Genomic DNA, 72,089 nt, shown 5'->3' with positions numbered 1-72,089 from the left:
GTCCGGAAAAACCAGAAAAGCAACAGATAGAAGGATCATGTTTTAGAAGTTGAGGGCAGCAGGCCTCGCAGTACAGACAGGATAAAGACGACAAGAGCCATGAAATACAACCCCAAAAGCTATATCATGTCCTACCTGTCAGTGGTGGAAAAAGTTGGAATGTATTTCGCAGGCCTCAAAGCCTTAAAGCGTAGAACTTCCCCAGAGTCCACAGCTTACGCTCTGTTTAAAAAATCAATTCCATGGGGCGCCTGGGTGGCTCAGTTGGTTAAGCATCCAACTTGGGCTCGAGTCACGATCTCACAGCTTGCGTATGCAAGCCCCACGTCGGGCTCTGTGCTGACAGCTTGAAGCCTGGAGCTTGTTTCAGATTCTGTGTCTCCCACTCTCTCTGCTCCTCCCCTGCTCATGCTCTGTCTCTCAAAATTAAATAAACATCAAAAAAAAATTTTTTTTAAATCAATTCCATCAGTATCAAGTGGCTTGAGGTCTGGGCTCCCCACGGTGGTGATATCAGAACTGAGGACCCACCAAATTGAGCGCAATAAAGACTATCGATGAATGGCTACGTCAGACCTTCTGGTGGGGTTGGGGGCAGGGGGGCTTCCTAGTTCAATAGTCTCACCCTCCCCTGGTCGCCTCCCTGATCCCACCTGTGGAAATGGGCCCTGTCTCTACCACAAGCCTCACTTTCTTCTGCCCTTAACTACCGTTCATACATCCACAAGTAGATGTTTTATCCACGCTGAGCCAATGAGAATCTGTCCTGGGAATCTGAAATCTGGAACATACACAAATATGGATTGGCGGTCTTTCAAGCAGAGTCACATGAATAGTAGACACTTAAAAAAATAGGTCTGAAACTCTAGGCTGATGCTGCTATGGGAAGCTCTAATCCCAGCCTTCCTGGAGCTAGAGGCTTCCCTGGTTTCTGGGATTCCATAAGCCACCTTAGCATTCTTCCAGTAAATTCTCATAATTAATTAATTAATGGTTTCTGTTACTTCTGCTCGTTCCACAGCCTCTAGGTCACACCCAAGGTGTGAGTAGCACGGATGGCCCACCATGGCGAGGCAAAGGGGGTACCTGGAGGGAGCGCTGGCAAATAAACCAGTAAGGAAGTGGGGAGCGTGGCACAGAATTTCTAGTAATGCATCGGTGACCATCACTAATGAAATGAATAGGGCAATATTATCTTAGTAGCAGGCACAAAACTTCTCTTAATCAGGGAACTATCTTTGTTTTTAAAAAGCCTGGGGGGCTCAGTGGGTTAAGTGTAGGACTCTTGATTTCGGCACAGGTGATGATCTCATGGTTGTGACATCAAGCCCCACGGGGGGCTCCACGCTGAGCCTAGAGTCTGCTTAAGACTTTCCCTCTGCCCCTCCCCTGCTGGCACACACACTCTCGGTCTCGAAAAATTAAAAAATAAAAATGAACAAATAAAACAGGACAAAACAAAACTGTCAAAAGGACGCAGGGAAGCATTTTTGAAAGCCCCTCGAACGGCAGTGTTTGGGAGACGAGTTTGCTGAGAAGTACAATAGCATAACGGAAGCAGAAAGTTTCTGAAATTCCCAGACCGTGCTTAAAGTTACCCGTGATGATAAAAGATAGAAGGCGGAGAGAGAAGGAGGCAGGGAGGTGTTTGAATTCTGTGTGAAGTCCGGTGAGACCCCCTTCTTGAGATCCGCTCTCCTCAGCCTTTAGGAGGCTGGATTCACCAAATCCACACATGCCGGATGCGAACCATTGTTTGTTGCTGGAATGAAACACCAGCTCGAGTTTCTCATTGGGATTGACATGTTACAAAACATCCCACAAAGCTGGAGCCTGTGAGGCAGTTGACCTGGGAGAACAGAAGTTCCCAAGAATTGGCAGAACTGGGAGAACACTGGGGGAGTGTTGTAGGCTCCTTCGGCCGGTGGAATGGGCCTGGAGGTGACGGGAAGACAGTTTCGAAGTAATTTCCCCCAGACCTCCAGGTGCGAAGATGATCCCCAGATGCCAGCTGGGATTCAGGTAACAAAGACACCCCTGAGCGAGCGAGTTGTAATCTCATTCCCGGGAGCACGTGGGGCCATTCCTTTGGCTTTCCTTGTTCATCACGTACCCTTCTCCGAGAAGAATGTGACACAGCTATAAATGCCTTCCCGAAAACAGTGTGCGTAACTCAAGGTAGAGGACCGAAGACAGTTCTGTGCAAGCTCAGACTGGTTTGAGCAGACAGCATCTTGACACAGTATTGGTCCTTCTGCTTTCTGCCCCCAAGGCTTCTCCCAGGCCAGCTGGCTCTCTCTGCCTGCGCTTGAGTTCATGGTTAGCCCTGCAGGGGCACCCCCCAACTAGGGGGACGCTTGTGGATAAATGCCTGGCTGGATGAACATCTATCTTTTGGACGGACACTTCTAGGAGACACTTCTTATGACTCTCTGGAGGTCCCAGTGGAACTGAGCACAGTTGCACACAGTGGTGACTCAAGCCCCTTTCCTGGCTTTTCCTCCTCGCCAGTCTCACTCTCCCCACTCTCTCCCTTCTGCTTCTTCGGGTCACCTCTCAAATAAGTGTTCCCAAGTTCTCATCGCAGGCTCTCCTTTCAGGGAAACTCCAGCTAAGACGGAAATACTGGGTCGTTTTGATAAGATAAAAGGCAAGCGGATTTGTTTTGACATGAGAGGAAGGCAGAAGGTGTCAAATGTTCCGATGTCCCATGAGAATGCCAGTCAAATGTCCCAGAAACTCTGAAAATAGGAGGCCCCAACTTCAGAACCCCACACTCATCAATAAAGAAGACACACTCAATTCTGAGACTACTCCAATGCCCTGAGGCACCTAAGTGGTTACCCTATAATTGCTACCCACCAGTGGGTAGACTTGTTCCTTTGCTTTAGATGGCCAGGAGAGCCCATCACTCCACTCATGGCCAGTGTCTTGCCACAGGAGAAATGCAGTGGAGAAGTAAAGGTGTAAGTCATTTTGAAAGCTTTTAAAGCAACACACAGCTCTTAGAATGCGAACTCCAGGAGAAGCCAGCTACTGTGTAAGAACTCCAGCTATTCTAAGACTGTTGTCATGTGAAGCCTAACCTAGCCATATGGAAAGAGGCTGAGCGGACCCCATTCTTCCAGTTGTCCTGGCCGAGTCTCAGAGCATGTGAGTGAATAAGCCGCCTTGGATAGAAGCCCAGCCAAGTGTTCAGATGACTTCAGCTCCAGCCGCCATGTGACACAACTTCATGAGAGGGCCCAGGTAAGAACTGCCCAGCTGCTTCCAGCCCATCTGCACAGTTACGAGAGGGATTGACAAACCGTTGCTTTGAGCCGTATAAAAAAAGTGATTTAAAAAATTCCTGTTTTTGTTTTTGTTTTGGTCTCTGATTGCCATGAGAACATGCCTTGGCTAGCCTGCTGGGGATTGAAGGGTCGTTGGTAGAGAAGCAAGTTGAGTCAGCCAAGGTCATCCTGATCAGCCAACAGCCAGTTGCCTGTGCTCGTGTGGGAGACAGAAAATGTACCAAATGGAATTTTGAACATGTCCAAAGGATCTCCAGGCAGAATATTGAAAGTGTCAGCTGGCTCTTACTTGCCATATATGCTAATATACCACAAGAAGAAATGAACGCACAGAGAACGGGCTGGTTTACAGGCCAACTTTAGAGGGAATATAGCCATGCTTGATTTGAAAAATGAAAGCTTTCTCATCTCTAGTCTCTGGAGTGAGGAAAAGGTGATCAAATTAACACACGCTATCACGGCAATATCAAACCAAGGATGTGGTTGTGAGATGCTGAGAGAATCAAGGTAGTTCCCGATAAGTCCACTCAGCTAGACAGGAGGGTTTCCAGGAATTTTAAGGGTGATATCTCATAGCAAATTACATGCCCAAAATAGCAGTGATTAAGTCTACAGTGAGAGACTCATTTTGAAAAGGATTACGAATATGACCTTGTCTATTTTGATTACTCTGTAAATAAAATAGAACCTGGAACACAATATATATTTGTTCAATGAATGATTGAATTAATGAATGAACTTGAAGGAAAAAAAGTCTAGTATAAAACATATGTGCTAGGATTCATTCATTCATTCATTCATTATGCAAATATATATTGTCTAATATGTACCAGAAACCATTCAATTTGTTGGGGATACAGCAGGACACATACACACATAAACAGTGAAAAGTGAGATTCCATAGAATGGCAAGTGATATGAAGAAAACAAAGAAAGTTAAAGGGATAGAAATTGACCAGGGTAGGAGAGTGGTGGTTGATATTACATAGGCTGGTCAGGAAAGGTCTATCAGAGGAGGTGATATTTGAGCAGATCCCTGAATAATGAGAAGAGGTAGCTAGACTCTTGGGGAGTGGGTGTCACGGAGAATTTCCAGGTAGAGGTAATGGCAGGTCTACATGCCTTGAGGTGGGATCAAAGATGAGTCTTCAGTTTAAATGTGCTGCAGAGGTAAAGTCAATTCTGGATTATCATATTTTCTGGAAGCTGACGAGGACCATCCTATTGTCTGAATACGTAGCAATACACTTCAATACAGTCAGCTCTCCTTTGGTGAGTGATGGTGGCTTCTGACAGGAGAAGGAGGAGTCTGGAATAAGGGAAGGATTCACGGGGTAGAGGAATTGAGAAGGAAGTTGCATGCATTTAGGTTTACAAGTCCAATATAAAAAGCTGAGGGTTTTTAGATTCTCCACTTGGTTGTGGGATTACTCGGTCTTCAGCCTCCTTCCACTAAAGCAGGCATTTAAAAGTGGCTGGTTCACGTCTTTAAGGATCTGTGCTAAGAAAAACACCCAGCAAGACTGGCTATGCTTCCCACCTTAAAGATGGGGGAACTGGATGTTTCAACTGGCATCCCGAAAATAAGTAGAGATGTTAGGAATTGAATTCAGCCATTGGAGAATCTACTCCATATGAAATCCAACCTCCAAGATGGCTCCACGGAGTCTTATTTCCTGGTATTCATGCCCCCGTGTGCTACTCTCTTACCGAATGAAGGCTGGCCAATGTGACCAGAAGATTAAGGGGAAAGTGACAGCGTGTGACTTTTGAAGCTAGGTCACAAAAGGTATTGCAGTTTCTGTTTTGGGAGCACTCACTCCAGGGGAAGCCAGCCCCCATGTTGTGAGGGTTCCTGGGCGGTCCTGCAAGGAGTCGCACGGAACCTGCTTGGCAGTCTTTCTCTGCTTCTCCCCTGCTTGTGTGCAAGTGTAATGACTCTCACGAAAGAAAGAAAGGGAGAAAGAAAGAAAGAAAGAAAGATTAAATAGATATAGATATAATTTGGTACATAACTATACTAAAATTTTTGTTTATCTGAAATTTAAATTTAATGCACTGTCTTGTATTTATCTGACAACCCTACCTCATGGAAATGAACTCAGACCCCGCCCCCATCAGCATGGTCCCCAGTTGGAAGCCACGTGAGTGAATCATGTTAGATTCTTTTTTAATGTTTTATTTATTTTTGAGAGAGAGAGAGAGAGAGCATGCGCGCATGAGTAGGGGAGGGGCAGAGAGAGGGAGAGAGAGAGAGAGACACAGAATCTGAAGCAGGCTCCAGGCTGTGAGCGGTCAGCAGAGAACCCCACATGGGGCTTGAACTTATGAACCATGAGATCATGACCTGAGCCGAAGTCGGACACTTAACCAGCTGAGCCATCCAGGCGCCCCGTGAGCGAATCATCTTAGAAGTGGATCCTCCGGCCCCAGTCAAGCCTTCAGATGATGCGATCGAGGCTGGAAACTTCTGAAGAAATTCCCAAGTCGGAACCACTCCGCTAAGCAACTCCCAAACTCCTGGTCCACAGAAACTGTGAGACCTAATACATGATTGTATTGTTTTAGGCCCCTAAGTGTTGGAGTGATTTGTTTTCTAACGTTAGATAAACAATACATTCCATAAAACTCTATTAAGCCTGTGTTAGTCCCTTCAGGCCACTGTCACAGAATATCATAGACTGAGTGGCTTATAAACAACAGAAATTCACTTTCTCACGGACCTGGTGACTGGGAAGTCTAAGGTGAAGGCACCTGAGGACGCAGTATCTGGTGAGAGCCCGCTTCGTGCTCACGGATGGCTGTCTTTCTTCCGTGTCCTCCCATGGTGGAAGGGTGCCACAGTTTTCTGGGGCCTCTTTTTATGAGGGCTCTAATCCCATTCATGAGGACTCTGCCCTCACAATCTAATTACCTCCTCCAAATGCCACCACGCTGGAAGTTAGGAATCAACATATGGGTTTGGGGAAGACACAAACCTTCCTCACTGCCAGGGACCGTGTCCACAAAGACGACTAAGGCAGAGTTTCCGGCCTCGAGGAGCTCAGAGTCAGGTGGGGAAACAAAGGCGGACAGGATTTGTTGACCCGGTACCGTGATCAAGGGACAACAAACGGCCTGCAGGACAGCATGACTCATTCTGGCAGGGTTTTCGGGGTGGGGGGGCTCCCAAACGAGAGGAGTCTTGAGGTAAATCTTTCGGGAAATCCTAGTTCCTCAGGCAGGTGGGGGAAGGGTGAGGAAACCAGATGGTCATTCTGGGCAGAGAAAATGGGGAACCACAGGAAGCTAGTTTCACTGAAACGCAGCGTGTGTGAACGGGGACCCCGGCCACGTGGCTGAGGCAGCACCGGACCAGCAGTCACATAGGCTGTTCCTGGAGGGACAGCGGATTAGTAGGTGCTGTGTTAGGAGGCTGTTGCCGTGGACGGATAGACAGTGATGTTCTGGGCCTGGGCAGTAACCCTGGGATGGAGAGGAGACAGGACAGGACTGACAGGGCCTCCTTGCCCAGTGTCCGGCAGGAGCAGCTGCTCCCCGAGTTGTTTGTTGAGTGAGTGACAGATGGGTGTACGGGGGGCTGACTCGAGCAGGGCTGTCTGCGTATTGATCTGAGAGGCCGGGGCCAGATTTTCCCCGAAATGGGAGCTCGGGGTGGATTTTTGCGACGGGCACGCGGAGTCCCACGTGTGAGCCAAGAAGTTCAAATAACTGTCATCCCTGGGGTTTGAGGTTGATCTTCTAGCCCACAGGGGTAACCTGTGACTCTGGCGGTGGCCCTAAGTGTTTTCCGTGGGGCCCGACTGGGAGGGCACCTAGGACATCTGCAGAGTTTCAGCCTCCCCAGGAGTGACTTATCCTTTTGCCGTCCACGTGCTGGGCAGGAAGCCTCTGGACTCAGTTAAAGGGCTCAGGTACCTGGGGGGGAGGAGAGGACAAGGGGGACACTGGGGTTGAATTCACAGCTCCCATCACGGTGGCGGGGGCCTTCATTCCTGCTGGAAGGTGATTGGTTCTGAGGAGTAACTGTAACTTTTTATTTTTTATTCTTTTTAATTTTATTTTTTAGGGCACATCATTTATTGATTTAAGTTCAAGTTAGTGAATACGCAGTGTGGTTCTGGTTTCAGGAGTAGCATTTAGTGATTCATCTCTGACCTGCAACGCCGAGCGCTCATCCCGACAAGTGCCCCCCCCTTCATGCCCATCCCCCATTCAGCCCCTCCCCCCACCCACCTCCCCTCCAGCAGCCCTCAGTTTGTTCTCTTTCAGAGTCCCTTACGGCTTGGCTCCCTCTCTGTTGTCTTATTTTTCATTCCCTTCCCCTGTGTTCATTGGTCGTGTTTCTTAAACTCCACATATGAGTGAAATCATATGGCATTTGTCTTTCTCTGACTAGAGAAGTAAATTTCCTTTTTTTTTTTTTTTTCAATGTTTACTTATTTTTGGGACAGAGAGAGACAGAGCATGAACGGGGGAGGGGCAGAGTGAGAGGGAGACACAGAATCGGAAACAGGCTCCAGGCTCCGAGCCATCAGCCCGGAGCCTGACGCGGGGCTCGAACTCACGGACCGCGAGATCGTGACCTGGCTGAAGTCGGACGCTTAACCGACTGCGCCACCCAGGCGCCCCGTAAATTTCCTTTTAAAAGGGCTGTGTGTGTGTGTGTGTGTGTGTGCACGCACATATGCACACACAATTTTGGGTGGAGCACAGCTTGACACAGAAGGTAATGGGATCTTTGCTTTAGAAGCTTGGCAGTTGATTCTGTACAGAGTGAAATGAAGACACCACAGAGAATGAGACAGAGATTCCATGGAGCTGTCCTTCAAACAACAGGAAACTAACACTTATTAAACACTTCCTAGAGGGGCACCAGGCTGGCTCCCGTCAGAAGGGCATGCGACTCTCGATCTCAGGGTTGTGAGTTCGAGTTCCACGTTGAGGGTAGAAATTACTAAAAACAGAATTACTAAAAACAAAAAAAAAAAGGGCTCCTGGGGGGCTCAGTCGGTTAAGCGCCTACTCTTCATTTAGGCTCAGGTCATGATCTCATGGTTGGTGGGTTTGAGCCCTGCATTCAGGCTCTGGGCTGATGGTGCAGAGCCTGCTTGGGATTCTCTCTCTCCCCTTCTGTCTCTGCCCCTCCCCTAGGCTCTCTCTCTCTCTCTCTCTCTGCCTCAAAATAAATAAACTTAAAAAAAATAAAAAATTGGGTCATCTGGGTGGCTCAGTCGGTGGAGCGTCCGACTTCAGCTCAGGTCACGATCTCACAGTCCGTGAGTTCGAGCCCCACGTCCGCTGTGTGCTGACGGCTCGGAGCCTGGAGCCTGCTTCCGATTCTGTGCCTCCCTCTCTCTCTGCCCCTCCCCTGCTCATGCTCTGTCTCTCTCTGTCTCAAAAATAAATTAAAAAAAAAAAACATTAAAAAACTTTAAAAAGAAATAAAAAAAATAAAATAAGGGAATTAAAAAGAAACATCTCTTGGGAGCTATACATATATGATCTCATTTAATCCCTACAGTTGTTCCCAGGTTAGGGGTGCGTATCTCCGTTTCTCAAGGTTACACAAGATGGAAATGACAGAACTGAAATCTGAATAAGTTTCCAACCCCGTAGCCTTGATGGTGTCATGATTCCTCAAAGATGGGCTTCCGAAGGCTTTAGAATCCCCTTCCTTCCTCTTCCATCTGCAGCCAGAGACCTTTCCAGTCCTGGAGGGCCAGCTCTTCATTCCCCTGAGCCGATGCGGTTGGTCAGTCTGGGACGCAATGGAAGCCAGGTGACTGGTGGGAGGTCAAGCCAGAGCATTTTCATGCATAAGCCCCTTTCTTTTCCCCTCGTCAAGGCCTCAGGGCACCAGCTTCCAGGAGGGTGACACCTTCGCCAGGATTCACTTGGGGAGCCTCTTTCATGTGTTGGGCAACGTTGCCTCAGAGCTCAGTAGTTACAATAATCAGCGTTTATTGAGCCATTGCTATTCGCTAGACTATGACCAACAAGATACCTGCATCACCCACCAACAGCTCTGAGGTTGTTACCTTTGATCCCTCTTATTCTACAAACCAGGCAACAAGGCTCAAAGAGGTGGAAGAAAGGTATCTCAGAGCCCGACCTTGAATCTGCTGTGGCCTGAACCCAGCACCCAAGCTCTTAAGCACCAAGCTCTGCTGCCCCGGAGGGAAAGGGAAATGGGCCATTCTTTCCTGGGCAGGATGGTCCCTCCTCCGATTCCTTTCTTGGTTGTCCTAGAGGAGAGCAGACCCAGTGCCCACAAGCAGTGGTGGCAAGTGTTTGCTGAGAGAGAAACCGATCCTGGAAGTGCTGGGCCGTGTAGCCTCCCCATGGGCTAGCCCCACGTCAGCGCGGGCTCCTCCCTCTCTGAGCACTGGGGTCGGGGTTGACCTTTGCTGGCTGGGAGCTTCTGCAGGGTAGGCGTGTGTGTGCGTGCGTGTGTGGGGGGGGGGGGGCAAGGGGCACCATGCCTTCCTGCCACCTGCACTTCATGCCAGCTGTCCTGCCTCTTTGGGGTACCAGAAGGCTCCCTGAGCCTTTGCGCTCTGGCAGTCACGTGGCCCCATTGCCATTTCTTTTCTTCGGGAGCATTCACTGAGCTTTGCCAGGAGGTGAGGAATCTCAGGGGCCCAGAATGGTGACCAGCTTTCCTAAGGTCACAGAGCATGACGAACAGTAACCCCTGGGGTTTTGACACCTCCCTTTCCTGTTTCCAGGTGAACCAATAGCCCTGAGTGTCTTTCTTCCGTGGGGGACCACGCACCTCAAGCCCGACCATGACTCGTTGCCCAGAACCAGGATGACCCCACAGATGGCCTCCCTGTTACCCTGCCCTGCCTTCAAGCTGCTCCAGATTCTTAAGGCCTAGCAAGTGTTTCTGTTGGGGGTGTTTTCCAGCCCTTGAGCCTGCCGCCCTGACCCTCCTGGAGCTCAGACCCCTCCCCAGCCCCTGAACTTGACTAGGAGTGTGTATTACCACCTTAGCCAGGGAAATGGCTGTCACTCCAGAGACTGGGAGTCAGCTGGAGTTCTCCTCCTGGGATACTGGCCTGGCTGCAGCTGAGGGCAGGAACGAAGGCCCAGGTCCGTTCTCATTCCACACAAGCCTGAGCCTCAATGTGAGGCATTAAAAGCCTGGGTCTTTGATGGATCGAAACGGTTCCTCTGTAATCACAGCCCCTTGGCTCTATTTTTACAATCCTTGCTTTGGCTCTCTTCGAGGCAAGGCTCTCCTGGGAGCTTGCTGAGTCAGACTGTCCCCAAGGGAATCCAGAGGGATGCTCGCCAGACGGAGCCACCCGTAAAGGCCCTTCCTTGTGGGCCTGTGGTCACCCAGGCCTCTTCCATGCTTCCTGGAGACATGGAGGGGCAATTCCGGGACCTTCCGGGGCCACAGTCAAAGAACCGTGACCAGTTGGTGACCCTGGATTCAGCTAACGCCACGTGTTGGGGCCTGCGGGGTCTCCTCAGGACCCCAAGAAGCTGGTGCAAAGCCGAGTCGTGACAGGCGAAGATACGTCGGCCTGGACAGAGCCCAGGTCTCCACTAGCCAGAGCGTTCCTTCTGGAAGCCCACGGTTGTTCCCCACAATCTCCTTCCTCTCTCCCTCAGCCACAATTTCCCTTCTGTTATTATTTTATTGTTTTGTAAAGAGATTGATGTGAAGCCAGACTCCATCGGCTACATTTAATTTGTGTTTTCTTCATGTGGAAAGTTGCCCTGGCTGTGTATCCTGGAGAATTCTGGGCTTTGGTCCTTCTCAGGACCTGCTCCTGTCAACAGCCACTTTCTGCACTTCTGAAGGAGCAGAGCCTTCGCCCCTGAGCACCAATGTGCCAGGGTGAGTAGGCCTCAGGGTGTTGGCTGAATTTTCTGAAGCTCAAAGTCCCATATGACTAAACAAGGGAGAAGGGACTTGGGTCTCAGAACAGGGCAGTCCCACCCCCAGGCCACTGGGCATCCATCCCATCCAATCCCAGAGGGCATAATCGCTCCTGCCTGGTGTAAGGGGAAGTTTTAACTGACGCGAAACATCAGGTTGGTGTGAACAGCTCACAAATCACAACAGGAAGTACATTACACAGTTGGGAACAAGTGCTGTGGAAATTTTGTTCGCAGAAAAAGGAGGGAGAATGTTACATCCTGCCAGTCATTTGTACCAAATGGTTAGTTTGATGTGGAATAATGAGCTAATTTATTTTTCTTTCAAGTTTCAAGTTTTGCATTTGTTTGGGCTCCATTTATTTGAATGTAACTCTTTTTAGCGTAATGGCATGGTACGTACATATAAATGTGTCTGCAAGCCTGCAGTCTAGAAGGAGACCCTCCCTTCGGTGGTTTTGCTTTTATTCTGCAACCAGCAGGCCGCGATGTGTCCAACTGCGTCTTGTGATTGCTTGGTTTCCCTCCAGGACCTCATCACAGCCCTCCCCACGGAGGGAATATGATCCCTGAGCTTGGCTGGGGGACCTTCTCAGACACTGTCGATGCCATTTTCAACCAAATGTATTGACTTTGCTCTATTTTTTGCACAATGCTGCTGCATTTGGCGTTTCCCACAATGGGGTTTCCTAAATGGGGGGGGGGGGGTTGTTTACTAATTTATTTGTTTGTGTTTATTTAATTTCTCTTTCGGTTTGGGCTCTACCAAAAACCAAACCCTAGACCAGGACTTGGGTGCTTACGGTTTTTTGCAAGGTGATTCCAGGAAGTAACATAAGGAAATGGGGAGAGTGAGATAAGAAGAAGACAAGCCAATAAATGGTGAGTTCTTACAGCAAGTAAAAGCTGGTTATTTCTGTGGGCACCTGAGCAGTCGTTCTGGGGGTCCCTATGGAACTGTGTAGAATACATCTCAAAAGAGGTGCATTTTTATACCAATCCCCAACCTCCTTTGATAGGGGGTCTATCCTGGGGATGTCAATCTCCCCAACCCTCTGAGCTGTGCTTGTGTGGCCTGAGTAAGCTCTGGTGGCTTTGGAGAAGCTCCAAGGCAGGAAAACCCAGAAGCTCAGTAAGCCGGGTCATTGTTAAATGCAAGGATTAGCTCATCGTAGATGAACGAAAAGATGTGACGAAATTAGGCCATGAAGGGAATGAGAAACAACACGTTTCCCTCAGGTCTTTCTAGCAGCCAGTGGGAGGAGGGAACCTGATCAGTTATACAATTTATATTGTCCACGACACAAGTAAATCTTAGGCAAAGTTAACCTTCCTCGATGGTCCTTGGAGCAAAGGCAGGGCGCACAAAGGTGACACTGGTATCCCAATGGCGAACGCAGTGGCTGATCTGTATGGTCTAATGGGTGAAGAGTCCGCCCTCAAAAAAAGACAAAAAGCGTAATGCTCTTGAACAGATTGCTTGGACAGGATTCTTTCAGTGAAGTGAGTGAAGCCCAGCGAACAGCGGCCTTGGTCGGCTCGTGTGCTTTGGAAGTCAGGAGTGGACTGACTTCAGCCAAAGCTGGATGCAAGGATTCACGTTTTCACCATAATTCAGTCTCTGTCTACCAATTCCTTGGTGCTGCTTTCCTCTGTATGGCTTCATTTTCCAGATGTTCTCTCTGTGGATGGAAAGGTGATCCTTGGCAGCTCGAGGCTTACGTGGCCCTTGAGAAGTTTGCTCTCCCAGCATCGATATATGAAGTGTCACTAAAGCATTCTGATTGACCCTGCTGGAGGCCCATGTGGGCCCTTTCAACATTTATTCACCGTATGAGGGCTATGATAGGGCTGGCCCTGACCGTGTGTCCACCTCTGCAGCCAGAAGACAGGCTCGTCTCTGTGATCCACAGACCCTTCCATCACAGTCATACGGGATGGAAAAAAGAAAGCCGAGCAGCCCATGCAGCAAATCCCCTGTACCCACTATAACTTCTCAGAGTCGACTTGACGTTAATATTCTAGGGGAGGGACTGACACGGTACGGTTCCCACCGTGCATCGTGACTGGGGATGATTTTTTTAAGTGGTCCCAGGGATGTAAAAACAAACCTCCTGCTTGCTTAAGAAAATGGATGAAACTACCGTCTAGTAAGAAGAGGGGTCTGGCAGAGCTCTTGGTGCCCCGTGCATAGCCCTTTGGTGTTACTGTTCCCATACATGTTGATAGCCCCTGCAATTGCGATTGTTCTCACCGCAGGATTGTGTTTGACTTGTTCGTGGGCACTGGAGGTGGTGAATGTCCCCAGGAGCATCCATCGACAAATTGGGAATTGGAAGATAAAAGCCCCATCTCAGTGACACCAAAGCGTGGTCTACACTGTTTCCTGGAGGACCCTGGTGTGATTACAGATGTAATCAATACTTCCTACGCTGGCTTCCTTCCATTCTCTCTCGCCTGCTCACCCCATCCTGGTGCTTCCTGGGATCACCTCCTATAGACCGTTTGTATTCAGACCCTTGTTTCAGGATCTGCTTCCCCAGGAACCCAACATCAGCACACATATTCATTCTTCTTATTTCCGAGATCATTAATTTCTCTCCCCCACCCACTCCCCAGTTCTCCAAGATTAATAAAGTCTGCATTCCGAATTGACAGCTTTGTGCTGCCTGTTTAGAGATGAACTAGGTTACCCAAAGGTAGGAAGAGGTCAAGATGATCCTTCTTAGATTGGAAATCGCCAGCAGGAGCAGATGCCTGAAAGACAGAAAGATGGACCGCCTTTAGCAAACATACCTCCCATTATAGCTCAAGGTCTTTTTCTGCTCGATGTCCAATTATAGCGGCAAGACTTATTGCTCAGCTTTAAACTGCTATCGGTTATTTTAGAGACAGCACAGCCAAAGAAAGAGTGGAGCCAGCCCTCAGCAAGGGTTTGCAACCTGGATTCCTAGCCGACAGACCAAATCGGCACTCTGTTCCTGAAGGCACAGGGAACGGCGGATTTGTAATAATTTCCAATGGAGTCCAGACAGGTTATATTACAAGAATGAAGATAACTCCCCTGCCTGAAACGTATGGATTTATTTCCAGGCATACCTCTGTCTGGTTGAAGAAGGACCTTCATTTAAATGTAAATGTGGGTTTTCAATGTGCTCCCGGAGAAAGAAAAATACTGAAGCCACCGACATCCAGGACCTGGGGGAAGGTGTTTAGGGTGGGTCCTATGAACTGAAGGGGAGAAGGCGCACGAAGGGCAAGCAGTGAAAAAGATAAAACGGAAACGGAAAGAGAGCAGGTAAACTGAGGATTGGACAACGAGATGTCTTACGGTGGGACGGGTAGGTTGCAGGAGCCTATGGGGAGCTCATGGGCCGACTAGAATAGTGCTGTCCCGTGGCAGGTCTGTGATGGCAATGTCCTCTGCCTTGTCCCATTCGCCAGTGGCCATGGAACACTTAAAATGTGTTACCGGAGAACTGAATTTTTGATGTCACTTAATTATAATTAATTTAAATTTGAGCAGCCATATGCCTAGAGGCCATATGAACAGCAGAGGACTAGAAGCTTGTAGTTTAATAAGGAGGGTTTGAAAACAGATTATCGTTCACTCTGAGATATATTAGGCCTGGTGAATCTCCGTGTAGCTGGAGAAGGGCAGATCGGAAGGCTTTTTTTTTTTTTTTTTTAATGTGTATTTACTTATTTTGAGAGAGAAAGAGAGAGAGCATGAGCTGGGGAGGGGCAGAGAGAGACGGGGGAGAGAGAATCCCAAGCAGGTTTCGCTGCTTGTCAGTGCAGAGCCTGACTCGGAGCTCGGTCCTGTGAATCGGGAGATCACCACCTGGGCCCAAATCAAAAGTTGGACACCTTAACCGACGGAGCCACTCAAGTGCCCCTGGAAGGCTTTCTCAAACAGCACACGCACACTATTATTCTGATAAGCACCACCTCCCACCTCGGGAGGAAGGGCCCTGCCCAGGTCTGCGGTGAGCTTCCCTTTTGGGGTGTGTGTCACTCAAGGTGTTAGAGCAGCAAAATAAAGTTGAGAACTCTTGGCTTACTGGGCCAGAAAAATGGAAATTTTCCTACCTTTATTTGTCCCCCAGGGCCTAGGAAGGAGTATTTCCAGTGGATCTTGATCTACAGGATTCTTAATGATGAATTCCACTTTTGTGTAAGACAGATGGGAAGCTGCATATGTACTCATCCTGCTTATGCTGAAGGCCTACTGTGTGCTCAGCTCTCTGTTAGGCACACGGCTTATCACGGAAGGGGTGGGGAGGTAGGGAGGCGAGCCATCCAGTCCTGGCCAGACATTCATGAAGGTTCTCAAACGGACACTTATGATTTAACGTCATTTACCAATCCAGGAACTCTTTCTGGAATGGCAGCATCTGTTTCGTTTTAGTTCCATGAGTTAATCTAATTTGGTAAATAGAAACACGGAAATTTTATCAAAATATCTGTGAACCTCAACTGGGCTTTTCTTCTCATCTTGGCCACACTTGGGCGATCTGGGCTGGGCTCACTCGGGTTCCTGTGGTCAGCTGGTGGGTTGCTTGGAACTGACTTTGCTCCTTTGGCTGTGCTCTCTTGTATGTCTGATACCTATGCTGGGATAACTGAGCCCACTCCGCCCCCATGCTGTCCCTCATTCTCCTGTTGGCGAGCCTGGACTTGTTCCCATGGCAGAAGCCAGGGGCCCCAGGCAGCAAGCGGAAGCCCATAAGATCTCTTGAGATCCAGGTTTGAAACTCCCACATATTACTTCTGCCACATTGGATTAGTCAAAGAAAGTCACATGGCCAGCTCAGCTTTTAAGAGTAGGGAACTTTTCCAGTTCTTGACTGGAGGAGCAGCTAAGTCACATTGCACACGGACGTGGATACGAAGAGGGAAGTAATTGTGGATTTTTTTTTTGCAAGTTGATCCATAAGGCTCAGTGGAGCTCCTTGAGATGGGAGTCTAAGGTGATCCAGGGGGGATGGTAATATTTGAAGTTTTAATAAGACATTTGTATTCAGAAGAGAGACAGATACCCTTGTGTAGAAATGTACAACTTAGCTGGGAAGGAAAGCAAGCACATGTGACAAGCACATCGCCATTGACCCCACCTTCATCAGGAGAGCACACATGGAAGGTTTTCTTGATAGAGGGGAGGGTTTAAGCTAATCCAGCCTCGCATTTCTTCCTGTCTCTTTTCTGAGCATGAGTACAAATTTAGATTTTTGCAAGACAGCTGGCTATGGTTTAGATTTTCCTAGACAACTTTGCAATAGAAAAAATTGATAATATATTTGGCAACGTAAGTCTCCTAAGGTCCTAGAGTCTTAGCTTTTGTTAATTTCCTGTTGTTAAAATGACTTTTTGGTTGCTCCCATTTGCGTCATTTTACCTACGTGTTTGGGTGTTTGTTTGTTTTTTTTAATTTTCAACTCATCGGTGCTCTTTTTTGTATATTGCTTGGACGTAGATAGATAAACTAAAGCAATATTAAGAAAGTTGAGTAGGTATGATAAAGTAAGGTAATGGTGCATACAAAGTTGAAAAGAACTTATGCTAATTCAATAAGCGATAGAAAACTATGGGTGCTCAGTAGAAGTGACCAACGGTCGGTGTCCTAGACACTCAGCACACTGTATCCCTCTGTGACCTCCAACTGCTGTCCCAAGCTGTGGAGTGGCGATCCCTTGCTTGGTTGGCTCATAGGCACTGTCTCTTCAATTTCTTACAGAGAAAGCATCTCTAAAGCGTAGAGTTCCTTTGGGTGAGGCACCTTAAAGAGGCAGAAGGGAACAGCCCTGGCTTATCTCCGGGTTTTGAATGACATCAATTCTACCCAGATTACTGGGGAAACAGCAGAACCATTTCCTCAGCAGGGTTTGAGGGAATTTGTTTGGACAGATCCAGGAAATACAATTTGATAACTCAGGGTTTATCTCATCCTCCCCTGTCAAATTGGAACCTTTCCTAGAGCAAGAAATGCAGTCAAGAATTGCAGGGTGAGTTAAAATGTATAACTGCACAGGAAGGAATCATTGACTTCATTTCTCATTGGCTGTCAGGGAGCAGGTGCTCTGGGGCTAGACAAAGAAGAGAACAGAAGGCAGAGGAACCCCTTCTCAGTCCCTCCCCCACTGCATTCGGGATCTGAGCTTACACGGAGTGAGGGAGACTCTCTTTCTCTGATATAGTCTACAAAAGTATTTTGTTTTTATGTCAGCTAGACCCTTGCTTTTAGGTAGGACCCATGAACCTACAGTAGCAGCATCACCTGGAAACTTGTTAGAAATGCAGATCTTGGACCCCACCCTACACCTGCTGAATCAGAATTCACCTTTAACAAGATGCTCTGGTGACGAGCATTCCACATTAAAGTTTGAGAATCCCTGGTCTAGAGAAATTTCTTTGATAATCAGATGCAGAGACTATTCTAGATAGGGCTTGGCATTGACTCGGGTTTGAGTCACGGCACTGCCCATCATTAGCTCTATAACCTTGAACATCTTTTTTTTGTTGTTCTGGAAACTGATATAGGCAGTAGGATGCCTTAGTGAGCGAAAAATCGCCCTTCTGTTCAAGGAACTTATAATCAGGCAGTAAATGGATCATTGGAAGTCATCATGATGAGTTTCATGATAAGAGGAAAAGTCAAATGTTATGAGAACATAGATAAAAGGTATATAACCCAGTCTTAAAGGCAGAGATGGCTTCCCAAGTGATATTTAGACTGGTGAGCTTCAGTTAAGGGGCACGGTAGGGCGTGGCAAGGGGAAGTGATGCACATTTACCAAAGTGATGGGAACAGAAGCCACATTGACGGAGCTAAGGAACAAATGGGAGGTGAGGAAGCAGAAAGCGTTCATAGTCAAGCCTTTTTAAATGTTTCTCCTGAGGATTAGCTGGAGAGAACATGGGTTGTGGGAGGATTTTTCCACATGAAAGAAATTTGATTATGTACAAATACTGATGGAAATGGACCAGTGGAATGGAGAAGGGGTAAACGAAGGAGGAGACCCCAGAGACTGGAAGGGAAGAGACCCAGACCCAGGGGTTGGGACCAGTCGCAGGCAGGAGAGGGGTTCCTTCCTTTTGACTAGAAGGAGAGAGAAGACAGAAGCAGATGCAGGTATGTTTGTAGTGTCAGTAACAGGAAGTCAAAGGAATCCCTCTCAGATGCATTCCATCTTCTGTAGGGAGAAGCAAGTAAGAATACTTGCCAAGAGGGAAGAAGTCTGAGGAGAGTAGAAAGAGATTGAAACAGAGGCTGTAAAAAAAAAAAGAGGAAAGGGCTGTTTCAGGGCACACAGAGGTCTCTCTGGGCCCTTCTGATGATGGAGAACTTGCTGTGGCACCAGTTTGCACGGTAGGGGTGGTTTTCTTTAAAAGTGCTCTTCAGCATTAAGTATAGGCTGAGACACGGAGGCTGATATAAAGCTGGGTTTTTTTTCCCCAGGTGTGTGATGAAAAGATAATGACACAGGAGCTGACAATTCTGACAAGAATATGACAGACCATGGTATGAGAGAAATCAGTCATTCTCTTCCCTCCCACATCCCCTCTGGTGGGCACATTGGTTATCATGGGTCCACTTGGGCCCCCAATTCATATAGGCTGAAGCCCTAACCCTCAGTATGACTCAGAATGTGACTGTATTTGGAGACAGGGCCTTTAAAGAGGGAACTAAGTTCAAATGGGGTCGTTAGGGTGGGCCCTAATTTAACATGGCAGATGTCCTGTGAGAAGATTAGGACACAGACAACACAGACAGAGGGTTGACCGTGTTAGGACAAAGCAAGAAGGTGGCCATCTGCAAACCAAGGGAAGAGGCCTCAGAAGAAACTACGACTGCCAACACTTAGATCTCAGATCTCCAGCCTCCAGAACCGCAAAATTTCTTTCTGTTGTTTAAGCCACCTGGCCCTAGCAGACTGAAACATGACAAGTATGTATTGTTTTATGCACTGGCTCATGCGGTCTTACCTCCCCCATTGGGCTGTCGGTGGGAGGCAAGGGTGGGCACCTGACCCCACTGACCCCTGACTACAGGCCAATCATCAAGCTGTGGTGTGCGAGTTGAGTCATCAGAACCTCTGCTTTGGGAATTTGAACCAAAACACGTGGATGTGTGGATGTCGTTTGTGTTTGAATGCCGGGGATCCCAATAGACCTGGGGCTAGAGTGGCCCTTTGGGGGCCATGAACAAGTTAATGAGATGGTAAAAGAAGTTGATCTGCAGACTGAGAAGCAAATAGGTAGGTAGAAAGAAGATATGGAGAGAGCTGGAGTGGCCCTGACTCCTGACATTTCAATCCCCACAGGCCTAGATTAGTTTCCAATCTTTGAACTCAATAAGACCTCTCTATAACTTTATAATAACGTTCCCTGGAGTGAGCACCCTCCTCCTTAGTTGGATGGGGAGGGACCCGAGGGAAAAGATGATTTACAGCAAGAAAGTGGAGAAATCAGGGACCTGAAGTTCCTAACTAGGTTGAGGAACAAGAGGGGTGGGGTGACTGGGTAACACGTTCCTTCTGTCAAACCTGCCAGTTCTGAACATCTGTGCGTGTCAATGGGCCATCGGCCCATTATCAATCCAGTGTGCTATTCCTCACAAAGGTCTTGGTTACAGGACAAATCTCTTATTTCAAAAGAGTCAAAGTGGAGAGATATTTTGGAATAAAGAGTACTCTGGTCTTGAAATCAGGCCACGTAGACCACTGCCCCTCCTTCCTTTGTATACACAGCATTCACCTTGTCTGCACTTCCTGGGGCCAATAATCCAGCTTCTAGGGAGTCTCTCTGGGTCCTTGAGGTAACCACGGAGAGACCTCCGTCCTGCGTATGTGCTGCTTACGTGGAAAGGGGTGCAGCGTCAGGAGGGGCATCCCTGCAGTGTGGTCCATGTCAAATGCAAGGGTACGGTGGTTGGTTGAACCCTGTAGTCCAGGCCTCGGGGTGGTATGCCATGCCCAGCCCCTTGACCTTGGTGCCCGTGCTGTGTCCTCTCATGACATTAACCCCTTGCGCTTTATGCTTTCTGGCTCATTGAATACAACCTTGCTGTGTCACCAGATCGCAAGCTGCTTGAGGACAGGACACCTCTCACCGTCCTCGTGGCCCCTTTGGTGTGATCATAGGGCTTCGTTTGGAGCGTGTGCTCCACAAATGTTTGTTGGCATAAAGTGGAATGCCCCGTCCCCCACAGCCGGCCAGGGAATACGGTTGTCTGACTCCTTACTGGGGACACAACAGTTGTCACGATGTCATTCTCTGCTCTCTGACTTGTTCCCTCGCCTCTGTTCAATGCATTCCTCTGGGATTTGGAAGAGCTAGAGGCACCCACGATTTGTGTGTCTGCTCTGAAACACGAAGGTACTTTGTAGTTATGAGGCAGTAACTTTGCCATTGTTTTTATCGGAAATGGTGACAACAAGGCAGTGATTGACTCTCAACTGCCGCCCCGGGATTTCATGATCGATGGCGTGGCCGCTTTTCCTGTCACCATCAAACGTCGCTTGGCCTTTCGCTGTGGGAATTATGGGAGTCGGAAGGTGAAGAGGGGCACATCTGAGGCTACCTGCATTTATCAGTCTGGTTTTCCAGCAGGAAAAGGGTCAGGCTTCATGATCAGTGAGAGACTATTTCCCCCACGGCCCCTGCCATGTTCAGGTGGCTTCTCAATGTCGATATGGGATCCAGGCAGGTGCAGCGAGCCACAAATAGGACGTTGGCTGATTGGTAACGTTGAACTTCCACTTGGGAAAAAGATTAGCTATAGAAAATGCAATTACCTTTGGATCCCCCAGTTATGCAAATTTGGACAAAATCCCCCCGGGACTGGGCTGGTTTGTCTTCCTGTGAAAGAAAGGTTTGTCAGCAAAACAAACAGATGAAACCAAATTGCAGGTAGAGTGTTCAGACATCTTAGGGAATCATTTCCCAAGCCCTTTAGAAAAGACTATATGTAAATCAATAATCAGCTGGAGTATTTACTTATTAAAGCCGTTGGTTTTCAGCTTTCTTTTTATTTATTTACTTTTTTAGACAGGGAAGTTTTTTTTGAGTCTTAGACAAAGCAGAAGAAAGGGGAGTTCTCTGAGGCGAAAGTGGGCTGTGGGACCGTGCACGCTCAGATGTCCTTTTCTATCTTATCCCTCTTTCAGGGCCGGCGCTGGCCCCCCAAGCACCTCTGCAGAGACCCGGGATGCCAGGGAGGCCCATTTACAAGGCAGCAATTCAAAAGGTGAGACCTACATTTGGAGCTGTTTGATAAGCAGTTAGAGTTACCGCGCATGCTTTCCAGAAACGAGACTGCTTCTGAACAAAGCATTCTCTAACCGTGGCTTTTCTTTCACCAGAGACTTGTTCTCATTCAAACAGCCTTTGCAATTAGCCCGGACAATCGTTTGGAGTTCTTCAAACAAAACAAGGGCGGAGGAAGGGAGGGAGAGAGAATAATTAGCGGGGATGCAGGTGATCCCGGGTCCTTGGAAGAGCGGCAAAGTGAAGGATGGGGTTGCCTGGGTCCGTGTCGGTGACAGGAAAGAAGGCAGCGAGGGAACGGGGCACGGCGTTAAGAGATTTCAAATGGTTGTTCCCAGGAGCCAACGCAAATACTTTCCCAAAGGCAGTGTCCCGCATGCGTGCGGCATATACCTCCTGGAGGCTGTTCCACATTATACGGCCCCAGGGCCAGTGATTGAAGTCCAGTATCGGCCCCCTAAGCCAGAGTGCCAGGCAGCATAGACCAGGGCCCTTGGTCTGGTTGCTGGCTGACAAATCAGAAAGGCCACTGTGAGGGGCAACCTGACCAGCTCTCCCAAGCATCTGTCAGTGGCCGAAGTCCCCAGATCCTCCGAAGACTGCTCACCCTCCCCTCCTCGCCGCACCATGTGGCTGCCATATTTTCCACGGATATATCCTGGAAGGTGGCTGGGGGGACTCCCAAGCAGACCGTGCATTGTCAGCGCAGAGCCTGATGCAGGGCTCAAACTCACAAAGAGTGAGATCATGATCTGAGCCAAGGTTGGGCACCTAAGTGGCTGAGCCACCCAGGTGCCCCCATATTCTGGAAATTTTGCTTGTCCACCAAAGCAGAGAGAATAGCATACTGAAATCCTATGGAAGCATTAACTAGGTATCAACATTCAGCAACATTTTGCTCATCTTGTTTCATCTATATATCTACATCTGTTTTTTTTTTTTTTTTTTTTTTGCTAAAGTGTTTCAGAGTAAATTCAGCTACACACACACACACATACACACACACACACACAAATAAGAACTTTTGTTTTTTAACATATCCATAGTGTATTATCACCAGCCCGGATTATCTAATAACCTTTGTTCACATTTTCCAGAATATCTCAAGAAAACTTTTACAACTGGTTGGATAACATCAGGGTCCAAACTGGGTCCACACATTGTTGTTTTCAATACATTTCCTAAGTTTCCATTAATCTGTAACAGCTTCTCCTGTCCCGTGTTTTCAAAGTCATTTCCATGTTGAAGGAATCAAGTCCTCTGTCCTATAGAATTTCCCATCTCCTGGACTTGGCTTCCTTCCTTCTCATAATGTTGTTGAGCGTATTCCTCTATCTCCCGAACTTCCTGTGCACGGTGGTTACCTCCAGATCCTTGATTAAAGCCCGGGTTCATTCTTTCTCGCAAGAATACTTCTTAGGGAATATTGTATGCTTCCAGTTGTATCATAGAAAGAGACGCATCATGCTTGTGGCAACTCCCTAGCGCACATCCTCATTAAATACATGGTGTCGTTTTTCTTAAACTTAGTATACTTTTCTTGAATCTCAGTTGGACAGCATTTGTAACTTCTTACCGTTGACTTTAGGTATTAGCCCAGAGTCACGAGGAACCCCGGAACACACCCAGCAGATGAACCCCTTGGAGATCAGCAGGTATATCCACAGTGTATTATCCCCTAGAAATAATAATAGGAAACTACTTCTGAAGCTTCACTTGTGGTCCACACTTATCATTATGCCCGGCTGGTGATTTTTAACCTCTCGAACCACGGTGAAGTTCTGCTTGGCATGGAACAGTGCCTGGCATCGAACCAGGTGCTTGTGTTACACACTCATTCTCGGAGCCCCAGGGGGTCAGGCACGTTCTTAATAACAGAGCAACCACATTCACAGATGTGAGCTATGGGTTTTCAATCAGCAATGTGTAAGTTTGCACGCATCAGTTAACAAAAATTCCCGGCGTCATCTAAACAAGCTTGCATAAGTTAGCAACAGCTACGCTCTGCGGTGATATTTTATTATCGTCCTGGAGCTCACAACTAGGGTTTTAGGAACTGGAGCTAAAAATGTCCTTCATGCTGCAAAGGCTTCTGGTGGTGTCTCCAGAAATTCAGGCAGATACTCGAGGGCTGTGGTATCTCAAAACGTAATGCTTCTGCAACCACAGAGAACAAGGCAAACGTGAGATTAACCCAGGCTCTGCCTGTATTCTTTCTTTCCTCCCTTGGAACCAAGGAGGCAATTTTCATTTGTTAAGGAAAGTTACCCCACCGCTCAAATTAAATGATGCGGTTTTCACGATCAGGGGCTTCGAATCCGCGTATCGCCTCAAGGAGCCTACTGTGCAGATCTGTCTTATGGAGACATGATCCATTTACAGGGGAGAGGGGTCCCTCTTCTGAGTGAACTTTTGAGTTTTCATGACGATTTCCTTGAGAATCTGGAGCCCTTCAAGGGAATGATTCTGTCGGGCACTGGAAGGAAGTGTGTGCCAATCACACCCACGTTAGATTATCCTTGCAGAAGAGACCAGTGGTGTTTATTGGACTCGTAGAGCCGAACCCAATCTGGACCCTGAACTTTGCTTTGGTTGAGCCCATTCTCAGGTCTGCATTGGGAGGTCGACTCCACAGCAAACTTCTGTTGGAGAGCCGCACTATCATAACCAGTTGATTAATCCCCAAGCGGGTTTTCAGAGCCCTCCTCCAGGTCCGGAGGCAAGTTATCTCTGTGTCTCTGTTTTTCCACTACCACAGGGGAAACAGCAGCCCAGTTCAGAGGAAAAAGATGATTGGAAAAGCAAAGTGAGAGTGTTTACCGACACGTTACAATTCCGTGAGCCTCGGGGCTCCCGTCCACCACGGAGAAAAGTTTTATTTACCTTTCCATGATAGGAAAACATGCACCCCAGTGACTTCGCCAGCTCCCCCCCTCTTCCAGGCTGCATCCAACTGCACTGGCGGGAAGTTGCTGGGGAAGGCGGCAATGCACCCTGAACAAATGTCTTTGTGCGAGAGGCAGGCCGTCCTGGCCAGGGGCTAACGGGCCTGCTCAGTGGAACTTTTCTCCCTTTTTAACCAGACTGAGGCCTTACTCCTTTCTGGCAGGCAGACGGGCCTACTCTTCCAAGTACGCAGGAAAGTTCTGTTTTGACAAGCACACACATTCTTTCTCAGAAAGCCACAGAGGCAAACGCCTTTGTTGCAGACAGACCAACTCCCTTCCAGTCCAGGAGGTGAAACCCTTTCATGAGCCACATAATGGGAGCCGCAGTGGCGCTGGCCGGTTCAGCCCCCGAAAAGTACATAACTTCTATTATGTGGCTTCCACATACGGAATGTACTTCCCCTCTCAAATCCAAACGCTGGCAGGGCTGTTTGTCCGGCACTGGGACTGGCACGGAGCAGAGGTTGGCAGGAGCCATGAGGCATTTTTCTGTGGGCTTTGGTTTCCTGGCCAGTTGAACCCAGTCCAATTATTGTCCCCAAGGTTCTGCCAGATAAAACAAGGAGAGAGCTTTTCTAGAAGCCTGGTGACTCAGAGATGGGGGGAGGGGAAGGCACAAGCTGAATGGGGGGTGGGGCGTCCAAGTTCTAGCAAAGGCCATGGCCTGCAGACCCCTCCCCAAGCCAGGGCTCTGACTCTGCCCTATGGAATGTGCAGTGGCCTCCAGAGACCTTGCCCTTCGGGCAAATGCCTGGCACTCAGGCCTCTCTCACCCTGGCACGGGGCCCCCTTCTTAGCACCCTTTGAGACAGAAAGTCAAATTTCCTGGAACACGGGGTGAGCATTTTGGGGGGACCAATCCCCTTGGTGATAGTTAGTATTCTGAGCGAGCTGCGCATACCCAGAAGTGGTCTAGAAAGTTGCTACCTTGAGGTAGTACCAAGAATGCTGGGAGACCCCGTCCACTTGCAAAGTACCTCCCTGAACTGCCTGCCCTGTGTTTGAACTGCCTACAGCTGGAGCCACTAATTGGGACTCACTAAAGCATCTCGTCCAGGAAGTTCTATTTAAAAAGCACATATTGAACAATAAACTAAAATGCACATAGTAAACTAATCGCGCCCTAATTAAAACTGGATAAGTACACGGAGGCAAATCATAACATATATACAGGCTTAACTCCCCCTGCAAGTCTAGTGGCTCCTTCCCATCCCTCCTTCCTAAGAAATGGCTGCATCTTCTTCAGAGAGGAGGCTAAGGGTAAGTGTCAGCTGGACCCTTCTTCTCATACTCTCCTGGTTGCATGTTCTCCTCGCTTCCTTCAATAGTCCACGAAGACCTTCCTCCCCCGTTGGTCCAAACAAACCCACGTCGGATCGGCCATTTTCTAGCGTCTGAGCTGACGTGCTAAGTGCGGAAGCTTTTCAACGTCCAGTATTCGAAGTATGGAGACTTTCTGTCTTGCTTACAATTCAGCGATTCTATTTCTGCTGCCCTGTTATTTTGGTATCTATGTGTGATTGCATGGAACTGTGACACGTTAAAAAGTCAGGAGGAGCTCGTTTCTCCTGAAATATAAAGACTCTGTGATACTGCTTCTTGCAAAAGTGTCTTTGAAGGCCTCCTACCAAGTGCCGGTGCTCAGCCCTGCAGAGGTGGGGCAGGGCGAGAGGGTGGGACCTCCTTGATGATGGGCAGGCTAGGGGACGTCCTCCAGGCTGTTGGTTGCCAAAAGGATTCTGACGACTCGAAGCCCTTTCCCCTGTGGTCACTTTAGGTCTCCCGCTATCGAATGCCCCTCTGGCTCTGGCAACTGTCCTCTGACCACAAAGTAGGGCTTTGCCAATGCCTGATGTTTAATTATTTCCATTTAATTAAGTCTAGGTCACTTGCACTGTCTTGTTTTCTCCCAGTTCTTTCAAACCCAGCGTTTTGGATCAATGCAGGGAGGAAAATCCAGGCTTCAAAGCTACTCCTACCTCCAGATGAGCGTGTAAAAACAAACAAACAAACAAACAAATGTGGGGCGCCTGGGCGACTCAGTTGGGTGAGCGTCCAACTTCGGCTCAGGTCACAATCTCACAGTTTGTGGGTTTGAGCCCCGCATCGGGCTCTGTGCTGACAGTTCAGAGCTGGCTTCAGATCCTGTCTCCCTCTCTCTGCCCCTCCCCTGCTCAGACTCTGTCTCTCTTGTCTGTCTGTCTCTCTCTCTCAAAAATAAATCAACATTAAAAAAATTTAAAGTATGTCATTTAAAAAACAAATAAAACAAAAGCACTATATATTGGAAAGCTTTAGGTTTCCCATTAATTTCCACTTTTATTTTTTTAAATGAAGAAAGGATAGAGAAGGGAGAACCATGAAGGGCCACAGAGGAAAGGGACAAGAAGCAAAGCAGTAGCAGGGCAAGCCAGAGCCGCTGGAGTTCATGGGCTGGGAGGAGCGGAGTTGGGTGTCCTCGGCGTCGACCAGAGCATAGCCAAGCCTTCTGAGCCTCGGTGGACCATACTGGCAGCTCCAGGCCAGTGTGACCCCGAAGCCGGGCCAAAGACACCCTCGGGGAGTAACCAAGTTCAGGGTGGAGCTTCTTAGCACGGTCACAAGGAGGAGGAGCAGAGGCCAAAATGGCAGCTAAGGACAAGGGCTAGCAGCCTAGAAGCTGGTGTAGAAATAAGACAAGAAGAATCCCAGCAACGGACATTCTGGGCGGTTTCTGGGAAGCTTCTCTCTATCAGCTGTCAGCTAGAGTCTGGATGGCAAGATGTTGGGCCAGACAGTTGGGTTAGAGGAGGGGAAAAACCAACCGTAATGTCTTAGAGCTGTATACACAGAGGGTTTCAGGTAACGCTTTATGAGTGAATTAGCCTTTGAAGACTAATATTTTTAGCTCTTTGCAGCTTTAGAGGGCATGTGTCACTGTCTCCTGCAGCCCCAACATGACTACTTGACCCACACCCATCCCTGAGCCACATAAAGACAGTGGCTGTAAATGTGACAGGAAATTGCCCACTGGCCCACATACTACATCTGGGGCGCCCAAGGTGGGGGCCGAAGGATGTTTCCCTTAACTGGGCTCTGTCTTGCTCTTCCTCTGCCTTGTTTCCAGATCTCACTTATGTATTCAGTAAATGATTACTAAACCATTACCGTATGCCTTGCACCGTGCTAGGCATGGGGCATACGGTGGTGAACAAGACAGAATTGATCTCCATCCTCATAGACCTTAGAGTCTGGTGGAGATTTCAGACAGGAAGGAGGCAAAGAAGCATAATATATATACAAGATACATACATGCGTTCATGAAAAACTATGACAGCACTGCTCTGTTTTTCCTTTACAATCACTCGGTTACATTCATCTGAGGCTGTGTATGGTTGAATCCATGGAGTCGAATTCAAAGATCTGGAGACACCCTCACTATCAGGAACTGATCACAAGGTGACACATGCCCAGACTGGTTCCACTCCGATCTTGCCTTCATCTCCCTGTACAGCATTATTCAGGTGGCCTTTCTGTAAACAAACAAACAAATAAATAAAAGGTCATTTCAGGAATGTGTGCCCAGATCCTATAGTTTCCCACCTCTCCAAGCTTAACTCATTCCTTGGTTCAAATGGCTTTTTCCTATGGTTCCTAATTCCTTACTTTTGTATCACTTATCTGTGGTCACAATAATGCTGCATAACAGACGGTCTCAAAGTCCAAAATCGTAAACATCTACTTAGTTTATGGGTCTGTGTGCTGGCGGTTTAGGCTGAGCTGGCCAAGCAGTTCTGGTCTCAGAACTCACGTATCTGGTAATTGTCTGACTATTGGCCATCTTGGCTGGGACGGCTGATGACTCAACTCTGCTCCCACGTTTGTGTCCCATCCTCCAGCAGACTAGCTGGGGCACGTTGTCTTGGTGGCGACAGAAGACAAGAACAGAAATGCACATGGAAACATGTAAGTGCTCTTTCAAGCATCTGCTTGTGTCTCGCCCACTAGTATCCCATTGGATAAAGCAAGTCACATGGCTGGATGCACAGACAGTAGGAGGTCTTCAGAGGTCATGGCTACAAGAAGGGGTGGGGAACTAGGATCGTGGATGTGATCACTTTACCATACCTACCATCTCCTTTTTTTGCTTTTTGGATGAATGAAGAGAGCTCATCTGATTAGGACGTTTGCTTGATTTAATACTGGGACATCACTGGCAATTTTTGTGTTCATATTTTTGAAATTTGCCAACAGTAAAATTTACCTTTTTGGGTGTATATAATTCTTTGATTTTTTTTTAACACCGGCAAGGACTCGTCTAACGACAAATAAGACACAGAGCAGTTCCTCCCAGAATTCCTCAGGTCACTGATATTTTGAGACCTCACGTCTGGATGCGGCTTCCCAAAAAAAAACTGGTATGTTTGAGTGAAAAAAAGTTAAAGCTTTAGCAACACCTCTGGGCTATTGTGTAGCCCAAACTCGAGGTGTCAGTAAGATAAACGAGTCAAAAGAGTTAGACATCAGATGGAATGCCTTGTGAAGACTTTGGTATTAAGCAATTCTAAAAGTTTCAAGCCGGAGGGATCTGAACTTGAAGAGATCACTACATTAAACAATAACCTAAATCCCGGAGGGGTTTGAGTGCATTTTCAAAATGAGGGAGGGATGGAGAGAGAAAGAAGAAGAGAGGGAGAGAGAGAGAGAGAGACAGAGAGACAGAGAGACAGAGAGAGACAGAGAGGGAAAGAGAGAGAGAGAGAGAACAAGAACCTATGCCTCTCGCTCAGTCCGGTGTTGCTCAAAGCTTCTCCCATTTGTCCTTCATCTCTGCTACAATGTTCGTCTCTGCCCTTTGACTTTATTTTCCTACTATCTGGCCCAGTGAGAATAGACTGGCCTATCAGTTCTCTGTTGTCTTAATTCCTCTTGTGGAAGCTGAAGGCCTTGTTATCTTCCAAGAAAGCCCATTTGGTGCTAACTGATTTGAGGTGCCTCCCCTAGGTTTGCAGAGGGAGCAAGGTTTTAGTTCCTGGAAAATGTAAGACACAATTTGATCTTTGCTACCCTCTTGGACTCCTGCCAAGTTCCCTTTCCTTGTCTCAGAGCTCTCCCAGCTGCCAGGGAATTTGATCTGGGTTTGACTTATCAGTCCTAGGGGCAACAAGCAGGTGATGAATGAGAGGGACTGGGGAGGCAGCTGTCTCTTCTTCGAGGCCACTGGCATTTTTGAAAGGGACTATGTGTGTGGCAGTTGCTGGAAATGGAGGTAAACCTCACTCCCATGCTCCTTGGTCCAAGGTCTGTAGTATTCTTCTGTCTCCTCTCCCTCCAACTAACTTAGAGGTGGCCCTTTCTTCTTGACGGTTCTTGGCCTTCATGGGGCTTTGCAGTGGCCTGGTCCAGAACAGAATTTCCCGGGTATGATTTTGATCGATCTTTAAAACATCGCTCACACTTACAAATCATGCCCAGCGCCTCGAACTGAGTGTGCAAATGTGCAACAGGTGGATGTGAGATTAAAGAATCAAGGAGAAGCTGTTGAGTCATGGCATCTGGTCCACTTAGACCTGCTACGCTCTCTTCAAGAACCTGCGATGTCCTTTGAGAGGGTCTGCTTGTGAGTTGTACGTCTTCTGCTCGGCTGCAGGGAGGAAAGCCCTCCGTTTCTGCCGGAGGAAAAACGTGAGCAGGGAAGATGGAACCTAGACTCATGGACGTCCGGACCCAGCTGGACAAAACCCTGTATGATGAAGCCACCGGGCTGACTGTGTAGGACGCTGTTTGCCTCCATGTCCTGAATAGAAGCGTACCCAGCCTGCCTAGCTGACACTTCAGCATTCCTGTGCCTCGGGGGTCTGATGCCACAAAACAAGTCAACCGTCATTTAGGGGAGTCATTTCAAGGTTTCCCATGTCTGCTCTCCGGCTCGCTTTCCCTCTGCTCCTGTCACCAGGATGTCAGCACCCAAATTAGCGCGAGGCCCCAACCCAAGCAAGCATCAACTGGATTGTCAGCCCAGTGAATGACCCACCCTGGGGACCTGCTGTTCTAGCCTTGCCTCAGCTGTCACCTTCCTGTGGCCTTTCGCTTTCCCTCGGCATGAAGAACTGCCAAAAACAGCAGTCGGCTTCTCCCTGAGGAAGAAGAAGCTACGTGCAAGGTCAGGTAAACACGGGGCCTAAGAAAGTCTCCCCTCCCCCCACCCCACGTATACCGTGTCTTATCCTCACTCCGAGCTAAGGACCTCTATCTAAATCCAGCCACAGCACCGGTCCCGAATGGCAGGAAAGCGTTCAACCCAGAAGCCACATCCTCTGCAGTGCCACAGCCAACACCAGTGAGGGACGCGAAGTTGAATCGAAATGGAATTTGAATGACAAAGTGACACGATGTCCATCTCCCTAATGATGGGACGAGTCGGCCTTCCGTCACTGGCAAGGCAAAACTGCCAGGCCCAGATCTGTATTTAAAAGCTATTTTGCATGGCTTTAAGTCACCAGCTCAGCTCAATATCTAAAACAAAGAGAATGCATTATGGAACAGGACGAAGGGAGCTTGTTAATTTTCCCGCTGATGCACTGTGAAATGAAAGCTTTATTCTAAGAATGGTATATCCTCAGGGCTCTCTCTGGAGAGGCGCTGACAAATCCAAGTGTCCTTACTGTTTCCTTTACCCCCTGCTTCACGGCTTTTTTATACACATTTACCAAATATGTATATTTCATGGTATGTCAGTATCTGTAGGACTCAGTGAGTTCAAGTCTGTGATTCTTTTTAGGGCTTCTTTGACAATAGAGTGCTCAGGTGATGTTATTGATGAACATACACACACACACACACACACACACACACACACACACATTTGGTTGTGTACAGCCCGTCTGTGCATATTATAGAAGTGTCCATGCAGCCTGCGAGCTATTGTCCATGCTAGTGAGCTGTATAGCCCATCTCCAATTGGAACCCAATGAAATAATCATGATAATTTTGCCTTCGTGTATCACCTTTCATCAGGGAGGATGAAAGGGCTTCACAAACTCTGGGTTCCTCTTTGATCCAGGCTACTATCTGGTGTACCAATCTCCACTGTGCATTCTGCCCTCACCCCGCAGATGGGCCTCCCATTGACAGTAATTGAACTTCCATATGCGGAGCTCCAGCCTGGCCCGAGAGCCTCCTGTCAGCTGCCAGGAGGGGGAGGGCTGCTTCCAGAAGGGCTGTGCTTGCTGGTCCACATTCGCGACAGGGCAGGAACTATAAACACGGGAAAAGGGGAAAGGATTTCTTAAGCCGCAATTTTAGTTTTGAGAGAGAGGTGTTTCATGGCAGGTGGAAGAACCTTCTAGGCAGTGATAAAACAAACATTCAGAAAGTAGGTGTTGCCTAAGGCTCTGTTCTTAGTTTCTCATCCACACCCAGGACTTTAGCTATTAGCTCTATGGGAAGGACTCCAACATATATATCCCAGGCTCAGACTCTCCCTTGGGTCTGGCCAGGCATCTCCAGCTGTCTCCCGGGCATTTCCATCCACATATTTCACTAGAACATCAAACTCGACTTCTACCGAATATACATGATTCTTCCCCCTTCACTCTCAAAGAGCTCCCTTCCCTGACTTTCCCGTGTGCGGTCGCTGGAGTTACAGCCACGAGTGACTTAGTCAAGATCTGTGTTCTCGTGGAGCTGGCATTTGCAAAGGGGGGGAGAATGTAAAAAGCAGGTGACAAAAGAAGAGAAACACCAGGCGATGGGGGGGGGTCAGGGTGTAGTGGGTTAGAGGTGTAGACCTCGTTGGACGGAGTGACCAACACTGGCTTCTCGAGGCAGATGATGCGGGAGAAAGCGCCCCGGGTGGGGGCCAGAGGAAGCAGGAGAGCCCGAGGCAGCAGTGAGATCTGCCTGCCTGTGGAACCGAGGAGATGCCACGGTGCCAGAACACGAAAGAGGGCGAACAGGAGGCGAGGAGCCCAGAGAGGTGCGCAGGGACCGGGTGAGGCGAGGTTCGCACATAGGGCGCAGAGTCCGGATTTTCATCCAGTGTCACTCAAAGCCAGGCGACGGTTTTTAGCAGGGGCTGTGGGAGCTGATGCCCGTTACTGGCAACTCTCCGCTGTGGCGATGAGTCACTTTGCTCTCTCTATGAACCCCTCTCGCTTTCCACGCAGGCAGCGTCTAGCACAGAGCGAGGGCAAGGTTTTGGTCCTCCTCCAACTCCCTGCATCTCCCCTCCAGGGTCCTGGACAGAGTCTTCTGTGTTCAAGAGCACTGGCAGCCAAAGGGAAAACAAAGCATCCCTTTTGTGATCACTGGGAAAGCACCAGATACCCCTAAGGCCGTGAACATAGCTTAGGCTTGCCGACCAAAGCCTAGCTTCCTCATATCCTGAGAATTTAAATCTGGGAGCCCACCTGCTCAGGCGTGCCTGCTGGGGGAGGGGCTGAGAGTTGGGTGGTCAAATGGGGACTGGTGGGTGCCCCGATCCTTCAGCTGCTGTGAGTGTCGGCTGTGAAGGGGTCACAGCTGCTTCTCCAGAAGAATCGCGCTGGGGAGGCTCATACCTCCTTCCCCCCACCCCCCACCCCATCCAGGGGCAGCAGGAAGCCCATGACTGACTGGAATGGGGGCACGAAAGGCCAGCCCGGCCCAGGGGGTCAGTCCAAGCCCCAGCAGTCTCCAGCTGAGACCCCATCCTTGCTCTGTCTCTTGCTCCCTCTGGCTCCCCTCCCTCCCTCCCTCCCTTCCCCTGGGAGCATTCTGTCAGTAAGCCACACGCAGTTGGCCACCTTCTCAGGCTCTGCCTGCGGGGCAGGGAATGTAAGACAAAGCGAGATGTAGCCAGACCTTACAAGGAGGCCTGACTCAAGCCCGCCGTGAAAGCTTTCACCCACCTTTCTCTTCTCAGTCCATTCAGGTATTCGACAAATATGTCGAAGCACGCTTCATTCACTGAGGCACACAAGGAACTGGATGGGTACGGCCCATGCCCTCGGAGCTTGTTAACCAGGGGGAGAGGCGCATGTTAGACTGCTACACGCGTCCGTTTGGGCGCGTGGTGGCTGGGCGGCCTTCCACACCGTAGGGGGATTGTTTGCCTCCAAAGCCGTATTTCCCAGACGGTGCAGGAGTGCAAGTGAGTCTAGGAAGAAGCATGGCCACCAGAACCTTCTGCTTGGGAGCTGCCGGGATGCAGTTAGAGATAGGGGCCCAGATGGCATTACCAGGCTCACCATCTCCCTTGAGCTGGCTGCCGCCGGTGAACCCATGTAGTCAAAGGGGCAAGAACCCTGCGGGAGACCCCTTGGTGTGGCTCACACCTCCTTCTCCTAATTACTTTCCCTTTTTTTTTTTTGGAGGGAGGGAGTGGGGGAGGGGCAGAGGGAGAAAAAGAGAGAGAGAGAGAGAGAAAGAGAGAGAGAGAGAATCTGAAGCAGGCTCCCTGCCCAGTGCAGAGCCCTACGCAGGGCTCATTCTCACGACTGTGAGATCACGACCCGAGCTGAAATCAAGAGTCCAACATTGAACCAACCGAGCCACCCGGGTCCCCTTTATATATATATTTTTAACTTGGTTATTTCAGCCTCTCGGGAGAGGCTCAGCTTGTGGGGGAATATGGCTGCCTCCTAGAAGAGCCTGGCCATGACTTCAACACCAGTCCCACAAAATCCAACACGGCTCAAGACCCCCCATGCTATCGTGGGCTGAGAGCCACCCTGCAGCTCTTGTGACCGAAGGTGAACATCCCAGTCATCCCTGGGCTTGCACAGAGGCTGGGTCCTGTCAGAGAATTCTTTTCACCCGGAGTCCCCAGCCACATTGCTGGGAGGAGACTTTCCTGGGTCTGTGGGCTCTCCTAGAGATCCAGCTAACACTAATCATCCTCTGTGCCTCAGTTTCCCACCTGGAGAAGGAAGAGGAGGATGGCAGACTGAGGCTTGTTCAAGTCAGTCTGAGGGTGCAGCCTAAGGAAGGTCTCCCTGAATGGTGGCCGGACTCCAGAACCCTCTATTAGTGCCCACTAATGGAGGGCATAAATTCGGGTCAGGGCCAGGATTATGTGTGTTCCCCTCATGCAGTTACACGGGGCTTCCCACTGGGAAGATCCTCAGGCTTGGTTTAATGCCCTACTCTTGCTGCCTCAAGTTTCTTAATAATTCGTAAACAACGAGCTCTGCCTTTTCATCTTGTCTTTGGCCCCACACGTTATGCCGCCAGTCCTGATTGGGGCCCCACAGCAAGAGTTGTTTGGGGTTGCCTGCCAAGAGGCAGGGGGAAAGGTGAAACTTCCCCGGGACATCTTTCACCAACCTCACAGGCTCTGCAGCAGAGTTCTCCAGTTAGGCAGTGTCTCGGGGAGAGCGTATTCCCAGTATAAAGTCATCGGACCGTACAGAGGCCAACGTGGCGGACAATTCCTGATGCCCCAGGGTGGTCAGCAGGGAGAATAGAGGGGAAGAGGGGCAGAAAAGAGTCCTGCTTGGCTGAGAGCAGACCCCGATCTGTCCTCTCTGACTCCGGCAGATGTTTGGAGCTGCTTTTCTCGGGGAGCTTGTGTGGGCTCCTTGGATGTTCCCCGCTGGCTCTTCACTGGGCCTTCCCTCCATCCAGACAGAGGTCTCTCTGTCCCAAGAGGTGGTCGGGCTCTTTCCACGGCCCCTAGAGGTCCAGCCTTCCCGTCAGCTCCTGGGGCCTCTGTAGAGATGAATGCAGGCAAACCCCACCCTGCTCCCCTCTGCGTCCGGCTCGGTCCCCTCAACCTTGCGGCCACGGACCGCTCTGTCTGTAGCAGCCATGAAGGAAGACACTGATCTGTCCTTCCACACTTCTCATACAGCTTTACCCATGTCACAGCTTTCTGAGGCGTCCCATGGCCACGCCTCCCTAAATCTGAGGCCAAAGTAGCACTCTACCATTGCCCCTAGATGGGATGAGGAACCCCTTGGCAGAGCAAGTCTTTTCTCAATAAACAGATACATAAATAACACACACCCCTGCAAAATTCTCTCTCCCTCTCCTCTCTCGCTACTGTTTTTGCATATTTTGTGCACAGAGTATAGTTGAGTGGCTGAGAGAAGATTCGGGAGCCCTAAAACTGGTTCTTGACAATTTTCTTTGTAAATTTTACATGAGAGATCTGGCTTTGGAATTTCACACCATTGCGTCTCATCGTCTCTGCGGAAACTTCAATATTAACACCTTGTTACAGGTACAAAGCCCCGGATTAAGTGCCGCAAATTGAATAACGTATTATGTAGCCGGTCCTGTCAAGTTTATGAAGCATCTCACGTAACTGGCCTCATCTGGTCCTCCCAACAGCCCTGTGGTAGACATTATTATGTTCTTACTTTACGGGTAACTCTTTGGAGATTCAGTTGGCTGTGCGCTTGCCCTTGCAACTCAGCTCATAAATGGGAGGGCCACAGCGGAGGCCCCCTCCCCGGTCTCCTCACTCCCAACTGCTTGCTCTGCCCTAGTGTCTCTGCCCGGGAAACAGACATGGCTGCTGGCAAATGAGACACAGAGCAGCCTCCAGGGAGCTGTCTACAAGGAATGAATGAAAATCCATTGCAAGCTGTAAAACGAAGGATCAACAGAACGGGTTACTACTTCTGTGATTATTACCTTTAGCTCCTGGGTCATCTGGGTTGACTGTGTAAGATGCCCAAGTTCACCTATCATGGTCATCCCACTCCTGGATTTTGGATAACCCTGAACACCGTCTATCCTGGTCTTTGCCTTGTGTTCCCTCATTGCTTTGAGTATCGTTGCGGGTCAGTTATACCCTCCCTGGCCCCGAGTGAAGTTTACTCTTCCTGCCTCCCTGTACTTCAGGCCTCTGCTCATTCTCTCTCCAAACCACCTTGCCCTTCACAAAGGTGAGAAGGTGAGTCCACACGGAGAACCGCCCTGGCCTTGAGTGAGAGCAGCTTTGTAGTTGTGAGGACATTGTGAATGATCTAGAAAAGTTACTTACCAAAGGGCAGGGAAACACTCAAGTGAAGGGAACATCGGCTAAGAACAATAGTTAGTATGTAATGTATTTTGTACATGCTAAGCACTGTTGTGCATGATTTTTTCTACTAACACTAAGTTCATGGGTTTGCGAACCCAGGAATAATTATCCCCATTCAACAAATCCCAGCTGTTAAGGTTAAGTACCTAGCCTGAGGTCACAGGTAAGCGGTAGACCTCAGATTTCAGCCCAGATCTTTCTGAATTTGAAGATCATGCTGTTAATCATTATGTTGTGTGTGATCTGACCCCTTGAGGACGGTGGAGAAGAGTACTGCAGATATATTCATGTGGGTAAAACCGTAAGAGCTATTTTAAAGAGAGAATAAAGCACGTTTGTTCCCAAGTTCCACCCATAAATGTGCCATGAAAACTTGCATGATTCCTCTCGATTCTTTTCTTCCAGAGTTTCCCAAGCACTCTGCCGTGGATCATAATGTACATAACGGCTCTTCACGTGGACGTGTTGCCAGCTAAACCTCGTTATAAGAATTCGGGATGCGTTACAGAAACATGGCTCTCCAAAACTACGCGTTCCTTTAAAATCTCATTCTGAGGAGTAGTCATGAGGCCTGCTCTCCCCACGGCCAAGTCCACCACATTAAAGCAAATGAAAACCTAACTCAGATGATTCATATAAAATTAGTCTTTCCATAACCTTTTATATTATCAAAGTGCTTTGCCCCTCTGGTGTTGGGCTGTGTAAACCTAGTGATTCAGCCAGCCAAAACATCAAGGAGAAAGATCCCACCAGGCTTTGATTGAATTAAATAGTCCATTTTGTTGTTGTTGGCCATTGCTGAAGTTTTCGTATGAAATTAAAACAAGAGAGCCTACCCCTCCCAGCTAACATCTCTGTAAGAAAATAATCTGAAGCCTTTGTTCTCCTTCCCTCTGTAGAGTGAAGGACCAAGCCCTCCCATTTGGTTGCAAGGTGGCACATTTGAGAGCTTTGTCCCAAGATACAAGGTGACCCAGAGAGTAGGTCTTCAGCTTGGCTTCTCCCAGCAGCAGACCCTGAGGCAAGAATTTGAGTGTAAGCGACCCTGGGTGGCTCAGTCAGTGAAACATCTGACTTCAGCTCAGGTCACCATCGCATGGTGCGTGTTCTCAAGATATACATCAGGCTCTCTGCTGTCAGCGAAGAGCTTGCTTCGGATCCCTTCTCTCTCTCTCTCTCACTGCCCCTCTCCCCCTTCTCAAAGATACACATGAACAAAAAAAATTTTTTTGAGTGTAAATGGTTTATTCAAGAGAGGATCCCAGGAAACATGGGTGGGAGAGTGAAGAATTGAAAGGGAAGGAAAGACAGCCAATAAAAGGTCCATTGTCAAAAAAGTCACACTTTGGGAGGCTAAGGGTTAATCCTGCTTGTGTCCTCTGGGAGTCAATGAAGAACGTGGGCCTCTGAGTTTCTGGCCTGAGAAGTGAGGAACTAAGGGTATTTACACACCATCTCCCATTACATACTATTTTAGAGCTGCTAGATAAGGAAATCCCTAACAATTCCAGCTTCAAAGTGCCCCAGGTGCTAGCCCTGAATAGATGGGCCAACAGGCGTGGAAATGGTAAAGGCCAAAGCAGGCTGCAGCAAGGAAAAGGGGGAGAAAAGAGCAGAGGCCGAGCTGACTCCTTCGTTAGGCACAACATCTGGGGCCCAGGAAAACATTTTAATTCTAATTTCTTTTAAGATCAGAAGGAAGAATGGGCATAATCATAATGAATGTGTAAAAATAAATCCAGCCTGGATGGTATTTGTCTTTATACCGGCACAGTCATAAAATAGAATTAAAAAAAAAAAAAACACCTTTTTTTTTTAATGAACAAAGGGACTCATAAAAACCCATAGAAGTTACACTGAATCCCTGAGGAGGAGTTCAGTTATTTATTTATTTATTTATTTATTTATTTTTGATTATTGGCCTATTCTCCCATTTCAGATGGCTCACACTAGTCCAAAGTACCCCACCCCTTCTGTTTTCGTTTCTTTCCATTTTCCTTTTTTTTCTCTCCTGCTTCCACGCTCCGGTGTCTCTCCTGCTATATTTCTCTATCTGTATCAGTAGGGGATACGTGTTATTTTTGTCTGCTCAGCATCCAGTCCCAAATCTTCTGATAAAATATTTGTTTTTGAGAAACCAGTCTGCCCTACCTGCCCCTGGCCAAGAGGTGGGCACCTGACGTAAATCAGATGATCACTCCCTGGAATTTGAGTTCTGAAGAGAGTAATATAAAAACTACAAAACTTCCTGCCTCAGAGATCCCTGGAGTACCCTAGCTTCTACCATTTTTGAAACCTGGTTCTTCAGCTATTCTTTCAATTCTGCAATGTATAGGGTATATGTGCAATGCATACGAGATGCATACACACACAGACACACACACACACACACACACACACATCAGTACAGGACAAGCATACCATGTTTATAGATTAGCAGACTCTATGTAAAAGTCATCTATTCTTGTTGAATTGATGCCCCAAACAAACTATGAATAGGGTTTTCTTCCTGTAAAATTAAGAGAAACTGAGACACTCTTTTTTTTTTTTAATTTTTTTTTTCAACGTTTATTTATTTTTGGGACAGAGAGAGACAGAGCATGAACGGGGGAGGGGCAGAGAGAGAGGGAGACACAGAATCGGAAACAGGCTCCAGGCTCCGAGCCATCAGCCCAGAGCCCGACGCGGGGCTCGAACTCACGGACCGCGAGATCGTGACCTGGCTGAAGTCGGACGCTTAACCGACTGCGCCACCCAGGCGCCCCCTGAGACACTCTTGAAGAAGAAACATAAGGCATGATGATTTGCTCTACCAGACAAGAATTACTGTTTTAAAGTTCCCGTAACTGAGATACGGTTAACTAAGCTAAAAGTCTAGACGAATGCACCAATGATACAGAAGAGAGCCAAGAAACAAATACATAGGTGTAGAGATACTTGATTTATGACCAAGGTGGCATTGCAGAGAATTAGAATAAAGACTTTTCAGTAAATGGTGCTGGGACAATGAGATAGTGATATAGATGTGTAGATATGGATAGAGATAGAGATAGAGATATTGAGATATAGAGATATAGTTATGCTGAGTCCCTACTTCATACTATACACAAAAATCAATTCCAAGTGGATTTTAAATGTGAAAGGCAAAACAGCAAATTCTTTAGAAGATAAGATTAGAAAATATCTTCATTATCTTAGAGGAAGGCAATAATACGGAAACACATAGTAATTAATGAAATAGAAACCTGTTAATAAGGTAGATCTTAGGTTAAGTGTTCTTATGGAAAAAAGGAAGGAGGACACCTTTAGAGGTAATGGTCCCATTTATGGCACTGTTTATGGTGACAATTTGATGCATATATACTTATCTTCCTAGTCAAATTTTATTTTTTTCTTTTTAATTTTTCTTTAATGTTTATTTTTGAAGGAGAGAGACAGAGTGTGAGTGGGGGAGGGGCGGAGAGACAGGGAGACACAGAATCTGAAGCAGGCTCCAGGCTCTGAGCTGTCAGCACAGAGCCAACTAGGGGCTCAAACTCACAAACCATGAGGTCATGACCTAAGCCAGGCACCCCCATACTTAAATTTTAAAACTCCAAATCAAGTTGTGAGAAAGTCTTTGCCTCCCTGGCTCTCCGACCAACCCCTCTCTTGCAAACTTTGCACATTTCTTAGGTTAAACGAGACCATAAGAAACACTGACTGGACGTTAAGAAAGATTACTAAACCAGACCTGAAATTAAGAATTTCTGTTTAAAAAAGTCACCTTTAAGAGCCTGAAATTACCTTTAAGCATGAAAAGACCATGAAAATGCAAGCCACTGAGTGGGAGAAAATATTCGGAAGTCATATAACTGACAGAGAACTTGTATCTTGAATATAAAGACTACAAATCAATAAGAAAAAAGTATACAGGGGTGCCTGGGTGGCTCAGTCAGTTCGGCGTCCGACTTCGGCTCAGGTCATGATCTCACAGTCTGTGGGTTCGAGCCCCGCGTTGGGCTCTGTGCTGACAGCTCGGAGCCTGGACCCTGCTTTGGATTCTGTGTCTCCCTCTCTCTGCCCCTCCCCTGCTCGCGCTCTGTCTCTCTCTGTCCCAAAAATAAGTTTAAAAACATTAACAAGAAAAAAAGAAAGAAAGAAAGAAAAAAGTATACAATGCAATGAAAAAGTAGGCAAGGGACTTAAACAGATCACTTAGGGAACAACGTGTCTAAATGGCCATAAATATACGAAAAGCTGATTAATTTCATTGTAATGAGGGCTGTGTACATTTGCAACCACAACGAGATACCAATGAATGCATCTCTGATGAGGGAGACCAAGGGTCTTTGAGGTCAAGAGCACGTATGCTTTTCACTGTCCTCTTTTGCATTGAGTTTATTTTATGCTTCCTTGTATTTCTTTAAATTAAGAGGAAATAAAATTAGTTTTAAATTAGAGAAGGAAAACAGTAAAGAACAGAAGTGACAAGACAGACTGTATCTTTTCTGCTGTGGATCGGTGACAGGCATTAACTGACTGGTGTTCTTGAGGTCTCACCACTACACCAAGATAAATTAATGACTCAGAAATCAATTGATGGAGCAGTCCAACAGGTAATTCAGGCTCCCAGACCACTTTTGTTTTCTAATAGAAGACAGGTTCAGTAAGGAAAGCTAGTTTTCTTTCGCTCTCAAAGGGTCATCGTGGGCTGGGATGATATCTAACTGACTGGAAATAGAACTCCTTTGAAATACATCTATGTTTCAGCTGAAGTACTCATTTTTCTACCTTGATGGTTCATTCATCCACCTAACTGTGCCTACCGTGTGCCAGGCACTGTTCTAGATAAAGAGGATACAAGAGTGAATGAAGCAGACAAATTATCTGCCCTCTTGAAGCTCACATCTTAGTAGGAACGGAAAACAAACAAATGTCCAGAACGAGGCCAGAGACAATACATGCTATGAAGAGAGGTAGAGTTAGAAAGAGTTGAGGGTGATGTGGTTTCAGCTAGGGTGGCCACGGAAGGTCTCTTGGAGGAGGTGATGCTTCAGCAGACAGTGGGATGAAATGAGAGACGGAGTATTGCATTCTAGGCACAGGAAGCAGCAAGTGCAAGGAGCCTGAGGTGGTTTGCCTGCGAATGGACTCTACTCGGCTTCTTGCTGTTTGATGGGGTGGGATGGTATCTTCCTGGGCTGTTTCCTTTAAAAAAGGTAAAGTTACAAGTGAGTTTAATGTCTGTGGTTTGTCTGGATGTGCTCCTCCGGGCAAGCCTGTGCCTGCTAGGCTGGAAGCAGATGTTGTCAGCAACGGGCTATGAAAGAACAGATTGTCTCCCCTGGTGTCATGGCCATGCTGCTCATACTCTAGAATAGCTAATGAGGTGTCTTCTTCTGGTGTAAGATGAGTGGGGATTTTCAGACTAACTCCGTAAAGTGTCCTACAAAGAGGGCATCATGAGCCGCTGTCACAAGCTACAGGTCTTGAGTTCCCTCCCACCCCACCTCAGGATGTTCAAAGGGCCTCTTCTGAGCTACTGGGCCCCATCCAGGACCCTTGGTTGCTCCTATTCCCACAGGCTTCCTTTGGGTCCTGACCTACACACTCCCGTTTCTTTGTACAAAAGCCTTGTTTTCTTTTCTTTCACAATTAACTTTGGCTCATTAAAACCCAGAACTCAAACATTTAGCAACCAAAAAACTGGTTCTCCTTTCCTTGAGGCAGGGACGGCTTGCTTTCAAACTCTGCCAGCTAGTGGGGAGACGATCACATTCCGTCCTGGTGGCCGCGAAGTGCCCTCCCCTTCCGAAGTGGATTGCGTCCCTCTAATGGGACAAGGGAAAGGGAGGAGGAACCTTTGTCAACAAGGATAACCAGGTTGAATGATCAGTTCTTGCTACATTTTCTCCCGCCAGTGATCTCGTTGTGCACCCCAGTGTCCCTAGGACAGATTTCCTTTCATTCAGCAGATACACCACCCACCGCCGTGGGAGGGACTCTGGCTTCTCTGGGTGTGTGCATTAGCCTGGTCCCCGGGGTGAATTGCTCACCTCCTTTGTGCTTTGTTTCCAAGGGCGTGATTTCCTCACTATTCTGTGTTTGGTCCACCTCTGGGCCATCCCTGTGTGTGCCGTAAGGCTCAAACAACACCATGCAGGTGTAAAATGAAGCTGTGGAAAAATCTTTCCCTCCCTGGCTCCCTGACCCACACCTCTCTGTGGCTGTGTCTATCTTCCTCAGGCTCATACTTGACTTTGCTGCTATAATCCCTGGGGAGTCCATCATCAGACCCAGCTTCTAAGAAAGTGCTCTTCGTCCCCGCTCCCACGAAGTGAACCACCTTTTCTTGAACTTTGCATATTTGAGGATAGTTTTCCCATCATCTCCCTCAGGAAAAATTCACCAGGTTACTTAATCTGAGCCACCTCAGCATGCCCTCCTCCACTTTTTCCCCGTGCTCATTGCAGGGTAAGTCTTACTGTAGAGAGACTTTCAGTAACGGCCATTCTGTTCCTAGCATGCCGTCCTCCATCTTGTACCTCAGTTGGTCCCCTTCCTGTAGCTTCTGGCACCCTCCCCGGGCAACGTAATTTAGTCAGGTCCCTGCTCTTGCTGAGATAACCGATACTCTTCCCGCAACTTGGCTCTTAGGCCCTTCATCCAGTGGCTCACCTCCTTCGCCTATCCTCAAGCAGTGATGGTTGGGAAGCAAGGTTGTCAGCCAAACCTAATGACGTCACTCCAGTTGGGATTGAACGTGCGGTAAAAGCACCGATGAAGAGTATCTATTGCTTGTTCTGATCGGGGGAAAGCGTTACCGCCTGTGTACAGAGAGAGAGGTGGGGGATGGCCAATAGAAAGGATGACTGTCCATCCTGAAGACAGAAGAATATCTCTGTCCTGTGATGCTCCTAACCCAGTATAACCGGGGGCAGTGGGGCTCGACATAGAGCATTCATCCGAACCCTTAAGGATCTGGTAAAAACGCAGACTCCAGGGAACCACTGACAGATAAGGAAACTGAGACATAAAGATTAAGTAATTTGCCCAGAATTTTACAGTAAGCTAACCTCTATATTATACCGTTTCTGTTTAATCCTTGTAAATATATTTATTTTATATCCTGAATTCGATACTTTTATCATTGAAGTTCCTAGGAGTCTGAGACTTCTGTTGGTTGACTCTCTTGACCCCAGCTCATGGAATTTTGTTTTTCAAGCTTATGTGGGGTGGGATCTATCTGCGGGTGTCCTGTGTGGACAGGTTGAGTGGGAGGAATCTCTCCCAAAGGATTTTACTTTTGCTTCTTTCCAGTTGCCCCAAAGATGTGGCCTCCCAAGGACTGCTCGTTCTTAATGTCTAGGTTTGGAGTGTGCTAGGATAGGTTTGAACCTATATGAGGCAACCCTTGGATGCAAATTCCCAAAGAAGAATCTTTTCCACTGCGAGGAAGGTTCAAAGAGATTCAAACTTGTTAGTCCCTTTTCTTTGATAGTGAATAGACTTGCCTTAGTTCACTGTTTGTATCAGCGTTCTCCGGAGAAACAGAATCACCAGAATGGGCACATAGATACACATCTATGTATCTATAAGTACATATGAGAGAGAGAGAGACAGAGACAGAGAGAGACAGAGAGTTTAGGAATTGGCTCATACGATTATGGAGACTTGGTAAGTCCAAAATCTGCAGGGTAGCCCAGCAGGCTGGAGACCCAGGGAAGAGTTGCAGTTCTGGTAGAATTCTCTCTTGCTTGAGGAGGGTTAATCCTTGTTCATTTGTTTTGTTTTTGTTTTTGTTTTTGTTTTTAGCGAGAGCAAGTGTAAGTGGGGTAGAGGGGCAGAGGGAGAGAGAGAAAATCCCAAACAAGCTCCACACTCAGAATGGAGCCCGCCACATAGCTAAACCCCACGGCCCTGGGATCATGACCTGAGCCAAAATCAAGAGTCAGATACTCAACCGACTAAGCCACCCAGGTGCCCCTCAATCTTTGTCTTTAAATTAAGGCCTTCAACTGATTGGACGAGGCCCACCCAGATTATGGAAGAAAATCTGCTTGCTACTCAATCTCCACTGATTTAATAGTCATTCTCACCAAAAAACAAAACAAAACAAAAAAACACCTTTCACCGAAATATCCAGAATAATATTTGACCAAATATCTGGGCCCTGTGGCCCAACCACATTGACATCTAAAATTAACCAGAAAATTGTTTAATAAGACCGGGGCATTTGAGTATACTGGCTTTGTGCAAGGGTCTCTGTTCCCATTTTCTGCCTCTGTCTCTTACCCCACATGGAATTCGTCTATTTTTAGGCCTAGGTTTCTGAGTTCCATTTAGGATGACCTAATTCTCAAAACTTGAATTTTCATTTGGAGGCCTCTTATTACTCTCATTAAATTACTCTTCTCACCTGACGTTCTTGAGAAAACCAGCTCTTTAATGACGTGTAGAGACTGTGGTAGTGTATTCCCTTGGCCCACAGATCTCAGACCGAGTGATTTGGTAATGGATTTTAGCACCTGCAATTCACACAGCCTTCACTTGCTATATTAAAGGAAATTCAAGTTAAAATGTTGTCAGCTTAGAGAGCAATTATGATCTGAGCCTAGTTGATTTAGGCATCATGTGAGCTCTGGCTTCATAAAAACATGGCCGTAGATTATTCTAGAACCTACTGCGGAGGATGAATAGCATTGCCATTGAAAAGGGCTCACTGGATAAATCTCATAGTTGTATTAATACTAACGATGATGGTTGGGGCGCCTGGGTGGCGCAGTCGGTTAAGCGTCCGACTTCAGCCAGGTCACGATCTCGCGGTCCGTGAGTTCAAGCCCCGCGTCAGGCTCTGGGCTGATGGCTCGGAGCCTGGAGCCTGTTTCCGATTCTGTGTCTCCCTCTCTCTCTGCCCCTCCCCCGTTCATGCTCTGTCTCTCTCTGTCCCAAAAATAAATAAACGTTGAAAAAAAAATTAAAAAAAAAATACTAACGATGATGAGGGGAGTCTGAGTGACTCAGCCGGTGAAGGGTCCAACTTCAGCTCCGGTCATGATCTCACAGTTGGTGAGTTGGAGCCCTGCATCAGGCTCTCTGCTGTCAGCACGGAGCCCGCTTCAGATCCTCTGTGCCCCTCCCTCACTGACCTTGCCCCACTTGCACATGCATGTGCACGCTCTCTCTCTCTCTCTCTCCAAAATAAAACAAAACATTCAAAAAATACTAATGATGATGTTACAGCCACCGTTTACAAAGCACTTACTATGTATGCCAGGCGCTGTGCTATTTCCTTTGAAACCCTTGGAGCCAGGAGCTCCAAGGAGCCGCGACCAGCAAGAAGTAGGGGCTGCTGTACTTGGAGAGTTTGCCTTAAGAGCTAGGTTTGTATTGCAATATTGTTGTGTAAGAAACAATCCCAAACTCTCAGCGGATTTCAGCAATACGCATTTATCTCTTACTCATGAGTCTGTAGGTCAGGTGCAACTCAGGTGGGCTTGGCTTCCGGCTCCAGGCTTCGCGTTGCCTATACTGTTATCTCAGGACCCTGCCTGCAGCCCCAACCGCTTTGTGGAGAAGGTTCTTCCTGTGGCAAAGGATAGAGACTCCAAGATGGCGAAGAAACGGTGCACGATGCCTCCTGTAAGGCCTCGGCTCTAAACTGGCACCCTGTCCCCTCTGCTCACATTGCAGCAGCCAGGGCAAATCCCACGTCCAGCCTCGGAGTCAGCGGGGAGCGGGAGTAAAAGCTGCGCCACGCAGAGAACAGGAATAGACCCAGGCAAATAATACCACCTGCCATGTTAATCACTAAATGTGTGCCTAGCCCCCAGTCCTCTCTCGGGATGTTTTTGAAAGAGAGAATGAACGTATTTATTGATCTTGCTAGTGTTGTAGGGCAGATCAATCAAGCTACAGCATCCTCTCTGCCCTTTATTCACCTGCATCCATCAACACATCCCTAGGGCCCGGTCCACTGTAGATGCTCAGTAAATATGTGTTGAGCGAATGAATAAGTCAACCAAGCAAGCAATCCAGGAGGCTCATGTAAAATATTTGATGTCCCTAAAGGACCTTTGTCGGAAAACTTGGCACAGACATTCACATCTCTGGATGCAAGGCATGACCTCAGAGAGCCTCACAGCAAGACAGCTACTGAGTCAGATGCATAACCATCCTTGGGGCCCAGGAAATGGGGTGATCTCCTGGGCTCTGTCTTACGGTGAGCACATAGGAAAATAGGGCTCTATATATGTCTCCATATATAGGAAGACAGGTCAGCTGAAAGGTGAGGCATGAATTGCTTTGCCAGCTGGCGTAAGAGGGGCTTGAGGCGCAAACATGGTGATTAATCCACTCATTTCTGCTCCTACAACCCACACACGAAAGGGCAAAAATAGCGAACACAACAGTTGAGTGGCTGGCAGGGTGGGGGGAGGGTGATAGAGTCACAGATAACGACCCAGAGCATGTGTAAAAGCAATGAGTGGGGAAGGGGACACTTCTCCCACCAGCACCAAGATTAGATAGAGGATGTCCCCTTCCCACTAAAGACTGGGACACGTATCAATCTATTTGTCTATAATAATGCAGAGACCAGGTGGCATTCCTGAGCTGTTTGCAATCCTCTTTAGAAAATCAGAGGCGAGTCCCCACTCCAACATTTGCACTGAATAGTGCAGCACCAAATAAGAGTAAAGACAACAGGAAATGTGGATACAGGGTCAAGGAAGATATTCTACTGCAAATCCTAGAGTGAGAAGTTTGAGAAAAAGAGACCACGCAATTCTCCGCAATTAGTATACCAACAATCAGGCTATCGGGAGTGACCAGCCCGGGATCAACCAACAGGGGCCACAGAAAAGGATCCAAAGCTGACACATGTATTAAGAAGGAAGAAAAGAAATAGCCCAGAGGCTTTTCCCTTCTCTCTCTGCTGATGGCTTCCCTAGTGGCTTATGGAGGGCAGATGGGTAGGTGACATATAACTCACCATAGGTGAATATGTGGGTTACTTGTAGTATCGTCCTATAGTATATTGGTCATTTGCCTATTTGGCCTTAGATCTAGTCTCTGCACTTCTGTTCTGCTCTATGTGGCATCAGCCCCCTAAAAATTACATTTCCCAGGCTTCCTTGTCCACTGGCTTCCTGTGAGGTTCACCAATGGGAAGAGCCCATGGGAAACTGAGAGCAGGCGTGCTCACCCTTCCAGTGCTTCCAGATCCCAGGGGCCGCTACCCCCATGTTTCCATGTTTCCAATTCCAAGGTTCGGCTCCACCTAGGCAGGCCTGGCTCTTATGTTCTGGTGCCACTATCTCTGCCCTTTGTCCCTCTAGCTCTAAGAGTGGTCACATCTTTCTAATCTTCAATTTGCCCCTCTGTCTCTTTTTCAGCTCTTCCAAAACCTCTGTAACCAAGTTCCCTTTTAAAAATCCCTCGATTGAACTGCTCGGCATGGGTTCTGTTTTCTGGGCTTCCATGGCTATGGTTACATTTCTTTCTCTCTCTTTTTTTTTAGTGTTTATTTATGTTTGAGAGAGAGAGAAAGAGAGAGAGCATGAGCAAGGGAAGGGCAGAAAGAGAGGAAGACAGAATCGGAAGCAGGCTCCAGACTCTGCGCTGTCAGCATACAGCCCGACGCGGGGCTTGAACTCATAAACCATGAGATCGTGATCTGAGCCAAAGTCGGACACTTAGCCGACTGAGCCACCCAGGTGCCCCCATATGGTTACATCTCTTTGAGCCAAGTCAAGCGGGAGAGAGACACAAGGTGAGTTCCCCTCAAGAGCCTGGAAGCAAGCGTCTTGCCGTCCAGTGGAGCAGGTTAGCTTACGCCAGCTCTTCCCACAGCGCATGGTGCTTGGTGCTGATGGGAAGCTGTCACTCTCTGTCCCAGTTAAAGCAGCACTTCTTGGTCTGGCGGATAAAGGTCGGCCAGTGTGTGCTGTGCCCCAGAGCAAGGCAGGGTCCTATAAACACTTCCGGTTGGCCACCCCAGCCCAGAGCTCTAGGCCCTTGAGGCTGGGACGGGGAGGAAAAACAGCTCTCACAGCCCTTTAACTCTCTGAGCTGCCAGTTTCCACCTCTGCAAATTAGGGAACCATGAATGAGTTCGTGCGTCTACATGAAAAGCTCTACATGCCACACGCCTCCGCGATATTTAGCTCCTGATGGGTATTTAATTTGTCTCCAGTCACATACCTCTATCACATTTCCTCCCACAGGAAGCACTGCCCCCTTCCCCTGGGAGGGAACTGCAAGTCTCTGCCAGGTATGCCTCCCCAGGACCTCCCGGGCTGCCCCAGCCCCAATTGTATTTTCCTAGCACCCACCCAGACCCGTGCGTGGTCTCATCACAAGCCAACAAGCAGTGCTTTCACCTGTTGCTTGCCCATTGCTCCTGTGTGTGCCCTCCCCCTACGCTGTAGCACCACGTGACCCAACCATGGGGTACACCCCGTCCCTCCCCAGCTCGACACCCCTGAGTGTTGGAGCCTGTTCCTGGGCTGAGCTAAACCAGCCCATCTTGATGTCTTGAGCTGGGACAACGGTTAACATTCCCATTATGCTCCCAATGAAAGGAAAGAATGGGGACCCTCCTTTAAATTTGTGCCGATTTGGAATTTCAGACAATGCTGGCTGAATACAGATTTCAAAATCTTTCTTCTTTTATCTCAAGTCCAACCCTCAAAGTCCAGCTGAAAGGCTCATCTGACATGGTGTGCTTTTCATAACAGAAGGGTGTCGTGGAGATGTTTGCCGACTGGAAAGAAACACTGAGAGCCCAAGAGTTAAACTCTGCCGGCACGGCCACTCCTCCGCTCCTATGTAGCATTATCCTCCTCTGCCCTTGAACAGTTGATAATATGGAAAGTGGGGGGAAGAGAGGAAGATAATAACAGTCACCTTTTTGAAATCAGCCTTATTTTGGCTATGAGAACCAAAGACTAAGAACATCAGAGCAAGTCCATATTCCAAGTCTTCAATGGACCGTGTCCTTTGAACATGAAAGCCCCAACTTAGGCTCCCCCAGGCATGGAATCACTTAAGCAATGGTCAATAGGCCCAGGTCCAGCTGTGAATAAAGTCAGAGATTTCAAGGCTCAAATCTTTATGAGAATGGGACGTTAACCATACCATATATTTCCAAAAATATGCTGAGGACCAGAAGTGGGAGGAGACCTCGAGGCTTTGGTTTTCCTCCAGATACGACCCAGGGCTCTGTGGAGAAAGCTCTGCCCTCCCTTCCTTGTTGTCCACTGTAGGACTGAGAAATGTCAGCTCAGTAAAAAAGGACCCCAGCCCTTAGATCTTATTGCCACTAGTTCTCAACTTTTTTTTTTTTTTTAAGTGTGTTTTGGAAATAAATGTTTTAGAAACCTTTATGCATCAACTCCTCTGCCTTTGGTTTCCTTTCCTTTCCCTCTGGGCCAAGTGGGTTCTGGGTACAGTTTGCAGAACAGGACCCGTCTGCCTTCTCCCCCCCCACCCGTAGCCTTTCCAACATAATTGGAACTATGACTGCCACCTCTAGACAATCCTCTTTCTGGATCCTAAGATAGTTAATGGGGCGCCAGGCCAGCTGTTCTGTTCCGTCCACACTAGACTTGCGCTGCTCTTATATCCATTCCTGTGCCTGGGCATCCCTTTGGATTTTTTTGTTTTGTTCTTCTTTGTTTTTGTCTTTTTGGAGCCAGGCTGATGTGTTACACTCCAGTTCTAGAAGTTTGGCTCTGGCGTTCTTTCTCCCACCTGCCTCAGTTCGTGCAGGAACTTTCTTGTTCTTACCCACCCTGTGCCACTTTTCTGACACCTTCCTGTCTCCCCCATTTCTCCCATTCAGCCTCCTGCCAACACAACACCACAACACAACACAACAACAACTATTCATCCATCCTCTGCCTGGACACCGTCCTCTTACATCCCATCCAGGTTCCATGATGCATCTTTGGGGGGCCTTTCTGGGTCATGGTCAGCCTTGTGATATATTTCTAGTGCCCAAGAGGTCTCAACATTCTGCCCTGCTGGCTTCTGGGATCTGGTCGGATAAGGGGCTCTGACTGAGCCTTGATGAACCCACCATAGCTTGGTATTCTGGATTAAGAACTGCAAATATGGGTCTGGAACTTTGGCCACTTTTTTGACGCACTTATGGTCCTAGGTTTACTGGAAATATAGCGATTAGGAAGGACCTGGCAACACCTTTCGTCTTCTGGGTCACTCTGGCCAAATCCCTTCCTCTTATTTTCCTTATATGTGAGACGAGAGTTGAAGAAAGAGAATCTGTAAAGACCTTCCAACTCTAGGAGCCTTGACTCCCATATACTTTTGACTGAGGCAGTTCTGCTCTCGATGATGCATGGACTTCTTATGAAACCCATCTGTTTGGGTCGGCAATGCTGACACCTTGTACTTGGTCTTCATCGAAAACTTGGTCACTTCACTATCGTCTTTTCCCAAGGCCATTTTATTTTGTGTTGCTCTGTTTAGAGTCTCATCAAATCAATTCAGCAAACGCCTAATACGTGTTGCCATAAAGGAAGAATGACTTTGAGATGCAGAGAGGAGAAACCACACACGCGCGTCTTCCTCCTTAACAGAAATGAAACCACCAAGATGTTGCGTGGGGACCACCCCAAAGCAGCCAGAGCTCCCAGGTGCCCCCACCCCTGCTCTGCCTGTCATAAACCCAGGCCTGGCAATTTTATGAACCTCCCTAGGTGTGCATTTCCTCTCCTTACAGATGAAGAAAATAAAATCAACCTAGGCCTTGGGAAAGATCGTAAGACCAAGGTCTTCAAGCGATTAACTCTGAGCTTACCTGATCGAGACCTCCACCTTGTTTACGCCTTAAAATAACTCTGTGCAGCAAATGTATGTGTTCTTATTCCCATTTTCCAGATGAGAACACTGAGGCTCGGAAGGATTTCATGACTTGACCAAGTCACTGTCCCGATCTTTGATCTGTCCTCTCTCTTTCATACATAACCTTTCTTATTTGAGAACACGTGCCTGCTCAGCTGTACGTAGCCCGAGCCCTGCCTTGCAGTGATGACGGAAGAGTCTCTTCAGACAGTTTCACGGATCATTTTCAGGCAGCTGTGGAGAGGACAAGAAACACCATCTTACGGCTCTGGATAGAGGAGCGAGTAAGATACGGTATCATACGTGGTCACGGAGCCTGGAGCCCAAGATCCCCGGTATGGCAGATGACTCCATAGCTACGAAAATATTGTCACTCAGGCTCTCATAAGCTCCAGTTGTCCAAAGCCACCAGAAGCATTTATGAGGTGGGGAGAGGGGTGGCAACGGGGGTGCTTCTTGCTACTTTGCTTTAAGCAGAATTACAAAATGGAACTGTTAATTCGCCTACTTCACCAGCAGCTCTACCAGCGCATGTGGGTGGATTAATAAGGCTTTCCCCTCCTCTCTTCTACTTTTTAATAGGAGAGTCATTCTTGGGGTGAACCAGGGGCTGCAATTACTAGGCAGCAAAAAAAAAACAAAGTCACATATCTAATTACTAAGCCAGCCCCACGTGCGTGTTTCTAACCAGAGGGTCCTGTGTATGGGGCGGGGGGGCAAAGTCCACAGGTGCTCACAGACCCACCCATGCATCAGTCCTCCCGGGAGGACCCTGACGAGAGCCCCCCACACGGACATGACAGGGCTGAGGCTTTCAGAGCTCGAGGGACAGAATGGCCCTCCCCAGCATGGCAGTCTGCGGACCGGAAAAGACTCTGTGGTCTCGGTAGGTCAGAGGAAGGAGGATCCCTTAAGAGCTCTGCTGTAGAACTCCTGGTTGTAGTGAGAGGAGACCAGAGGCCGGAGAGGGGGACGCCCAGGAGTAGCCAGTCCTGCCTTCCCTGCCAAGGCAAGCCGGCGAGCAGCACAGACCTCCAGAGCCTCTGCACCTGCCGTGGGTCTGAGGAAGGGGGAGAATTCCAAAGATGCCTGTGTCCCTTCCGTGCTGGGGACACGGGCAGGGGAAAAAGGAATGCAGGGACAGACCGGGCAGACTGCATGGAACACAGACAGCACTCGGCTGGTCCCCAGAGCCTCTGTTCTGAGAAAGAGAGCGCTATCCAGGCTGACTCTTAAGTAACTAGGGGACCCAAGGGAAACTAGGACAGTGCTTGGCTTGCTGATAGAGGCAGTGTGCTGTGAGGTCCGCCAGGTGCGAGTGAGCATGTGTGCGTGAGTGAGTGTGCGTGCACCGGTGTGTGTGTGTGTGTGTGTGTGTGCGCGCGCACGCACGCACGCACGCACGCCCACACCTTCACAAGGGCAGGCAGACTGTCCCAGGACGCAGGGACAGGAACTACAGGCAACTCCACGGGGCCACAAGTTCTTTGCTGGAATCTTTGCTGCTATCGTTTAAAGGGGCCGTGACCGGTAGAGGGGTGACTTTTACAAAGGGGTGACTCCCCAAAACATTTTAAATTTCCTTAGAAACCACCATAACGACTGGTAGTCCCTGCCGAAGGAGTTTTGCAGGGAGGCCTCCAGACCCGGCTGCTAGGATGGGTCCTGCGCATTGGGCCTCCCGCCACCTCCACCCACACCAGGCTTTTTCCCGATTTTGTTTCGCTGTCCTGAATAGGTTTGTTTTTCAGTTAGTTCTCGCGGGTCTTTCTTTGAAACGTGTCATTCTTTTCCTCTGTTTCTGTCCCCGGGTTGCCTTTTGGCTTTAGCAAAATGAGGGTACTGCAACGTAAAACGTAAAAACTGGAAATGCCCACACCTCCAACATTAAAAATCTCAGAGTTGTGCACATAGGGCCAGGTCTTTGGTTTTCATTAGATCAGAAAGACTGCAGACTTAGGAGCTGGACAGGCTTGCGGCCAAATGCTGTCTTTGCTATTTGCTTGCAGGTTGCTTTGGGCAAGTTCCTCGACTTCTCTGCTCAGTTTTCTCATCTGTAAAGCAGACGTGGTTATGCCATCCTTGCCGGCTTGCCTGAGGATTCTGTCAGCCTATCATGCCCAAGAAGCACATGGTAGCTGTTTGACAAACGCTACCTCCTTCCCCAGCTGTCCCCTTGTCCTCTCCGTCCCTGTCAGCAGCTGTCATTCCCAGACGTGGTTCACATGGCCACAGTCCATCTTTGTGAAAAGTCTGACACGGGGGTTTCTTTTAGGGAAACATGAAGGGAAGGGTAGTCAGGAGCTATGAGCATCTGCTAATCCAAGCATTTTAACAGATTTCTTTTGAACAGAGGACACCCCGAGCTTTGGGAATCAGGCAGGCCTGGGACCATGTGCCGGTTCAGCCTTGTCACAGTTAGCTGTGTGACATCAGACAGATCATGTAGCTCTCCAAGCCTCAGTTTCCTCCCTTGTGAAATGGGGGAGGGGAGGGTGTGGATGGGGGGCTGGGCAGATTGTACCTCACCAAGTTGGTGGTTATGTTTATTAAATGAAATAATACTTATTAAGGATAGTTCTAGTCATCGGCTACCACCCAACACATCAACCCAAAACTTAGTGACCTACAACGACGGTTTGTGATCTCACAACTCTGCCTAGAGGCTGTGCTCGGCTGGTGGTTCTTCTGGGCTGGAACATCCAAGATGGCTTCTTCGCGCACACGTCTCGCACCTCGCTTGGCACGGCAGGAATGGCTGGAGGCCGTCCAAGTGGTGCTCGCTCTCCCTCTGTGTGGCTCCGTGGCCTCTCCATCCAGACACTTGGGCCACCTCCCAGCATGGAAGTGTCCCCGTAGTTGCACTTCTCATTTGGCAGTTGGCCCCCAAGAGAGAAAAGAAGCAGAAGCCCCCAGACCTCCGAAAGGTTAGGCCTAGAACTGGCACAGTGTCATTATCACGACATTGTGATGGTCAGAGCAGACCAAAGGGCCAAGCCCAGATTCAAAGGAAGCAGAAATACACTCCATCTCTTCAAATGAGAAACAATGGGTGCGTGCGGCATGGGAAGTAATTGATGGCGGTCACATGTGGAGACCAGCGACTCTAAGCCCTTAGTCCAGTGCTTGGAACAGTAGGAGACATTTTTCTTTTTTTTTGGAATGACGTGGTTGAGATTAGATTGAGATCTCTCTGTACAGAGAAAATGAAACACAGACTGTCCACCTGAAATTTCAGGAGATGTTTGCTCCTTAGCATGGATGAACAAGAAATAATTCTAAGCAGGCATTCCCAACCAAAGCCTCAAGAATGCCATGTTCCTCCTCACTTACCACATCTATGTCCCGTAAATGGCCCCCTCAGAGTGTTGTCAGCAATGCAGAGGTCGTGTTTGCCGTGGGGATTAATGCAAATTAATGCAAAGAAACACGGGAACAGGTGGTTCTTGCAACGCAGAGCGGAATATGGATCCCATTTTAAAGGAGACTGATGGCCAAAGATGTGTCAGAGGAACTACCCAAAACCCCTTGGGGCGAGAGATTTCTGCTCCGGGGAAGAATGATTTTGTGTGTCCATCATTCTGTCGGCCGTTGGACAGTGATGGGTACGGAGGAGGCAGAGGGAACACGGTACTCGGACTTCAGAGCAAATGGCGCAGGCAAAGCCTTCGTAAACGGCAGGTCAGACCTGCTCTTGTGAAAGATTCTGTTCTTTCCCTGACACCCCCCACCCCCGCCCCAAAACTGGCAAAGCTGTACAACGTTCTTTTAAATAAAAACGGAATAAAGGTTAAAGCGAGAGGCTGGTGTTTGTGCCCCAACGAAGCCCACAGATGACATGGCTAAGCACATTTGCTAACACAGCGCGTGGTCAGGGCGCCATTGTGAGGCAGGCAACCTTCTCTTGGACCTCTTTCTCTCCTTTTCATCACCAGTCTTGCTTCTGAGTTGACCTTTCTTTCTCCCTCTTCCTGAGTGCCTGGGGCTCTCGACATGCACACCCTCTTCTCTGGTATCACAACAGTATATATTAGAAGACCCCCCCCCAATATTTTTTTTTATTTTCTAGTAAAAGAATTTGTTTGGGGGTGGAGGGAGGAACTGTCTTTGTGTGGAAAATACCTTGATAAGCTGCTGGAGGTTGGAAGGGAACACCCTGAGGGGTAAGTCAGCACTGGGGACTCAAGAGTTCTGTACTGGAGGCAATTGGGAGCTGAGAAATAGGGACCCAGCATAGAAGGGCTGCTGGAGGGGAGGCGGGTGGCGGGATGGATTAAATGGGTGATGGGCACTAAGGGCACTTTTCGGGATGAGCACTGGGTGTCATATGTAAGAGATGAATCACTGGGTTCTACTCCTGAAGCTAAAACTACACTGTATATTAACTAACTTGAATATAAATTAAAAGAGAGAGAGAGAGAGAGAGAGAGAGAGAAATGATGAACCCCTTGGCCAGGAGCTGGCGTCTACGATGGAAGAAATGGCCCGTTGACTTTTTTCAACCGTTTAACTTCTACAACAGCCGTTCCAAAACTTTCTCAGCTCATAGCACCCTTAGTGTTTGTGATTTTTTTCACGGCGGCCCCTAGATCAAACGAATTACCTAATGGTTCTTTTATCAAGTGGTAAGCTCAAACAGCTTAATATGGCCTAACAACTTAGCAGCAGTTTGCAAGAAAAGTTAAATGAAAACTTATTTTATTTTATTGTTAAGTGATCACAATGATTTACCAATCAGATGCGTGCATCTTGGGCGGTGCGAACCTCTCAACTTTGGAATCGGATTAGATGCCTCCACCCTCATTTCCTGTTCCATGTTGAGTTTCTCTCTAGACGTGCTTCTAATATCAGTAACCTCAAACATCGACGAGTCACAGAGATGTCATTGAAAGGAGCGTAGCGCAATCTGCTGTTGAAACAGTGAACTACTTTGAGTTAGTAACGTGTGCAGTGCCCGACTGAATATCCCTTTGTTTCCTTCGAAAACGTAAAATATCTTCCAGCACTGCTGTGAGTTGGCTGCAGCACCCCAGGGTGCCTTGGCACACAGTTTGGGAACCTGGGTTCTACAGCATTCACTCTGAGTTCCCAGTGTGGACTGCCATGTTGTCCTGTCTCTCCCAAGGTTCAGCAAGTTCCGAAACACCGGAAGAGAACGTGTGTAAGTGTTGACATGTGGCTGAGTGTCGAAGACGACTCAGTGAGGCAGGGTGGTGACAGCAGGCACAGGTGGGAGGAAATGCTGAGAACAGAACCAGCATCGCAAAGGTGCAGCTCTGTGTGAGGGGCCGCCCCACAAATGTGGCCTCTGGGGTCTTGTAGACATCTCAGGGCAGCATTTCACTTTCTGCAAGATTCGGAATGGAATTTGATCTAATCTCTGGACAGAATGATGCCAGTTGGCTTTTTTTTTTAAGAGTTGAACATCTATTATCTCGGTGGTTGGCAAGGTTTATAGTTTTTATACTTGATCTTAGCCAAAAGGCTGAGAAGCGATGGGTTTGTAGAGTTGGGTTTTTTTTTTTAATTTTTTTTAATGTTTATTTATTTCTGAGACAGAGACAGAGCATGAGTGGGGGAGGGGAAGAGAGAGGGGGAGACACAGAATCCGAAGCAGGCTCCGGGCTCCGAGCTGTCAGCATAGAGCCCGACGCGGGGCTTGAACTCACAAACCGTGAGATCATGACCTGAGCTGAAGACGGACACTCAACCAACTGAGCCACCCAGATGCCCCTGTAGAGTTTTTAATGTAAATTACCACCCTTGCTTAGCCTAAAATTGGAAATATGTGTCATGGGGACAAAATAAAAATTGCTCTATGGAATATATTTTGATGACAAAGAGGTTAGGGGGCCAACCTGGAAGCTTATCATTTCACATTTATCACGTAATAATGCCACGCCTATCTAGTAATTTGCACTTCGTTTGCTGAATTCATTACTGCGATTCACTTTCCTTGTCCTGTATGTCCTGCCCAACTGTTGTCCTGTGAAAGATAATAATAATTAGCCCACGTTTAGTGACCCTCTGAGCCCATACTCCCAATTCCCAGGTCAAGTTCAGGTCCAGATCAGAAACTGGCAAACTTTTTCTGTTCGAGACAGTTTGCTAGAGAGTAAATATTTTAGGCTTTGCAGGCCATACAGTTTCTGTTGCAGCTACTCAACTTGGCTGTAACAGTAGGAAAGCAGCCACAGATGATATGTAATGGAACGAGCATGGCTGTGTTCCAATAAAACTTTATTTACAAACATAAGCAGGGGGCCAGATCTGGCCCATGGGCTAGTGTCTGCAAACTTCTGGTCCAGGAAGTAACAATCTATAAAAGAATGTGTGCGATATCTTTGAATGGAGACCGTAAATGAAATACGTAACTGCATTTGGTTGCCAAACTCAAGGCCAAGGGCACCGTTCTCCACACACCTACCCTATCAGCCCAAGATTCAGACACCAGCTGCAAGTCTGGGGGTCCTCAGGGCCACCCTCACTTCTGACTAGGTGACAGATTTGGGGGTTTTCACAGCCTCCCTCCTGTTTGATAATTTTCTAGAATTATTCATGGCGCTCAGGAAAGTACTATATTTGCAATTAAAGTTTGATTACAGTAAAAGGGTTTAAATCTGAACCAGCTGAGGGAGGGGACACACAAGGCAAGATCGGGGTGGGGAAGGGGGGCAAACATAAAGCTTTCGTGGTCTTCTCTCATGGAGTCCTGTACCGCATTTCTCTTCCTGGCTATGACATGTGACAGCGCTCATAGGAGTCCTGCCAACCCAGCGTCAGGTTCCCGAGCTTTCACTGGCCCCCCGTCACACACTGACCACACACTGAGGCTGAGCTTTAGCTCCCCGCCCCTCCCAAGGGTCAACCTAAAACCTTTGCCTTCCAGTTCTTCCAGAGTTCAGAAGTGATATGGCCTGTTCCAGAGCCTCTGCCGTGAATCACGCTATGAGAGTGTCAGTGGTCAAAGCTCATAGGCAAACAAAGACATTCCTATCAGGCAGGACATTCTAGGGAACTAAAGATCAGCTTCCAGAAGCCAAGAGCAAAGGCCAGAATTTGCTTTGAGTAAAGATAATTCGTCACTATAGGATAGGATGTCACTGCTTGAAAAGATCTTAATTTTCCCACTTATTCATTTGTTTCTTCATTCATTTTTTTTTTATTGTGGCAACACCTTCGGACCATCTAATGATCTCCCTGCTTCCATACAGTTAGAGTGATCTCCTCAAAGCCTGTGTCAAGTCACATCACTCCTCTGTTCGGGACCCTCAGTGGTTCCTCTCCCAAACAAAAGTCAGAGTCCTAGAATGGTGCCCAAGGCCTTAGTGATCAGGCTCCCATCCCAAGTGTCCCCATCACCCTCTCTTTCCCCCTTACGCCACTCCCCTTGCATTGGCCTCTTTATTGCTATTCACCCACGCTGGGCCTGTTTCTTTGTGTTGGCTGTTTTCTCTGCCCGGAATGCAAGTATCCTCCAGATATGCAGATGGCCAGTCCCTTCCTTCCTTCAAATCCTTGCCGTAACGTTACTTTCTCAGTGAGGACGAGTCTATTGTTTCAGTCTGTTTGGGCTGCTGGAACAAGTTACTATCCACCGGGCAGCTTAGACAACAAACGTTTATTTCCCGTAGTTCTGCAGGCTGGGAAGTCCGAGATCAAGGTGTCGACAGGTCCAGTGTCTGGTGAGAGCCCCCTTCCTGGTTGGCGGATGGCTATCTTGCTGTCCTCAACATGGTGCAGACAGACCTCGTGTCTCTTCCTTTCTTAAAATCCCATCATGGTGGCTCCGCCAAAGTCTCCACCCTCTAATGCTGTCACACTGGGGGTTGGGATTTCCACAGGCGAATGGGTGAGCACAAACATTCAGGCTAAAACACCTATTCTAATCACATCATTGACATCGAGAGCACCCCCAAACCCTTGCCCTCCGCACTCCTAAGCCACTTTATCTTCCTCTAGTTTTTTTTATTATTTTTTATTGTGCAACCAGCCTCCAGAACTTTTTCATCTTGCAGAACTGAAATTCTGTACCCATTAAACAACAACATCCCATACCCCCCAACCCCTGTCAGCCACCATTTTATTTCTGTCTCTATGACTTTGACTATTTTAGATACCTCAAATAAGTGGAATTACACAGTGTGTGCCTTTTGATGACTATTTCATTTCAGTTAACTTAATCTCTTCAAGACTTATCCACACGGTACCTACCATGCGTTGGAATTTCTTTCCCTTTTAAGGCTGTGCATATGTAACGTATTTTGTTTATCCATTCATCGATGGACACTTGGGTTGATGCAAGCTGGAGGTTACTGTGAATAGTGCTGTCATGAATGTGGGTTTGTACCCTCCTCCGGTTTTTTTCACTGCATGTATCACCTTGTACAATATTATAAAATTTACTCATTTGTATGTGTACTGTTTATGATCTGTTTCCCTTCATTAGAATGGAAACGTCAGGGTGCCTGGGTGGCTCAGTTGGTTAAGCGTCCAACTTCGGCTCAGATCATGATCTGAGCTCGTGGGTTTGAGCCTTGCATCGGGCTCTGTGCTGACAGCTCAGAGTCTGGAGCCTGCTTCAGATTCTGGGTCTCCCTCTCTCTCTGCTCCTCCCATGCTCGCCCTCTGTCTCTGTCTCTCAAAAATGAATAAATGTTTAAAAAAAATAATTTTTTTAAAAGAATGGACACTTTATGAGGCTAGGGGGCTTTTGCCTTTTGTTCTGTGACAGACCACAAGCAGAACAGGGTCTGGCACGTAATAGACACTAAACAGTGCTATTAAGCAAAGTAGTAAAAAGCACCTACCATGTAGCAGATGCCATGGGAGGTCTTGAGGAAGCCCCAGCAAATAAGACATGAACGTACAGGTTGGCAGTAGAGTTAAATAAAATTAATTGTTAGGTTCAAACGTGGCAAAACACGCTCACTTACAAGAATGATATTAGTTGGGCAACTTACCTTTTTCTTCCTGTGGCTCCTTGGGTGCATCCCTATGTCTGTTACATGTGTGTCCTAATGATAAGACTAAGCTCTTTCTTTTTTTTTTTTTTTAAATGTTTATTTACTTGAGAGAGAGAGAGAGTGCACGCGAGCAGGGGAGAGGCAGAGAGAGAAGGAGACACAGAATCCAAAGCAGGCTCCAGGCTCGGAGTGGTCAGCACAGAGCCTGATGCGGGGCTCGAACTCATGAACATGGGTCATGACTTGAGCCAAAGTTGGACGCTTAACCACCAACTGAGCCACCCAGGCGCCCCGACTAAGTTATTTCTATTTGTTCCTTTAAGTTCTGCCTGATGTGGAAATATTCCCATAATTTAAATTGTGATTAAATAATAATTCTATTTTTATGTTATCCTTACTGGAACATTTCCACCCATCAATCTGGCTTGATTGAAGGGTATGTTGCACAGTTGCCCTAAACACTCTTCATTTAATGCCAACATCCACAGCAAGAAAAGCTTTAAGTGTTTCGTGTGTGTGTGTGTGTGTGTGTGTGTGTGTGTTTTATTACACCTCCATAGAATTTCCAGAAATATCTTTAAAAGGGAATTATCAGATTTCCAAAGCCCTGGATAGCTATTTTTTGTTAATCAGTATTTTTTTTTTAATTTTTTTTTTCAACGTTTATTTATTTTTGGGACAGAGAGAGACAGAGCATGAATGGGGGAGGGGCAGAGAGAGAGGGAGACACAGAATCGGAAACAGGCTCCAGGATCCGAGCCATCAGCCCAGAGCCCGACACGGGGCTCGAACTCACAGACCGCGAGATCGTGACCTGGCTGAAGTCGGACGCTTAACCGACTGCGCCACCCAGGCGCCCCTGTTAATCAGTATTTTTACTTGAACGAAATTCCAATGTTGTTTAAAACAAGTAAGCACCCTCGTGCGCTGGGTTCCTGGGAGCATATGTATGGAGAGCTCAGAAATTCTGTTCCATTTTCTAGGCGTATGTGGTCAGTGTGTTTGATTCTCCCTTCTGCTTCTTCAACTTATTATTTTTTCAAATTTCAGTATAATTAGCATACCGTGTTATATTAGTTCCAGGGATGCAATATAGTGATTCAACACTTCTATACATTACTCAGCGCTCATGATGAGAAGCGGGCTCTTAATCCCCTCCCCCTCTCTCACCCATCCCCCCCCCCCCCCACCTCCACGCTGGTGATCATCAGCTTGTTCTTTATATTTAAGAGTCTGTTTTATCGTTTCTCTCTTTTCTCTTTGTTTTGTTTCTTAAATTCCACATATGAGTGAAATCAGATGGTATTGGTCTTTCTCTGATTTCTCTTGGTATTATACTCTCTAGAGCCATCTATGTTGTTGCAAATGGCAAGATCCCTTTCTTTTTACGGCTGAATAATATTCCATCATATATATCACATCTTCTTTCTCCAGTCATCTATCGAGGGACACTGCTTCCATATCTTGGCTAATGTAAGTAATGCCACAATACACAGAGCCGTGCATGTATCCTTTTCAGTTAGTGTGTTTGTATTCTTCGGGCAAATAACCAGTAGTGGAATTCCTGGATCGTAGGGTAGTTCTATCTTTAATTTTTTGAGGACACTCCATGCTATTTTCCACCGTCTGCCTGATCCGATATTCAAATGACTCTTTGGACTCCTTTCTCTGAGTAAATAAAAGCATTTCTTTGAGTTATTTCTTCTATGAAGAAAAGTCATATATTCCAGAAGACACAAAAACATAAAGAGTGCACAGGGCACTAATCGTTTCAACTTCTATTAAAAGCTTGGTGAATATGATTCTAGACTTGTGCTGTCTACATCAGTAGGCACTATTCCCTCTCGGCTAGCGAGCACATGAAATGTGGCGAGCCTGAATGGAGACGCGTTGTAAGGGGAAATACACATTAGATTTTAAAGATTTAGGGGCGCCTGGGTGGCTCAGTCGGTTAAGCAGCCGACTTTGGCTCAGGTCATGATCTCGCGGCTCGTGAGTTCAAGCCCCGCGTCAGGCTCTGTGCTGATGGCTCAGAGCCTGGAGCCTGTTTCAGATTCTGTGTCTCCCTCTCTCTGACCCTCCCCCATTCATGCTCTGTCTCTCCCTGTCTCAAAAATAAAATAAAAACGTTAAAAAAAAATGTAAAAAAAAAAAGATTTTAAAGATTTAACACACACCCACCAAGTTGTAAAATATCTCAATAATTTTCAAATTGATTACATGTTGAAATTAAACTATTGTGAATATACTGGGTTAAATAAAACATTATCAGTTGTATTCGTTTCTTTCTACCTTTTGCAATGTGGCCTCTAGAAGATGTAAAATTACATATGGGGCTTCCATTATATTTCTATTGGATGGTGCTGCTCGGATAATCAGTTTCTGTACCTCTCTGTACATTTACATATATTGTAAGAGCAAGAACATGGTACTTTTCATTTCATAATCCACATTCTTCACTTATTAATATACTGTTGGCATATTTCCACGTCCAGAGACATAGGTTTCAAAGTTATACATAATAGTCATGGTGTTCCATTATAAACATGGGCCATAATTTCTTCAACCAATATCCTATTGTAAAACAGTAGAGTGTTTCCAGTTCTATTACAAGCGTTGTGATAAATATCCTTGAACCCACATCTTTACCTACGTGAGTGACTATTTTATTAGACCAAGTTTCCAAAGGTGAAATTGCTAAATCGACACACACACATTTTTAGGACTTTTGTTACCAACTAAAAGCAATTAAGTCACTCTCTAAATATGTGGTGTTAATTTGAACTCCATCAGCAGGTGTACCGGGTTTCCATCCCTTTATAGCTTTTTCTTACTGATCGTTACAGCTTAAAGAAAAATCTCATTGTCTTCATTTTACTACTTCTATTATAAGTAAAATGAAAGTTTCTCGCATTTTCATTAACATCTTGTAATTTATCGTTTGTACGCTAACTGCTCGTGTCCGTAGCCCATTTGTCTTTTGGAAAATTCATCTTTTGTTCTTGATTTACGAGGTTTTTTTTTTTATAGATTAATTATATTAATTCTTGGTCACACGTGTTTCATATATTTTGTTCTTAGTTTATTTGCCTTTAATCTTTTCTGTTACTTTTTGATGTCCAGAGGTTGTAATCCCTATGTAATTTTCTTTTAAGATAACTGCCCTTGAGCTTACGTTAAGGAATTCCTTTAATACTTTAAAATTATGTTGTTATTCAAGTGTAACGTCTTCTGGTATAGGCTTGGTGAATTTTTTTACATTTATTCCCTTACACCATATGGAATCTATTTTCATGTAGAAATTACAAGGCTTTTCTTTTCAAAATATTTCAGGTTTATTAACAATCTGTCCTTTCTTTGTTGGTTTAAAAGTGATTTGAAAGTGAGCTAATGGTCAACTCCATGGAAATTTGCAGAAGTAGGAAGAACGAGGCGTGCACGTGGGTCTAGGATACAGCTGGGCAGTGATGAGGTTAAATCATAAAGCTCAGCATGAAGGGCACAGACTTCCAGCCTTCTGCACTGTTCCCAGGCATGGGTGCTCTTACTTGGGCTTATGATTTTAACTCGTGCAAAATCATGTGCCATTTTATAAATCTGAGTAACGTTCAGATGTCTCGCCCCAGAAAAATGGGCAAATACCTCCAGTACATCAAACACATCCAATACTTTGTACATCATTGCAAGAGGTTTCTAGACCGCCCTGTAGTCTGTCCAGTGGACCTTTGGGGATACAAAGACCTCAATGTGAAGATCCCTATTTCCTTGTGGAAAAGAAAATCAAGGACCCAGAGGCTAAGGTGCAAGGGCTGCTTCCCTCTTTATGCAGTCACATTCGGATACTTCCCAGTCTCCAAACCAGACACACGTCTCAGTCTCTTGTTCCTCAGTCTCCGTTCCCACTGACGCCCCGTCTAACGTGCCATTTTCTGCAGCGGTGGTTAGTGCCGGTTACTTCTCCAGCATCCTTGCTCCATCAGGTAACCCCTCAGTGCCCTAAGTTTTATTTAGTTGTCCGCTCTCTCTCTCCAGGAACTGACCCCACCCCAGCCAGCACGAAGGGTGGGATCTGGTTGGTTCGGACCAACCGGGACACTATCTCCTTTGACTTCGGTCATTGGTCCGGGATTGGACCTGCGACCTGAGCCATTCCCTCAGTGGGAATTGAGGTCTCTTTCCTGGGCAGAAGTTGGGACAGAAGCATTCTCTCTCTAACTGGATGCAAAAGGGGAAGTGAAGGCACAATCTGCCGCTGTCAGCCATCAACCAGCCAGCCTTAGAACAACGACAACACCGTGGAAGGCAGGTGGGGAGAAGAGGGATTTGCTTAGTGGGAAGACTGAGCCACCTGATCCATCAACCTTGAGGGCTGCCCTGACTTGGGACTTGTGTTACTTGGGTCAATAAATCACCTTTTTTGTTTAAGCTAGTTTGAGTTTTGCTTCCTGTTCCACGACCATAATATTCCTAACTAATACAGCCTGGCCTGGGAGCCTGGCTGAGATGCTACCTTCTTCATGGCTTCCACAGTCAAGCCAGTTAGGAGGGACGCTTCCCTCTGAAGCATTTGTGGGACCCTTTGCTCCTCCTGGTCATACTGCGCCAACGCCCCTCACTAGATTATACACAACTCGCCAGTCAGGGACCATAGCTTGAGACCCATTGTGTCATGACAGCACCTGTTAGCTATTCAATGACATCTTGAAATCCACACTAGGCTTGCCTCGCTTGGTGACTAGGTCTGTGTGTTCTTTCATCGCTAATATAAAGTTTTCTTAAAGGGCTGAAAGAAAGATTAACAAGAGTTTCCCTGATGCCCAGAGGATCTGTGAGCTTCACAAACCGTGACTGTCAACCCTCGCTGTCCTTTTTCAATTATCTGGGGAGTCTCTTCAAATACAGATTGTTTTGGCTGGTTCAAGATGGCGGAGTGACCTCACACATTTACCACTAAATGACAGAAAAGTGGTCAGAAGACGATACGCTCATAAAGGAGGAAAAATGGTGCAGAAGACCAGAGACCTTGCTGAACCTCTGGGCAGGGTGGGATGATTTGAAAGAATAAACCAGAGCAGGGGGTGTCCTGATCAGAGGACCCAGGGGGAGGAGCTTGGGGAAATGCTGGCTTCTAGTTGGTGGGTGAAAAGCGCGGGAACAGCAAAGGCCTCCAAACTGCAGTGACTCCTGGCCCTAGGGTTATCAGGGTTTGACCCTAGGAGAGGAATTCCAAAGAAATGAAAAGCACGCCTGGACATCTCATGAAGGGGCTGCGGCTTTGGGCTGGAGTCTTTCTGTCCTGACTTTTGAGGGTCACCAAGTGCTCAGTTGGACCCTCCAGGCCTCCGAAAACGAAGCTGGCGGGTCCATCCGTCTGGTCCACTTACGCGGGGCCTATAGGCAGCCTATGAAGGAAATGGAGCTTCTGGGGCACCCGGTGGCTTAGTCGGTTGAGCTTCCAACTTTGGTTCAGGTCGTGATCTCACAGTTCCTGAGTTTGAGCCCCACGTCTGGCTGCCTGCGGTCAGCAAGGAGAGCACTTCAGAGCCTCTGTCCCCCTCTCCTTCTGCCCCTCGCCCGCTCATGCTCGCTCTCTCAAAAATAAAACAAAAACATTAAAAAAAAAAAAAAAGGAAAAAAGAAAACGGACCTTCAAAAGGGTCATATGCCATGGCCATAGTTACCCTTTCATATATAAGATGGAATAACTAAGATTCACTAGCTGTCGAAGTAAACACGCAGAACAAAGGATTTGGGCCAATACGAACAGAGAACCCCGGCCGAAATAACTTTTGAAGGAGAGAACTGTAGAGAAAATGTAATTTCTCCCTAGAGAAAGTTGAGCGGCTACTGCATCCATTAACACAGAACGTGTATCTATAAAAAGGAGCAAGAATGAGTTCATAAATTTTATATATCTATACATATAAAATTTTATACATAATTATTTTATACTTGTAATAATTATATGCATATGTATGTACAAACCATTTAAACTCAGTTTGCCCCTCTAGAGCATAAACCCTGGAAATACAGACACTTTGTCTATTTTGTTATTGTTGTATCCCCTCTTACTAGAGTCAGACAAAAATAGATAAAATAAAAATATAAATATAAGCAACCCGAAACTAAAGTAATAGAAGGGAGTAGAAGAGATAATATAAACGAACTAATATTCTTGCCTTTCAGGTAGAGAGTCAACAAATATTTTTTAAAATTGATAAATCAATAGAAATATTATGGGACTTCCAAGTTGAGATGGTAGGTTAACCACATGAATACATTTCTTCTTGGTCTCAAAACCCTAATGAAAAGCAGTAAAGGGGCTTTTTGAAAGACACAGTCTATGAAAACAAAAAGTAAAATATGACAGAAAAATTTGGGGGAACGCCTGGGTGGCTCAGTCAGTTGGGCGTATGACTTCAGCTCAGGTCATGATCGTGCAGTCTGTGAGTTCGAGCCCCACGTCGGGCTCTGTGCTGACAGCTCAGAGCCTGGAGCCTGCTTCGGATTCTGCGTCTCTGTCTCTCTCTGCCCCTGCCCCACTCATGCTTTTTCTCTTTCTCTCTCCAAAAGAAATAAACATTAAAAAAAAATTTTTTTTTTTAAAGAAAATTTTTGAGGAGCCCCTGGGTGGCTCAGTCAGTTAAACATCTGACTTCGGTTCGACCATCTTGCAGTTTGTGAGTTCGAGCCCCACGTGGGGCTCTGTGCTAACAGCTTGGAGCCTGGAGCCTGCTTTGGATTCTCTGCTTCCCTCTTTCTCTGCCCCTTCCCTCCTTGTGCTCTGTCTCTTTTAAAAATAAATAAACATTAAACAAAAATTTTTTTAATAAAACAAAAAAAGAAAAATTTTGGCAACTATACAATTTGAATGGGGACTAACTCTTTTAGCTGACCTAGGCCACCTAAGCAGGAGGGAAAGTTGTGGATATTTAGGATTTAGGTTTGGCCACTCAACTTGCGATGCCCAATGGTGTATAATAGCTAACTCAGTAATATGGAAGAAACTACCCAAAGAATTAGTTCAAAGTGGTTGCCTCTGGAGCATAGGATTATGATGTTGGGGGCCGGATAAATCATAGAAATATTGTCACACCTTTAAGTACTGTTGGAACTTTTATCTCCATGTGTGTTCAGTAAATATCTATATCTACCTATATAATGGATCTGTTTCAAAAACGGTCACAGTAATTGTCCTCCTTATATCCCTTTCAACACTCACATTCCATTAATTTATAACCAGATCTATTTCTCCCCTTTGTATTATACTTTCAGCCCTCCGCTTTGAAAGGAACCTAGGCGACCATCAGAAAATAAACAACTGCCTCTAGGTGTTGACATGATGCCTAACTTTGATTAGACTTTTATTCCTATCCAGAAAGGAAAAAAAGCACATTAGCGGCCCATCATCTGTGTCCATGTTTCTGACCACTTTTTTCATTTTGTAGCCCCTCACTATCCAGAGAAGAATTGTACGCGTTGCCTCAGTTTCTCCCAGGTGACCAGCATATGGGAGGACAAAAATAAAATGGCTTTGGTGACATCAAGGAACAATACAAAATTGGGGCACCTGGGTAGCTCAGTCGGTTAAGTGTCTGACTCTTGATATCAGCTCAGGTCATGATCTCACGGTTTGTGAGTTTGAGCCTGGCGATGGGCTCTGTGCTGACAGTGCGGACCTTGCTTGGGGTTCTCTCTCTCTCTCTCTCTCTCTCTCCCCCTCCCCCACTTATGCATGTACATGCGTACTCTCTCTCTCTCTCAAAATAAATAAAGAACGTGTTAAAAACCTTTTAAAAAACAAATTAAAAAGAAGACACACAAGAAAACAAGCAAAATAAACGCAATGACTGATCACTCTTTTACAAATGGCTGATTGCGTCCACATCAGCCAGAACACAGGCACGAGCTCAAAACGTTTGCTTTTATTACAAATCACATCATCTGTTCATGTCAAAAAGAGAACATATACTCTGTGTGGGCTCCTAGTGACCAGAGTCCTAGGCTTTAGCTCAGGTTTTTGTTACTCAAGCTTCTGTCCCTGAGCTTGGGGACCCTGCCTGAGACAGTGGAATGAACAGCCCTGTCCAGGAGGGGTTATGGTGCAAGAAAATTGGCACCGAATGCAGTCAGACAAGCTTTACCTGTTCTGGACTCTGAGAATTACCCAGCTGGCCTCCCCAATCTACTCTAATAATACTTGAAATATGAAACTATTCAGAATCTTCTGAAAAATCCTATCAAAGAGACCGATGGCATTTTTTGAAATCAGAGTGAACGTTTTCATGTTAAGATTGGGTGATCTTTCCCAACGGGATCATAAAATTCATGCATGGAAAATATAGCCACGGACATGGACACGTGCTCTGACTGTGTATTCCAGACTCCAGGCACAGGCGGGGCAGAGGGGGGCGCTGGGAGGCTCTCCACTCTTGGAAGAGCCTGTGCATTATCAGCCAGGCCAGCACTAACCCAGCTTGGCAGGAAAAAGAGCTGGGCCGTGTCGTTGATTAGAACCTCGCTGCTCCAAGCGTGGTGTGCAAGCCAGGGGCACCAGCATCACTTGAGAATTTGTTAGAAATACCGACACTCGGGCCCCACGCCTAGACCTACTGAATCAGAACCTGCATCGTCACAAGCGCTGCAGATGATTTATGCGTATACCATGGTGTGAAGAACGCTTGGACAGAGCTCCTCCCTTGTTTGGGCGGGACTATTTCTCACTGTGACAGACTGTAAAAGCTGGTCACAGATTCCTCCCTCGTCTGTTCACAAGCTCCCTTTGCTCCTCCATCAAGAGGCAAAGCCTTTGGGGGCGCCTGGGTGGCTCAGGCGGTTAAGTGTGGGACTCTTGATTTCGGCTCAGCTCATGATCTCGCGGTTTGTGAATTCAAGTCCCACACTGGGCTCTGCGCTGACGGCGCGGAGCCTGCTTGGGATTCTCTCTCCCCCCCCCTCTCTCTCTGCCCCTCCCCAGTGTTCATGTGCGTGCGTGCTCTCTCTCTCAACATAAGTAAAAAGAAAAGAAAAAGAAATAATTATTTAAAAAAAAAGAGAGAGAGAACCAGAGTCTTTTTCTACCCCTTTGAATCTGGACACTTCGTGTCCTGCTTTGAACACTAACAGTGATTGCAATAGCAGTGATGACATTGGAGGTCCAAGTCTGGGCCTTGAGTTGGCCTTGCAGCTTCTGCCCTCCCCTTCTTGGAACCCCAAGAACCCTGTGTGAAGGGGCCCCAGCCAGCTGGATGGAGGATGAAAAAAACTGTAGAGAGGGAGGCTCGGCCAAGAGCTATAACCAGTAGCCAGACGTGTGAATGAGTCACACGAGATCACCTAGTCCTCGTCGAGCTGCCAGATACAGCAATCATGTGGGTGTCCTCTGAGAGACCTCCATAGAACTGCCTCACTGAGCCCGGCCCAACGTGTTGACCTACAGAATTATGAGTGAAAAATGGTTATTGTATTAAACCACCAAATTGTGTGGGTGGTTTCCTATGCGTCAATAGATAAAGAATGCACTCCCGAAATCTTTAACAAGGGCCATGTAGGTTTCCCAAGAACAAACTAGTCCGTCACCATCTTGGTGGGAGAAATCACCTTTGCTGATAGGAAACCTGAGGGGTGGGCAGGTTTATTCCTGGGGAGGCCCCCTGCTGATGGGCTCACAAATGATAGAGCAATGCAGCTATTCATGCCGGGTGATTGACACGGGCTCCGTGACCCCCTTCCCAGCTCCCCAGATGGATGTTGTGAAGGAACAAAAGTCACGATCAAAAATTCCCAACATCCCTTGCCCGGTTCATGCAGAGACTCTGGCCTGTCTCTGGCTATTCTCTCCCCCGTGCCTTGACCCAGACCCCTGAGAGTTTCTGCTCGGAGCCAGCTACCACCCAAGGCAACCATCCATGAGTCTTTGGTGAGCAGGGTTTAGGCTGGAAGGAGTTGAAGCTTTGGGGTCACCCGAATCAAGTTTTAATCCTGGCCCCACCACTCACTAGCTAGGGGATTGGGCAAATTACCTAACTTCCCTGGGACTTAGTTTCCTCATCCGCCGATTGAGATGAAGAATCTCTTCTCTATTGAGATTATTAAGATTAGGTATAAGATGATGGCATATAATGAGTGAATGCTCTGCAGATGTATTCTGCATAAATACGACCAGGGGCATGAAAGCCATCAAGTCCCTGACGTGTGCAATTTTGAAAAAGAGACAAACCCACCAGCTGGCCCCCCAGCCCCTCCCCCCCCCCCGCCCCCCGAGAGTGGCGGGTGTCTAAAGAGCTGGCTATTCCCACTACAGGCTGGTCTGTTTATCTGCTGCTCTCCTGCTGCTCTTTTACTCACCGCCATTGGAAAGAGGGGAGGGGGCAGGGTGATCAGCGTTCATCTCCGGGTCACCAGGTCAAGTGGGTACTAATCAGGAAAAATGTTTGGCTATTAAATGCTCCATTGAGTCCTTTAAATATCACCTGATGTGTCATAAATTTGGATTAGCCGTAGAAAATCAATCTTCTCCGTATGCAAATCAGAGATGAAACGAGATTCTCCTTGTGAGCCATTGCTGTCCCCCAGCACACCGGTCGCTTCGACTTTATTTAACTGGCCTGAATTTCTTTTCCATTTTGCCTCATTGTGTGACTTGAAGCCAATTATCCCTTAGACCGTTTATGGTCAGAGAGCTCCGATCCCCAAGAAAGCCTTCAGAAGGACTCTGCTAGCGGCTGTTGGCTTTGTTTCCTTACCTCCCCCGTGTAGACTCCGCTGCCCCTGGGACTGAGCCCCGGTGAGCTGGCCTTGGCCCTGAGACCCTCTCCCCAACACGGATGTCAATCTTGGTAAGGACGCATACGGTGCGTGTACACGTGTGCCTGTGCCCGTAAACAGGTGTTCTGAGAGTATCCGGGAAGTTGAGGTCTCCATTAAAAACAATAAAACACCATATTTATTCACAACTCTTCCTGATTCCATGGGGCAGGGAAGCCTTGGCAGACTTCTCAGAGCCGGATTGAATTTTTGGGTTTGGGAGGGCAGAAAATAGGCGAGCTGCTCTGTTCCAGCCCGTAACATCACCGTCGCATAGAATACACGGAGGGGAATTGAGCAAAAGCGTTGGCAACTTCCCAAGGGAATAAAACGCCTGCTTTGCGTCCCAGCAGCCGCTGGCTACCCAGAAACTTATTAATGTTCTGCCTTTGTGTTCGGCAAGCTTGAGATAGGATGCGGCTAATTAGCCTGCCTGGGAACCAACTGGTGTGGATTGGAATGGGATGGAATGGAATGATTAATGATAATAAACTCAGCACACTACTTCCTAGTTTACTCTAAACTTGCAATAAATTACCTCACTTGATGCTCTCGACAATCACGTGAGGTTGGTATTATTATTATTATCCCATCTTACAATATGGAAACTGAGGTGCAGAGAGATGAAATTAACATGAAAAATCTTAAAAATATGCATGCCTTCCAACCAGTCTTTCCATTGCTAGGAATTACCTTGGGAAAATAAGAAATTCAACAATTAAGAGATGTATTGATGGAGACATACAAGGAAGTTACTTATAATAGTAATAAATTGAAAACCACCTACATGTCCAAATGTGAGGAATGGCTTGGATACATCACAATAATTCAATGTAAGGGTCCACTTCATTTCTAGAAACCAGGTTCTTGAATATCATTTAAGGAAATAAGTTTACTGTAGAATCTTAAATTTTAAAAAGGCACATTGCCTTTTTAAGGGCAGTGTTATCCCAATTGTTTTGTTTCGTTTTTAATGTTTATTTATTTTTGAGGTGGGAGGAGGAGCAGAGGGAGAGGGAGATAGGATCCAAAGTGGGCTCTGTGCTGACAGCAGACAGCCCGATGCAGG

The sequence above is a fragment of the Lynx canadensis genome, chromosome C2 (genome assembly GCF_007474595.2).
Source record: "Lynx canadensis isolate LIC74 chromosome C2, mLynCan4.pri.v2, whole genome shotgun sequence".
In the NCBI taxonomy this organism is placed as follows: Eukaryota; Metazoa; Chordata; class Mammalia; order Carnivora; family Felidae; genus Lynx; species Lynx canadensis.
Note: the sequence above shows the minus strand (reverse complement) of the source record.